At 35.7% G+C, this 72,089-nt stretch overlaps 2 pseudogenes; both read right to left on the bottom strand.

Annotated features, from left to right (window-relative positions):
- Positions 1-20,785: 20,785 nt before the first annotated feature.
- Positions 20,786-57,363, bottom strand: LOC144250566 (uncharacterized; annotated as a pseudogene).
- Positions 57,364-66,195: 8,832 nt separating this feature from the next.
- On the bottom strand, positions 66,196-68,401 carry LOC144250565 (uncharacterized; annotated as a pseudogene).
- Between the last annotated feature and the right edge of the window lie 3,688 nt (positions 68,402-72,089).

The following is a 72,089-nucleotide window of genomic DNA, read 5'->3' as shown; positions in this document are numbered from 1 at the left end:
AAAGTTCATTATTTATATTCATGACACCAGCCTCTAAGGCATTTAGCTTGGCTTCAATCCTTTCATCAACATTTATTTGATTGTGAAGAGCCTTGGAAGTATTCTGAGCCAAATTATTAAGACAATTTGCATGTTGTATATTTGAGATATGGCCACCAAAGCTGTGACCATGGAAGCAATAAAAGAAACCAAGGGAACAACTCCCACTATTATGAGCCCAAGAGCACATTTAGGTCTCGCTAGCTGGGAGTGTATTTGTTGTAAGACTTGAAAACCAGCATCAGCCTACCACAGCTCTGAAATATTTCCTGGTAATAAGACAAAAGAGGGCTGATGGAGCATCATCGTTCCTTTTTGTCTATTATTTCTGGTGTTACAATTAGTTAAATTACATTTACTACATGTTACAAGATATATGTCATCTTCCCTTTTAACTTTTATATTTCCAGTAATTAAAGCATAAGGAGATTGAACACAGGCCCATAAGCCATAGAAAGAACCTTCCTTCTAGTACTTGCTGGTAAAGGTTTCTCATTAAAATGTAAGAATCCTGAGGCAGCAATTAAGCTCTCTCCAAACATCTTTCTGAATGCCACCTTTGCTGAAGGTCAGGATATAAATAAGTATGGAGACTCCTTGCAAAACCAGCATGGAACCACCATTTGACCCAGCTATCCCTTTCCTCGGACTATACCCAGAGGACTAAAAAATAGCATATAACAGGGACACAGCCGCATCAATGTTCATAGCAGCACAATTAACAATAGCTAAACCATAGAACCAACCTAGGTGTCCTTCAACAGATGAATGGATAAATATAATGTGATTGATTATATATGTATATAATATACATACATATGTATATCTATATATGTATATCTATATGCATGTGTGTGTGTGTGTATATATATATATATATATATATATATATATATATCTCCCCTACCAATCAAATATTACTTAGATTTAAAGATAAATGAAACTATGACATTCGGTGGTAATTAATGGAGTTGGAGAATATCATGCTAAGTGAAATAAGCCCCCCCACACACACAAACACAAAGCCCAAATGTTCTCTCTGGTAAGTGGATGCTAGTTCACAATGGGGGGTGGGGACGATAGAGACTTTAATTAGAGAGGAGTGCAGGGAGGGGAGGGGATATGGGGATAGGAAGGATAGTAGAATGAAACAGACATTATATATAATATATATAGATTCTAAACCATTCAACAAGGGAGGGGGGAGAGAATAAAAAATCAGTGGATTAGACAAAGTTGGAACGAAGGGAAGAAAAGGGAAATGGGAATAGAAATGACAGTAGGATGAATCAGACACAACTTTTCTGTGTTCATATATACCTACACCACCAGTGAAGGTCCACACTATGTACACCTCAAGAATGGAATGCTAACTAAAGTGAGTTTTACTCCATGTATAATATGTCAAAATTTGCTCGACTGTCATGTATACCTAAAGAGAGTAAGAATTTTTGAAAATGATAAGGGGAAATTTGTATACAGAGAAGATTTGTGAGTTAAAAACTCTTCAATAAATGGTAATGTCATTAAGGTTAAATAAAATTATAAAAGACTACCTAGAGCCCATACAAAATAATAAACAATGGTATATAGAGTTGCCCAAGTCAGTCTGAGCAACTATCTATTATCACAAAATTTTTGGTTTACAACTCTTTTCTATTTGTTTTACAAAGCAGCACAAGAGAAATACAAGTTGAGCAGAGAGGGAATACTACATAGCAGTGTTATTAATACTATTAATAGTGCTATGTGCTCTCAAATAAAGCATTCTCAATTTCTTCCCTCATGCAATAAAAAATCATGTAGTTGAAAGATACGCTAGTTTCTGATTAGATAACACATGCTTGTGTTTATGACATTAAGTATGTGGGCAGCTGCTCAACTTGGCAGGTCAGATCCAATAGATGAGGAAGACACTCTCTTCACACAAGACAGTGTTTCTTTGAATAATACTATGAAAACAAGAGTAAAAGCAAAACTAACAGACACAGGCAAATGTATTGCCAGACTAGGAAAACCCCAACACTGAACCTATGTACTAGGGAGTCTGAAACAGCTTTTCAGGGTCCTGACTGGGAAGTCCTGGGCAGAGAATCCTTTCCACAGGTGAGAGTCTGAAGTCTTTTTGTAACTTGTATTTAAAGTGTGGCTGAATAAATACAAGTTAAACAAAAAAAGCTTCATTCTAACAGCTTGCATGACCTAGTGACCCCATGAAGAACACTACATCCTCCCCAAAATAAGTCAGATCCCAGAGGAGGGAGGGATAGCCTTGAGATGACTAAATTGAAATTTCAATGAGTGATCCACTGAGCCTAATGCATTGAGAAATCAGCATTCTTTAGCTGTTTCGACAAGGATATACAGACATCATGCAGGCACATGGAAAGGGTAGATCTTTAGTATTTATTTTTTAGATCTCTGGTACTGAATCTTCCCTGTGAACCTTATAAAGAGCTAAAACTCTGATATGTAAAATAAAGCCATTTTGTATGTAAAATAACATGGAGTGGAGATAAGCATGAAGCCTAGAGATTTACCCTTTGGAATAAAAAATAGTGTGAGTATTATTCTCCTAGAATTTATCATTATATTTCACTATTTATTTTCCCAAATAATATTTATAGGTGGTGTTTTCTTGACCCAAAGGGTTCACATATGAAGAGAATATTGTGTTTTTACTATTTGAACAGGACTTGTAGATTAGACACTAGAGGTTGATTTCAATCAAAATTGTTTTTCTCTTTCTGGGGTGTCCTGAGCTCCTGGAGCTGTAAGATCTGAAGAGGGTTAGAGTTAGTTTATAGTATCTTATAACTACTGTATTGCAGAGTGGTCTCAAAGACCATGACACATGCTATCTATCATATAATCCAATAAGTATAACAAACATTATATTGTAAATCATTAAGTAGAACAAAAAAGGTCTATAAAATCAAAATATATAATGAAATAAAAATGTGGGGTCATAAATGCTCCTATAGTATGTCTTTTTCTTTTTACAATCATCATTTTACATATTTATGGTTACACTTTTCTACTGGGTATCCAAGACTAAAGAGATGGTCCTATATTGGGATGTTTTTTTCTACACTTGAGTTCAGTCCAGTCTCTTCAGTGATGAATGTCATGGAATTCATGAGAAACTGCATGGTTTATTCAGTTCAAGTGTCAGGATAGGCCTGTAAACCAAGTGGTTTCCACAGGAAACATTGAAACTATTTCCTCTTCAGCAACCCTCCTTTTTCACCTGAATATGCACAATGGCTAGTCTCTTGGGTCTTTCTCCTCTCCCTGATTGGGAGCTTGTATAACTCTCCGGAGTTGTAGATCCCTTAGGGAGTACTGCAACTCTATATGGTGAAATGTTAAACACATAATTCAAACTAGGGATATCTGGGCATTATTTTAGTATCCCTAGGTACTTCTTATAACTATCTTAACTTATCCATAATTACAAATAAGAGTATAATTTACATAAAAAAATATTCCCCACATAAAATTGATTAAACATATGAAATAATTAATGGAGATGTTATAGCATTATTTACCCAATAGAATGTTTTACTATTGCATCGATCCATTAGCAAAGTGAATAGTGGGAGATGTGTGACCTAATAACATCATTAAATGCATGACAAGGTTAACATTAAGAAACTCACACTTTATTTAAAAACAAATTGCATCTGTAAAGCAAATATAAGTAAAAATGCTCTGTAAAACGTGCATGTTGGTCCATGCCTGTGACCCTAGGGACGTGAGAAGCTTTGCAAATTAAAAGCCAGGCTCCATAACTTAGTGAGGCCCTATGCAACTTAGCAAACGGTATCTCTAAAAAAAAATGGAAAAAAAAATCTAGGGATGTGGTTTACTGATTAAGTGCCCCTAAGATTATGTATAAACATAAAAACTAACAATTTAAAATTTATATAAATCATAAGAGACTTCTGAAATAATCAACTCTGAGAATTGTTATTTCTCCAGTTGTGAAAAATGAGTCTCTTTAGTAATTGTTGATCTATATTAAAATTATATCCTTTTAGGGATGCACTATTCTATATTTGTATTTCCTTATTTCTACAATATCAGTTAAAGACGTTAAGAAAATTTTCAGCAAATGTCAAAAGCAATTACCCATTTTCTACATTTAAATGATTTTTTTTCCACCTAGGTCCCAAATACTTCAAGGGATGGGCTATAGATAAGAAACTTACTACAATCTTCATATTTGTCAAGGTGTTTTTGTAAATATTTTGCTGTTATCTAAGGTACACACTTTGGAAAAATGCTATTCCACACTTGCTACAGATATGAGGTCAGAAATTTTAAAATGTCTGAAATTTGAATACAGTCTTGGACACATTCTTTGTGTTTCTATATGCTATAAATTCTCCAGTGTTTTTAAAATGTTTGATCAATGTCCAAAAACTTTGAAAAAATGTTCCCACATTTCCTCTCACTCATATGAATTCTGAGGTGTTGAGTAGGGTATGAACAATTGTTGGAGACTCTGTCACTTATTTTACACTTGTATAATTTCTGTGCTATCATATCTCTGGTATGAAATGCTGTTGAACTACTGTGAAAAAAGGGTTGATTCATCCTTGTAGAAACTGATGCAATGTTTTCACTTGTAAAACTTCTCTGCAGTAAAAAATCTATAATGTTTAGTAAGATGTGACCTTCAATTTGAAAAGCTTTGCCATTCTTCACATTTATAGAACTTCTCTCTAGTATGGGTTCTCTGGTGTCGAGTAAGTGAGGATTGTTGATTAAAATCTTTGCCACATTCTCTACATTTGTAGGGCTTCTCTCCCGTGTAGATTCTCTGGTGATGAGTAAGTGATGCTTTGTGATGAAAACTCTTGTCACATTCTTTACAGTTGTAGGGCTTCTCTCCATTGTGGATCCTCTGGTGCAGAGCAAGTAATATTTTTTGATTAAATGTTTTGCCACATTCTTTACATTTGTAGGGCTTCTCTGCAGTGTGTATTCGCTGATGCTGAGTAAGTGATGATGATTGACTAAAACTCTTGCCACACACTTTACATTTGTAGGGCTTCTCTCCCATATGAATCCTGTTGTGGCAATCAAGATTTGAGTTTGTATTAAAACTTTTGTCACACACTTTACATTTGTTGGCCTTCTCTCCTGTATGAATCCTGTTGTGGCAATCAAGATTTGAGTTTGTATTAAAACTCTTGCCACACACTTTACATTTGTAGGGCTTCTCCCCTGTATGAATTCTCTGGTGATTTTTAAGGCTTGGTTATTGACTAAAAGCTTCACAAAATTGTTTATATATGTGGGGCATCTCTCCAGGGTGTGTCCACTGGTGACAAATAAGATTGGAGATTTTATTAGAAGTTTTGTCATCTTCTTTGCATTTGCATTGCATATCACCTGCATGAACACTGTGATGTTGAGTAAAGTTCTTGAGTGCATTACATTCTTCACATTGGTAGGTCTTCTCTGCAGAATAAATTATTTTTTTGTTGTTGAGTAAGAGTTGAAAAAATTTTTAAGTCTTTGCCACACTTTTTACATTTAGAGGTCTTTAGTTCAGTATAAATCGTCTGATGCTCAACAAGTTGTAACCTTTCACAAAATTTTTTTTTGCATTCTTTAAATTTATGGGGTTTATCACTGTCATAGTATCTACTGTGTTTAGAAGATGTTGAGCAAGCCAATGCCTTGATATATCCTTTAAACATATATGGCTCTCTTTCTCTATAAATTATCTTGCATTGAGAAAGCTCTGCATTGTGATAAAGAACCCTTTCATATACCTTATACTTGCAAGTTTTTTTCTGGACTGAAGCAAACTTTCCCACATTTTTCATCTTGGTATGTTTCCTTTAGAAAATGCCTAGGGCTTTCTCTATATTCATAATTTTTATCACCAATGTAAATATCCTGGTAATTACTCAGGATAGAGACATGGCTAATGGTGTTACTTATAGCATTATGTATATAGTGCACTTTCCAGAAATCTGTATTAGAATTATCATTGAGCAATAGTGGGGAATTAGAAACCTTTCTATAATTGTTAATATTGTCTATTTGGGCACAAGGAGAAATTACTGTATTGTTGCAGAAAAATGGACATTTTGTAAGGAAATTCTCAAATTTTCACTTTTAAAAATATCTTCTATGTGCAAATGTTTGAATGGAAGTTTAACTCGGTGCTACCTTTATAATTGGCCAAGTTAAAAACTGATGCATGGACCAGATTTCAAATTTTCCACGTTTCTTTCCACTTCAAAAATGGTGTGGATATAGTCTTAGAGACACACAGCTCCTCAGAAGTAAGTGAAATAAATTGAATTTTTTTCAGATATTAATTGTTTCTGGTGTCCTTTGGCCATAAAATTTTTATCATAAATAGGGACTACTAATTGGTTTTGTCCATTATAATATGATTTTTGAACTTTACTCTCACCTATATTTTCCCATTGCTTTCTTAGTTGTAAATGGTTAATGTCATAATTTCCATATCTTCCCTCTCTCTCTTGTATTCACTGCTCTGGTAAAATTTCTTCAGGGTGATGAGAAGTCATGGCTGAAATAAAAATAATAATCATGTTTACTTACTGTACTGGGCTGAGTATATTTTGCAAACATAAGAAATTACAGCAATAAAGGAACATCAGCAGGGTAGTAGGTTATTAAATCTAAGCACATTGTTAATACAGAAACACATAAATCAAATAAAAATGCACACAGAAAATTACTTTGAGAACTTTCCAAATCATCTTAGTGTTCACAGTATAAAAGACAAATATATTAATATGAAGAGTAATATAGTAGAGGAAAATACATTGTGTTACACAAAGTCTTTCCTCCTTCACAATATATTTTAAAAATCTACCAACTTTCTTCTGTTTCATTAAAAAAGAAAAATATGAAACATGCAAATATTTGGGGACTGTTCAAAAAGGGGTTCCTGCTTACCAACAGAAAAAATCATGGCTAAATTTACTGTAAGAAAATAAGTTATGAAGTACCCAAAGGGAATAGTAAATTTTCCTTTAAAAGAAGTTGACTGAATTAAACCAACACACACAAAAATGGAAGTAAATTTAGTCAAGAATTGTTAATAGTAATGAGCAGAAAATGTGTTTTTGAAGTCCTTCTTTAGAAAAAGTCTGAAAGAGTCATGGGGTGGTTGTACATAGCAACATAGGAGCTTGAGCTAGAAGGATCAAAATTTCAAGGCCAACCAAAGTAAAAATTGTAAAGTGGGAGTTCTCTTTCCAGTTCTAATAATTACATCTCAGAAAATAAGAAAAATAAAACATCCAAAGCAGCTCAAAGTTGTAAAGACTCAAAGCAGGTTTTAATCCAAGTTTTAAAACTTACAGAGAATATTCAGAGCATCCAAGAGAAAAAGTTGGGTCACCTAGAAATGTGTAACTACATAATTGTAAAATCCTTAGTCAAAACTTCACAACACAGAATGGAATTCGGGACTATTTTCAAGGGATGGAAGGATAAAATTATCAACCAAAACATTATATTCACAGCTACTATCTATCAAAAGAGAAGGAAAATAAAGACTTTAAAGATATAAATACACACACTATTCATCAACACTAGATCTGTTCTCCAAAAAGTATGAAAGGTAATCCTTCATACTGAAGTGTAAGTGTGCACAGCAACACAATTCATATGAAATTATAAACATTCCTTGGCTCAAACAATTGATTTTATTGAAATAATGGGACACAAAAAATTTTGAAATAGAATTTGAATGACAAAAGCATAAAAGCAAAACTGTTAATAGACATATATACCTGTAACAATAATATACTTTTGAAAAGCCACAAATATATTGAATTTTTTAAAAAGTGAAGTCAAGTTGATCCTCATACAAAGTATGAGTAGGAGATTCTTCATTTTTAGATATTTTTATTGGCAAATTCAAGATTACAAAATTCTGATGAAAACAAACCTTGGCTATCTGAATTACCTCTAAAAATTACAACTCTAGGTAGTCCACAGTATACTCTAAATCTAAGGACACACACATACTGAAAGCAAAGGGATACAAGCATGACACATACAAAAGTGACCAAAAAAAAAATGTGCAGTCTAAATTATAGTACACAAAACATATTTTTAGACAGTATTAAGACATAGAAATCATTTTAAATTTTAAAAAGACTTTGAAAAGAAGCAAAATAAAGAAAAGGAACATTTCCCTAGCTTCTGAATTAAGAGTAAATACATTCGCAACATATATCCTAGTTCCCAAACACACAAAGAATCACTGTCATCCTAGGAGACATCAATCCCCACTTACTGAAAAGGAAAATACAGTGAAGCAAAAATGGTAATTGCAGATTATAAGACTTTGAAAATATTTGAAACTATTGTAGACTTATAGAATCCCTATTCTTAATCACAAGTAGGATATTATGCTGGATAGACCAATTTTATGTATTAAAACAAAGGTTAATAAATATTTAAGTGATAGTTATTTTGTAACCAACATGGAATAAAAATTTGAAGTCAAAAGTGATAGGAATGTTCAAAAATCCCTAAATATGTGTCAGTTGATTGAACACCCTTGGGCATGCTGTTGTTCAAGAATTGAAAGATAAAAATTAAAAGATGTTTATACTACTTAAAATTAACTAGAGACTCCAGGTAATATGCATCAGACTCCCATTGTTAAATATATATATATATATATATATATATATATATATATATATATATATTTTTTTTTTTGCAGAGAAATCTAACCTTTAAATTGTATGAATATCCCTCAAAGTACAAATAAGACTATTTCCCTGTTTCAAAATATAGTAAAATTTACAACATTCAATTGTAAATGCACACATGGAGTTAGATAGACAGACTTCTTAGCAAGTGTGGCAATAACCTTCACATCAATAGCAAATTAATAACATTGCACACCAGCGTTTTGACATTGTTATTCAACAGAGCCATCATGGGGGATGAAAACCAAATATCCCTTGAAAAGAATGATGAGCCATATTGGAATATAGAAACTATAGAACTTTGAAGTCAAAGAATTTATTCTAATTATATATTTTACGAAATGTATATACACTAGGTTAACTGAAATGTCACAGAAAGAATACTGCAGAATTCTACAAGCATGACATCTCTAAACTAAAGTAGCAGCTTTCTGAAGAAAAGAGAATGGTTTTGTGATGAGGAGACAGAAATGAGCCCTTGCTTCCTAGGCATAGTTTTTTTTTTTTTTTTGGGAGATCTAAACTTTTTAGAGATGTATTGCATAACAATTTGAATTAATGTATTAATGTTACTGAACTGTATATTTAAATTCTTGGAGAAAGTAAGTTTTATTTTGTAGTTTTGATCATAATGAAAATTACAAACAATACATAAAAGAGATTTGCAACATTTCTCAAACCTTCATTTAAAATAATGTGGTCTTTATCCTATAAATAAGAACAAACTCATCAATATACAAATGATGGGCATGCTTCTAATCCCACCTACTAGGAAGTCTGAGGCAGGAGAATTGCAAATTCAACACATCCTCCATAACTTAGTGAGAACCTCTCTCAAACTATGAATGAAAAGGAGCTTGGGGTGTAGTTCAGCATTAGAGTATCACTGCCATCAATCCACATTACATTTACATATAGAAAATTTCAATTTCCATGTACATGGGCAGATTAAAAGACAATCAAGATAAAATATAAAAGTCATAGACAAAAAGAGGCCTAATATTTATACAAGCAAAAGCACATATAACATCATTGACAATACAAACAAGAGTCATGCATATCTTAATTTGTGAAGCAATGAACTGATATGGGGAAACCCAGTCTGCAACATGGAATCTACTATACACAATGAAAAAATAAGGAAAAAATTAACCAATCAAATTATAAATATACACAGATGTGTTATTTTACAAATCCTGTTATTCAAATACAACTTAAACCATCTCTCAAAAGAGCAGTCTTTGTCCATCTTGACTTTCATTCCATTGCAGATAATTTCACAAAAACTCCATTACACATATCAGAAAGAACTCTGATAAGGAAATTTTAGTGAAAAAAATGTACAAATAAGTTTAGAGTAACTGACTTGTGATATCAATGTATTACAATGGGTTGACCTAGTGGTCTCCAGAAATGTACAAAAAATTCCTGCAAATAATGGAAGAGGGCCTGGAGTTATCGACTAGTGGTAGAGAGCTTCTTATCATGTATGAGGTCCTGGGATTAATCCTCAGCACCACATATGAATAAATAGGAATTTCATTAACAACTAAAAATATCTTTAAAAATTATGGAAGAGTTGTCAGATAATATCGACACTCACAAGGCAAGGGGAGTGTTTTGTTAATTTGCATGTACGCAGACATTACTGGAGGAAAATCGGGAGACTAGATTATTTGAAAGCACAAAACACAGGACAGATTCTTCTATGATCACAAGAGAAAGAAATTCAAGCTTCTCAAAAATCTTTGCTGGATAACTTCTCAATCAAACTTTTTGAATTTAGGCTTCATTCTCTACCTCAACTATGTCCTCTGCTATATGTGGGACACAGTATTTGACATGACTGCATTTCTCTAAGTCAACCATATGTCAAGTGAAGGATGTACATCATGCCAACAAAGGAAAACATTAAGGATGAAAAGAAACCTAATATTTTCTTGTCAGCATCAAGAACTACCCCATCGTTTTTTTTAAACACAAATCTGAATCATCCAATTTTTATGGTGAAGTTCCCAAAAGATATACTTCAAGGGAAGAAAATTAAATAATAATAATTAGGAATTTTGAAAGAAAGTTATGCTCACCCACAAAGACCAGATTGTTGTAGGTCTCCAACATCACTTCTCTATATAAATTCTGCTGAGTAGGATCCAGGCATTCCCATTCCTCCTCAGAGAAATCAATAGCTACATCCCTGAATGTCAATGGCTCTCAGAATAAAAATTGGTAGATCAATAGCACACGGACAAAACCATTATTCAGTGTTTAGTTTGGATTAAGAGTTAGTAAAACTGACTGTTATGTAGGAGAGTTAATTTAATTATGTAATAAGATATGTATTTTCCTCTGAATTAGATAATGGAAAGTAAGTCCTAAAACAGTATATATATATTTTCCATATAAGAGTGAAGTCAAAGATATATACCACAATCCAAGAACTGAATAAAAGCCGAACTCCTAACTTTTCTGTCACCGGTGAATGAAATTTGGGGAACATTTCAGATGCAAATCAGACTTGTCAAAGATATACTCATAAGGTGATTGTGCCCAAGGGAGACAAAAAGTGGTAAAAAAGCTTTTGAAAACAGTCTGGGAGTTATTCTTTTTGCTTTGTATCCATGAGATAGATTGAGCTCCCCAAAGCAATTTGTTTCAAGTATCATCCATGACACATTCGCAATGTGTAAAATATTCATAAAATATTAACGTTTGGAGACATGTAAAGTGACACTTCCACCTCGTGAAAAGACAAACTTGAAATATTAAGTTCTATAAGCAGTTCAACGAGTAAATAAATTTGGCACAATAGGGGCCCAGACAGCAGCATGTATGTGTTCAAAAACTGAGACAAAGAAATGGATAATAAAAGAAAAAAGACCTTTTAATATAATTGTAATGGAAAAATAATGGTAACAATAAGTTACTTAAAACTCATATAACCAAGGAAAATGATGTCTTTGAGAAATACATAGTAACATTAGGAGTCATAAAATGTCACAGGGCTGTCATCATCTCTGTGTGCAGAAAGAAGATGAGATCAGTAAGACACACCAGAAGTGTCCACACGGGTTTTCCACGTGTGGATGGATCCTAATTACTTAAACACAGCTACCCTATTAGAAGAATTACCTTGACATCAGAGCATAATCACACCATCTACACAAATAATTAATTAAAAATCTTCAACAGCAAAATGTTTAAATACTTGAGCCAATTGGAATTGTATGGTATCAAGATTTCATGAAAGGAACAACAAGAAAAAACAGGTTAGAAGATGATTATAGTCACTGTTCACAAAAAAGCAAAAAATAAAAATCCTGACATTTTAGAATAAATATTATTTCCAAACTGTGGAGAACCCTCTCTGTAACACTGTGGCCTTCAGTGGCTCATTCCTAAGCAGAGAGTCAGGTAATTCTGGGTAGATAAGAAAATAATTCTGTAAAGTCCACACATCTCAGATCCCTTTTGCAAAGAAAGGAAATAGTTAGTCTTCCAGAGTCACAATTCTCACTAGTTAACAGACACATAGTTGGAGTCAGTTTAAAGTCCTCACCTACAATGTTCTTTAAAATTTATTTTTCTAAAAGAAAATGTGTGAATTTGCCGAAAATCAAATGGGGGTTGTGGCTCAGTGGCAGAGCTCTTGCCTAGCCTGTGTGAGGCACCAGATCTAATCCTCAACACCACATATAAATAAAGGATAAAGGTTCATCAACAACTAAAAAATATTTTTTAAAAAGAACATGTTTTTGACACTGGTTGGCACAAGTGTCACTACTTCGGGTCTCAAAATTGCAGTCTTCTGATGTCACTTATAAGTCCCAGAATGTCATCTACACTGCTGATCTACTTCCTGTAAATTGGGCGACCCTACAACTACCAAACATACAAAGAAGCATTCCATATTAAGATATCAGCTATATACAACTCTAGTAAATGAATTAAACACAACCATGATAAAATCGTAACAACCTATTGCACAAATATAAAAAAAATGGCTTCTAAAGGCTATATGGAGAATGCAGGCATATAGAATGGTCAACAATTCTGTAGAATAAGTTTATGGGACTGAAATATCTGACACTGAGATTTACTATGAACTTACAGTACCCCAAAAGGTGAGATATGTGGCAAAGAGTATACAAACAGATTAGTGGAATAGAACTGAAAACCTAGAAATAAACTCAAAAAACACATAAGAGATGGCAGGATTTCCCTGGAGATGATATAATCTTTTTAATGAATTATGAACACACTGGCATCTGTATGCAAAGAAAAGAATTAGACACAGAACTTACAACTTTTGAAAAATTAAATCATTCATCTGAATGAAAGTGTTAAATTTGTAGCTTGTGTCAGACAACATAGCAGAAATTCTATATGGCTTTTTCCTTGACATGAACAAAGCCAGAAGCAAGATCTATAAATGAGAAAGTTAATAAACTTTTACTCTGTTGAAAACCATTCTGTATTTTGAAGTATGCTATTAAGTGAATGAGAAGAAGCTGGATGAAATATTTGCCAAAAATATATATATATATATATATATATGATGAAGGTCTGGAATAAAAAGAAAATGCATTGAGCTCTTAAAACTCGGCAAAAGAGTTGGAGTTTTGGCTCAGTGTTAGAGCAATTTTCTATGTCGTATGAGGCACTGGGTTTGATCTTCAGCACCCCATATAAATTAATAACAAATAAAGGTCCATTGATAACTAAATATATTTTTAAAATACTGAGCGAGATAACAAGCAATTTAAAAATGGGCACTATCACATATAATGGTATTAGAAACTTATAAGAAGCAATAATAAGAATGATATAATCTGAAACCATAATAAACATATACAGATCCATGGAGATAAGATTTGTGTATGTACATCTCTTTTTCTATAGATGTCTGTACATAGATTTATAATTCTAAGATATATAAAATACTGCAGTTACATAGTTTAAGCATATATCTTTAAAATCATTTATTATACTGAGTCATATTAATGAATAATTATGTGACATTATGAATTATATTTCATTAATTGGATGTAATTTATGCATAAATACAAAATAACCTGTAAGGTTTTCACCTACAGAGACATTTACATAATAATATTTTATGGAGCTATGGTTGTAGTTAAGTGGTACAGAAATTGTTCAGCATGTGTAAGACCTTGGGTTTTATTACCAGCAGCACAAAAACAAATGCAATAGTTTCCACTAAGGCCTTGATAACATAGTGAGATTTGACAGATATTTCATAAATCTACTCTGTCATTTTATTGGAAAACCACAGAATTCAGCGGGTTTCTGTGTCTCCTATCTGTAGTAGAAACTTCAATGTCTGAATAGTTCTATTTGAAATATTTTTTTTTTACCAATCCCCATTAATTTCTAATGTCATTAAGTTAAAACAATCAATCATGAACCTAGTGTAACTTAAGAATAATATTTGTTTAAACTTTTATTTTTACTTTTCTTATGTGTCTTCTTAGTTCCCAGCCTTATTTACTTTGCAGTTCATAAAGTCCCCAAATTATTCCTCCAGTTCAATCACCATGGTTCCAAGAACTGTAGCTGAAATGTACAAACTGCCCCCTTAGGGAATCTACACTGACAGCCCTGCCCTGGATGAGCCCATGTATCAGTCTGCTCTTAAAAGTCAAAGTCATAAGGAACAAATTGTTATGCCTTTTATCTTTCTAAAATATGTTGTCTAGTGAACAAAACAGTATTAAAATTTACACAAAATCTAAAAAGTAGAACAGAATAGTATTAAAATTTACACAAAATCTAAAAATGAGAAAATATTAAAAATGACAAGGGATGCAAAAATTAATTCTTTGGGAGAATGTAAATGGGTGTTAGAAAGAACTGATTTTTATGTATAAAAATATCAGAAATTAAACACTGGTGATCATTTTACAACATTATGAGTACTGTATAAGCTATGGGATTATAAACTTTAAAATGGTAAATTAGATTTTACTTATATTTTCTCAGAAAAAAAGTATTTGTAACAGGCACAATAAAAAAGTCAAAACCACAGCAAAAATAATAATAAGTATATTTTAAAAGATTTGAAAAAGCAAACAAAAATGCAAGTGATATTTTCCAAATAAGTAACACTACTTCCATATTGAGAAACATTTATTTGAATATGCTACAGCCTATATATAATGATCAACAGTAGATTGTTTTCTTATGCCTGACTTATATTTGTATCAGAAAAGCATGTTCGAGTAGCCATGAATATTGGCTATCTGTAATTGTAATTAATTTTATATTTTGATAGAGCCACATTTTTGTTCCTATCATCCCAATTCACCATAGCCAAATTATGAAAGCAGTTCCCATGCCGGTTAATAGATGAATTGATTAATAAAATGTGATACACACAATATGTATTTAGTCAGTGATAAAGAAGATTTAAATTGTGATATTTGTCAGTAACTGAACAGATTAACAACATCATGCTAAGCGAAATTAATCAGACTGATCAAGGGTCAAATGTTTTCTTTCACATGCGACAGCTACAGCAAAACAAAAAGGGAAAGGAGAATTGGATATCATAAAGATATAGAGAAGATTAGTGGAGTATAAGGAGATTGAGTGGGAGTGACAGGAAAGGAGAATATCAAATGAACTAAAAAAAACCATGGGTATATAAAAATATACCACTGTGAAATCCACCTTCCTGTATATGTAGAAAGCATCAAATATATATGAATAAAAAGATTTATAAAATAGATGAACGTGAATAATGGGGGAAAATAATGAAGGGAAAAATAAGGTAATGAGAATTGAAAGTGATTAAATTAATTTAAAAAAGAGGTAAAAGCCTTGTACAATGAAAACTACAACATGCTAAATAAAAAGAATTAAAGAAGTCCTAGAAGATGGAAAGTTCTACTTTCTTCTTGAATAGGTAGAATTAATATTGTCAAAATGACCATGCTACCAAAAGCACTATACAGATTTCATGCAACTCCAATCAATATCCCAATGGCATTCCTCATGGAAATAGAAAAAGAAATAAAAATTAATCCTGGAAAAACGAAGAGACCCAGAAGAGGCAAAGCAATTCTTAAAAGAGGAAGGCAGGTGTCATCACTATACCAGACCTTAAACTATTCTTCAGAGGAATAGTAACAAAAACAGCGTGGTACTGGCACCAAAATAGACAAGTAGAACAACTGTGTAGAAAAAAGAACACAGAAAATGACACACATAAATACAGTTATCTCATACTAGACAAAGGTATCAAAACATATTGGAGGAAAAATAGCCTTTTCAACACATGATACTAGCGAAAGTGCAAATCCATAAGCAGCAAAATGAATTTAAGACTCTCTCTTTTATCATTACCTATATTCATGACAGAAGCCTCTAAGGCATTTAGCTTGGTCTCAATCCTATCATCAACATTTATTTGATTGTGAAGAGACTTGGAAGTATTCTGAGCCAAATTATTAAGAAAATTTGCATGTTGAATATTTGAGATATAGAAACCGAAGCTGTGACCATGGGAGCAATAAAATAAACCAAGGGAAGAACTCCCACTATTATGAGCCCAAGAGCACACTTAGATCTCACTAGCTGGGCGTGTATTTGTTGTAAGACTTGAAAACCAGCATCAGCTTACGATGGTTCTGAAATATTTCCTGGTAATAAGACAAAAGAGGGCTGATCAAGTATCATAGTTCCTTTTTCTCTATAATTTCTGGTGATACAATTAGTTAAATTATATTTACTACATGTTACAAGATATCTATCATCTTCCATTATTAACTTTTAGATTTCCAGTAATTGACGCGTAAGGAGATTGAATACAGGCCTATGAGACATAGCAAGAATCTTCCTTCTAATACTTGCTTACAAAGTCTGGTAAAGGTTTGTCAGTAAAATGTAAGAATTCCGAGGCAGCAATTAAGCACCAAGCATCTTTCTGAATGCCACATTTGCTGAAGGTCATTATGTCAATAAGTATGGAGACTCCTTGCATAACCAGCATGGAACCATCATTTGACCAAGTGATCCCTCTCCTGGTACTATACCCAAAAGACTTAAGAACAGCATACTACAGGGACACAGCGATATTAAGATTTATAGCAGCACAATTTACAATAGCTAAACCATAGAACCAACCTAGATGTCCTTCACAGATGAATAGATAAATAAAATGTGATATATATATATATATATATATATATATATATATATATATTACCCCCACCAATAGAATATTACTTAGATTTAAAGATAAATGAAACTATGGCATTCGGTGGTAAATGGATGGAGTGGAAAAATATCAGGTTAAATGAAATAAGACCCCCCCAAACACATACACATACACATACACACACACACACACACACACACACACACAAACACAAAGGCCAAATGTTCTCTCTGATTAGTGTATGCTAATTCACAATGAGGGATGGGGAAGAATAGTTACTTTAGATTAAGTAGAGAGAAGTGCAGGTAGGGGACGGGACATGGGGATAGGAAGGATAGTAGAAAGAAACAGACATTATGTATAACACATAATATATGTGGGTGCTAAACCACTCAACAAGGGAGGGGGAGAGAATACAAATTCAGTGGATTAAACAAAGTTGGAATGAAGGGAAGAAAAGGGAAATAGGAATACAAATGACAGTAGGATGATTCAGACACAACTATTCTGTGTTTATATATAAATACACCACCAGGGAAGGTCCACACCATGTACACCTGAAGAATGGAATGCTAAATAAAATGAGTTTTACTCCATGTATAATATGTCAAAATTTGCTCCACTGTCATGTAAGAAATTTTAAAAATGATAAGGGAAAAATTGTATACAGAGAAGGTTTGTGAGTGAAAATCTCTTCAAAAGATGCTAATGTCATTAAGGTTAAATAAAATTATAAAAGACTACCTTGAGCCCATAAAAATAATAAACAATGGTAAATAGAGTTGCCTAAGTCAGTCTGTAACTATGTATTATCACAAATTTTTTGTTTACAACTCTTTTCTATTTGACTTAAAAAGCAGCACAAGAGAAAAACTTACAAATTGAGATGAGAGGAAATATTACATAGAAGTGTTATGAATACTGTGAATGGTGCTGTGTGCCCTCAAGGAAAGCATTCTTAGTTTCCTTCCCCATGCAATATAAAAACATGCAGTTGAAAGATACACTAGTTACTGATTAGATAACACACATATGTGTTTGTGACATTAAGCATGCGGGCAGCTGCTCAACATGGCAGGTCAGATCCAACAGATAAGGAAGACACTCTCTTCACACAAGACAGTGTTTCTTTGAGTAATACTATGAAAGCAAGAGAAAGCAAAAGTAACAGACACAGGCTACTGTATTGCCAGACTAGGAAAACCCCAACACTGAACCTATGTACTAGGGAGTCCCAAACAGCTTTTCAGGGTCCTGACTGGGAAGCCCTGGGCAGAGCATCCTCTCCACAGGTGAGAGTCTGAAGTCTTGTTCTATCTTGTATTGAAAGTGAAACCGAATAAATACAAGTTAGAACGAATAAAACTTCATTCAAACATCTTGGATGACCTACTGATCCCATGAAGAACACTACATGCTCCCAAGAACAGGTCAGGCCCTAGAGAAGGGAGTGATAGCCTTTACATGACTCAATAAGTTGGGGTTCCAATGAGTAGTGACCGAGCCAGACACATTGAGGAATTGGCATTCTTTAGCTGTTTCATCAAGGATATGCAGACATCATGCAGTCACATGAAAAGGGAAGATCTTTAGTATTTTCCTTAGACCTCTAGTACTGATTCTTTCCTCTGGGCCTTATAAATAGTTAAAACTCTCATATGTAAAATGAAGCCAGTTTACTGCATAAAATAATGTGGACATAAACATGAAACCTAGAGATTTACACTTAGGAATAAAAAATGCTGTGAATATTATTGTCCTAGAACTTATCATTATATTTCAATATTTACTTTCCCAAATAAAGTTAAATGAAATGTTGGTGGGTGGTGTTTTCTGACCCCAAAAGCTCACATATAAAGAGAATATTGTGTTTTTACTTTTTGAACAAGACTTGTAGATGAGAGTCTAGAGGTTTATTTCAATCAAATTTGTGTTTCTCTCTCTGTGATGTCATGGGCTCTTAGAGCATTAAGATCTGAAGAGGGACAGGGTTAGTTTATAGTATCTTATAATTCCTGTGTTACGCAGGGGTCTGGGAAACCATAACACATGCTATCTATCATATAATCCAATAAGTATAACAAACATTATATTGTAAGTTATTAAGTAGAACACAAAGGTCCACAAAATCAAAATATATAATGAAATAAAAAATGTGGGGGCATAAATGCTCCTATAGTATGTCTTTTTCTTTATACAGTCATCATTTTACAGGTTTCTGGTTACACTTTTCTACTGGGTATCCAAAACTAAAGAGGTGGTCCCATATTGTGATGTTTTTCCTACACTAGAGGTGAGTATAGTCACCTCAGTGATGAATGTCATAGAATTCATGAGGAACTGCATGGTTTCTTCAGTCTAAGAGTCAGGATGGGCCTGTGGACCATGTGGATTGCCTAGGAAACATTAAGACTATTTCCCCCTTCAGCAACCCTCCTTTTTTTGCCTGAATATGCACGTTGGCTCCTAGTCTCTAGGGTCTTTCTCCTGTCCCTGATTGGGAGCTTGTATAATTCTCCAGACTTGTAGATCCCTTAGGTTGTACTGCTACTCTATAAGGTGAAATGTTAAACTCATAATTCAAACTAGGGATATCTGGGCATTATTTTAGTATCCCTAGGTGCTTCCTATAACTCTCTTAATTTCCCAAAATTAAAAACAAGAGAGTATATAATTTACATAAATAATATTCACCAAATAATACTTGATTAAACATATGAAATAATTAATGAAGACGTTATAGCATTATTTACCCAATAGAATGTTTTACTATTGCATCGATCCATTGGCAAAGTGAATAGGGGGAGATGTGTGACCTAATAACATCATTAAATGCATGACAAGGTTTACATTAAGAAATTCACACTTTATTGAGTAACAAATTACATCTGTAATGAAATATAAGTAAAAATGCTCTGTAAAGCGGGCATGGTGGACCATGCCGTGACCCTAGGGACATGAGATGCTTTGCAAGTTCAAAGTCAGGCTCCATAACGTAGTGAGGCACTATACAACTTAGCAAAACCGACCTCTAAATAAAAAAGAAAAAAAAATCTGAGGATGTGGTTTACTGATTAAGTACCCCTAAGTTTAAGAGGCTTTAAAAATTTGAATTTTAAATTTCATATAAATCTTAATGAATTAATCAACTCTGAAATAATCAACTCTGAGAATTATGTTTTCTCCAATTGTGAAAAATGAGACTCTTCAGTAATTATTGATTTATACTGAAATTTTATCCTTTTAGGGATGCACAATTCTATACTTATATTTCCTTATTTCTACAATATCAGCTAAAGATGTTAAGAAAATTTTCAGCAAATGTCAAAAGCAATTACCATTTTCTACATTTAAATGATTTTCTTTCCCTCCTAGGTCCCAAATACAACAAGGGATGGGCTTTAGATAAGAAACTTACTACAATATTTATTATTGTCAAGGTGTTTTTGTAAATATTTTGTTGTTATCTAAGGTACACTCTTTGGACAAATGCTACTCCACATTTGCTAGAGATATGAGGTCAGAAATTAAATAATGTTTGAAATTTGAATACAGTCTTAGACACTTCTTTGGGTTTCTATATGATATAAATCCTGCAGTGTTTTAAAAATGTTTGATAAATGGTCAAAAGCTTTGCAACAGTTTTTTCCGCATGTCCTCTCACTCGTATGGATTCTGAGGTGCTGAGGAGGGTGTGAACAACTATTGGGGACTCTGTCACCTATTTTACATTTATATCATTTCTGTGCTATTATATCTCTGGTGTGAAATAGTGTTGAACTACTGTGAAATAGGGTTGATTCATCCTTAAAGACACTGATGCAATGTTTTCATTTTAAAAATTCTCTCCAGTATAAAATCTATCATGTTTAGTAATGTGATCTTTAATATTAAAAGCTTTGCCATTCTTCACATTTATAGGACTTCTCTCTAGTATGGGTTCTCTGGTGTCGAGTAAGTGAGGATTGTTGATTAAAAGCTTTGCCACATTCTCTACATTTGTAGGGCTTCTCTCCAGTGTGAATTTGCTGGTGCTGAGTAAGTGATGATATGTGATGAAAACTCTTGCCACACACTGTACTTTTGTAGGGCTTCTCTCCAGTGTGGATTCTCAGGTGCTGAGTAAGTATTATTTTTTGATTAAAACTTTTGCCACATTCTTTGCATTTGTAGGGCTTCTCTCCAGTGTGGATTCGCTGGTGCTGAGTAAGTGATGATTTTTGAATGAAACTTGCAACACATTGTACATTTGTAGGGCTTCTCTCCAGTAAGAATCCTGTTGTGGTAATAGAGATGTGAATTTGTATTAAAACTTTTGCCACATTCTTTACATTTGTAGGGCTTCTCTCCAGTGTGTATTCACTGGTGCTGAGTAAGTGATGATTTTTCACTAAAACTCTTTCCACACACATTACATTTGTAGGGCTTCTCTCCAGTATGAATCCTGTTGTGGCAATCAAGATTTGAATTTCTATTAAAATTCTTGCCACACACTTTACATTTGTAGAGCTTCTCTCCAGTATGAATCCTGTTGTGGCGATCAAGATTTGAGTTTCTATTAAATCTCATGCCACACAATTTACATTTGTAGGGCTTCTCTCCAGTATGAATACTCTGGTAATTTTTAAGGCTTGGTTTTTGACTGAAAATTTTGCAAAGTTTTTTGCATATGTAGGGCATCACTCCAGGGTGTGTCCACTGGTGACAAATAAGATTTGAGCTTTTATTAGAAGTTTTGTCACATTCTTTGCATTTGCATGGCATATCTCCTGTATAAACACTGTGATGTTGAGTAAAGTTCTTGAGTGCATTGCATTCTTCACATTTGTAGGTCTTCTCTGCAGAATAAATTTTTTGGTGTTGAGTAAGGGTTGAAAAACTTTTTAAGGCTTTCCCACACTTTTTACATTTACAGGTCTCTCTTTCAGTCTAAATTCTCTGATACTTAACAAGTTGTAACTTTTCACTAAAAGTTTTTTCACATTCTTTAAATTTGTAGAATTTATCACTGTCATACTATCTGCTGTGTTTAAAAAATATATCAAAGCATTTGCTTGCTCAATATCTTCTATACTTATAGGGCTCTCTTTCTCTATAAATTCTGTTGTATTAAGCAAGCTCTGCACTGTGGTTAAGAGCCTTTCACATATCTTACACTTGTAGGTTTTGTCTTGGCTATGAATATTTTAATGAATACTAGTTTTTGATAACTAAAGCAAGACTTTCCTACATTTTTCAACTTGGTAAATTTCCTTTAGAAAAGGACTAGGATTTCTCTATATTCATAATTTTTATCACCAATGTAAATATACTGGTCATTACTCAGGGTAGAGACATGGCTTATTGTGTTACTTCTAGCATTATCTATATAGTGGCCTTTCCAGAAATCTGTAACATAATTGTTATTGAGCAATAGTGGGGAAGTAGAACCTTTCCTACAATTCTTAATATTGTCCATTTCGACACAAGGAGAAATTAATCTTTTGTTTCAGAAAATGGACATTTTATAAAGAAACTCCCAAAAGGATCACTTTTAGAAATATCATTTCTGTGCAAATATTTGACTGGAATTTTAACTCAGTGCTACTTTTATAATCTGCCAAGTTAAAAACTGATGCATGGACTAGATTTCAAATTTTCCACAATGCCTTTCAGTTCAAAAATGGCTGTGGATTTATTCTTAACGACACATAAAACTCCTCAAAATAATTGGAATACATTGAATTTTTGTTTCAGATATTAGATGTCTCTGGTGTCTTTTGACCATAAAATTTTTATCATAAATAGGGACCACTGATTGATTTTGTCTATTATAATACAATTTTTGAACTTTGCTCTCACCTATATTTTCCCATTGTTTTCTTGGTTGTAAATAGTCAAAGTCACACTTTCCATATCTTCCTTCTCTCTCTTTTATTCCCTGCTCTGGTAAAATTTGTCGAGGATGATGAGAAGTCATGGCTGTAATAAATAAAAATTACAAACATGTTTATTTACTGTACTGGGCTGAGTATATTTTGCAAACCTAAGAAATTACAGCAAAAAATAACATCAGCAGGGGAGTGGATTATTAAATCCAAGTCCATCATTACTTTAGAAATATATAAATCAAATAAAAATACACACAGAAAATTACTTTGAAGATTTTCCTAATCATCTTTGTGTTCACAGTATCCAAGTGAGTACATTACTATGGAGAGTAATATATTAGAGAAAAATACATTGTGTTACACAAAGATTTTCCTCCTTCAGAGTATATTTTAAAAATCTACCCACTTACTCCTGTTTCTTTAAAGATAAAAATATGAGACATGTGAATATTTGGGGACTGTTCAAAAAGGGATTCCTGCTTACCAACAGGAAAAAAAAAAACATGGCTAAATCAACTGAGCAAAGTTATGAATTACTCAAAGGGAATAGTCAATTATCATGTAAAAGACGTTTTCTGAACTAAACCAACACACAAAAAAACACAATAAAAATTAGTCAAGAATTGTTAATAGTAATAAGCAGAAAATATATGTTTAAAGACTTTCTTTAGAAAACGTCTAAAAGAGTCAGGGGTGGTTGTACATAGCACATAGGAGGTTCATCAAGAGCATCAAAATTTGAAGGCCAAAGTAAAAAATGCAAAGTGCTAAATCGCCCTTTAGTTCTCTTTCCAGTACGAATAAACACATCTCGGAAAATTGAAAAAATGAAACATCCAAGCAGCTCAGTTTTGTCCAAGTTGTAAAGACTCAAAGTAGATTTTAATCCAAGTTTAAAAACTCAGGATACTGAGAGCATCCAAGAGAAAAAGATGGGTCACCTAGAAATGTGTAAGTATATAATTGTGAAATCCTTAGTCGAATCTTCACAACACAGGAAGGAATTGGAGTCTGTCTATATTCAAGGGATGAAAGAATAAAATTATCAACCAAGACATTATATTCACAGCTACTACCTTTCAAAAGAGAAGGAAAATGAAGACTTTAAACATATAAAAATACACACACTATTCATCAACACTGGATCTGTTCTCCAAATGTACTAAAGGTAATCCTTCATAATAAAATGTAAGTGCACAGAATTGTAAGTCATATAAAATTTTAAATATTTCTTGGCAAAAACAATTCTATTATATTGTAATGATGGGTCATAAAACATGTAATTTGCAATAGAATTTGAAAGAAAAAAGCATAACAACAATACTGTTAATAGGCATATATACCTGTAACAATAATATAATTTTAAAAGGACACGTAAAAATATTCAGTTTTTTAATAAAGTGAAGTCAAGTTGATACTCATACAAAGTACGAGTAGTAGATTCTTCATTTTTAGAGTTTTTTGTTGGCAAATGCAAGATTACAATATTCTGATGAAAACAAAACTTGGATATCTGAATTAACTCTAAATATTGCAACTGCAGGTAGTCTACAGGATACTCTAAATCTAAGAACACACACATACTAATAGCAAAAGGATATAATAATGACACATACAAAAGTTATCAAAGAAAACCTGGGCTGTCTAAATTATAGTACACAAAACATAGTTTAAGACAGTCATAGGACATAGAAGACGTTTTAACTTAAAAAAAAAAGAAAAAAAAACTTTGAAAAGAGGCAAAAGAGAGAAAAGGATCCTTTCCCTAGGTTCTGAATTAAGAGTAAATACATTTGCTATGTACTTCATACTTCCCAAACACACAAAGAAAACACTGAGAGGGTTGAATGAAAACAAAGAATCACTGTCATACTAAGAGACATAAATCCCCACTTATTGAAAAGGAAAATACAGTGAAGCAAAATGGTAATTGCAAATCATAAGACTTTGAAAATATTTTGCAACTACTATAGACTTATAGAATCCCTGTTCTTAATCACAAGTGGGATATTATGCTGGTTAGATCAATTTTATATATTAAAACAAAGGTTAATAAATATTTATGTGATAGTTATTTTGTAACCAACATGGAATAAATATTTGAAATCAAAGTGGTAGGGATTTTCAAAAATCCCTAAATATGTGTCAGTTGATTGAACACTCTTTAGCATGCTGTTGTTCAAAATTGAAAGATTAAATTTAAAGATGTTTATACTACTTAAAGTTAACTAGAGGCTCCATGTAGTTTTCATCAACCTCCCATTGTTAAAAAAATTTTTTTGCAGAGAAATTGATCCTTTAAATTGTATGAATATCCCCCCAAATACAAATAATACTATTTCCCTGCTAAAAAATATACTAAAAGATAGAGCATTCAATTATAAATGCAAACATGGAGTCAAGTAGACAGACTTCTTTGTGAGTGTGCAATAAGCCCTCATATCAATAGCAAATTAAAAACATTGCACACCAGTGTTGTTACATTGCTTTCAACAGGGCCATCATGGGGGACGCAAACCAAATATCCTTTGAAAAGAACGATGAGCCATATTGGAATATAGAATCTATAGAACTTTGAAGTCAAATAATTTATTCTAATTTTATATTTTACAAAATGTATGTACACTAGGTTAATTGAAATGTCACAGAAAGAATACTGCAGAATTCTACAAACATAACATCTCTAACTAAAAAAGAAGCTTTCTGAACAAAAGAGAATAGTTTTGTGATGAGGAGACAGAAATGAGCCCTTGCTTCCTAGGCATTTTTTTTTTGAGATGTAAACTTTGTAGAGATATATTGCATAACAATTTGAATTACTGTTACTGAACTGTATATTTAAAATTTTGGAGAGAGTAAGTTTTATTTTGTGGTTTTGATTACAATGAAAATTAAAAGAAAGAGAACTGCAACATTTCTCAAAGCTACATTTAAAATAATGTGGTCTTTATCCTATAAATAAGAACAAGCTCATCAATATACAAATGATGAGCATGCATGTAATCTCAGCTAGTAGGAAGTCTGAGGCAATTGAATTGCAAATTCAAGACATCCTCAATAACTTAGTGAGATCCTCTCTCCAAATATGAATGAAAAGGAGCTCGGAGTGTAGTTCAGCATGAGAGTATCACTTATATCAATCCCATTTACACTTATACATAGAAAACTTCCATTTCTACGTACATAGGCAGAATGAAAAGCCAATCAAGATAAAATACAAAAGTCATGGACAAAAGAGCCTTAATATTTATACAAGCAAAAGCACATATAATATTATTGGCAATACAAACAAGAATCATACATATCTTAGTTTGTGAAGCAATTAACTGATATGAGGAAACACAGTACTTAACAGGGAACCTACTGTATACAATTAAAAAGAGAAAAAAAACAAGCTAATTGTAAATATCTCCCAATGTATTATTTTACAAATCCTCTAACTCAAATAAAACTTACACCCTCTCTCGAAACAGCAGTCTTTGTTCAACTTGACATTCATTCCATGGCAGATAATTTCAAGGAAAATGCATTACACATATCAGAAAGAACACTGATAAGGAAATTTTAGTGAAAAACATGTACAAATAAGATTAGAGAAACTGACTTATGATAGTAATGTATTAGAATGGGTGGACCTAGAGGTATCCAGAAGTGTGAAAACTTTCCTGCAAATAATGGAAGTAGGGCTGGAGTTGTAGAGTAGTGTTAGAGAGCTTGTCTAGCATGTGTGAGGCCCTGGGTTCAATTCTCTGCACCATATATGGATAAATAGGAAATTCATTAAAAACGAGAAATATTTTTTAAATTATGGAAGAGCTGTCAGATAATATTGACATTCACAAGTCAAGGGGACTGTTTTGTTGTTAATTTGAATGTATGGAGACATTACTGGAGGAAAATCAGGATACTACATAATTTTAAAGCACAAAACACAGGACAGGTTTTTCTAATAACAAGAGAAAGAATTCAAAGCTTCTCAAAAATATGTTCTGCTGGATAATGTCTCAATGAACCTTTTTAAATATAGGCTTCCTCCCCTACCTCAACTATGTCCTCTGCTACATGCGGGCCACAGGATCTGACATCAGTGCATTCCTCTAAGTCAACCATATGTCAAGTGAAAGATATATATAATGCCACCAAAGGAAAACATTAAGGATGAAAATGAACATCATTAACATTTTCTTATCAGCACCAAGAACTACCCCATCTTGTTTATTGAAAGCATAATTCTGCAACACATTCCTGTGGAGAAGTTCCCAAAAGATATACTTCAATAGAAGAAAACTAAATAACGATAATTAGGCATTTTGAAGGAAAGTTATGCTCACCCACAAAGACTAGGTTGGTGTAGTTCTCCAACATCACTTCTCTATATAAATTCTGCTGAGCAGGATCCAGGCATTCCCATTCCTCCTCAGAGAAATCAATAGCGACATCCCCAAATGTCAATGGCTCCTGAAATAAAAATTGTTAAATCAATAGCACATGGACCAAACCATTCTTCAGTTTTTAATTTGAATTAAGAGTTTGTAGAACGGACTATCATGTAGGAGAGTGACTTTAATTATGTAATAAGATACTTTCCATTATCTAATTCAGAGGAAAATACATGAGTCCCAAAACAGTATATATATTCCATATCAGAGTGATGTGAAGAATATATACCATAACCAAAGCAGTGAATAAAAGCCCAACTCCTAACTTTTCTGTCATCAGTGAATGTAAAATTTGGTGAACATACCAGATGCAAATCAGACTTGTCAAAAATATTCTCATAAGGTCATTGTGCACAAGGGAGACAAAAATACTGGTAAAAAAGCTTTTGAAAACAGTCTGGTTCCTATTCTCTGTGCTTTCTATCCATGAGATAGATTGAGATTCACAATACAATTAGTTTCAAGTATCATCCATGAAACATTCCAAATGTGTAAAATATTCATAAAATATTAATGTTTGGAGACATGTAAAGTGACACTTCCACTTCGTGAAAAGACAAACTTGAAATATTTCAAGTTCTATAAGCATTTCAACGAGTGAATCAATTTGGTACAATAGAATAAAAAATGGGTTACAGAAGACTTCAAAGAGGAGATTAAAAAATTCTTAGAGGTAAACAAGAACATAGACACAACATATGAGAATCTTTTGGACACTATGAAAGCAGTACTAGGAGGGAACTTCATTGCATGGCGTTCATTTTTTAAAAGAAGAAAAAGTCAATAATTGATCTCATAGTACATCTGAGAGCCCTAGAAGAACAAATTAACTGCAAAAGCAATAGAAGGCAAGAAATAATTAAAATTAGAACTGAAATTGAATTAAAAGAAACAATTAAACCTTGACAAAAAGTTGGTTCTCTGACAGATCCCTAGCTATGCTAATGAAGAGAAGGAGTGAGAAAATTCAAATTACCAGCATACATGATGAAAAAGGCAGTATCCCAACAGACACCTCAGAAATCAAGAGGATATATAGAAATTATCTTGAAAATGTATACCCCAATAAAATAGAAGACATTGAAGGCATCAACAAATTTCTTAAGTCAGATAATATGTCTAGATTGAATCAGGAAGACATACACAATTTAAACAGACCAATATTAAATGATGAAATACAAGATGCCATCAGAAGCTTATCAACCAAGAAAATCCCAGGCCTAGATGGATACACTGCCGAGTTAAACAAGACCTTTAAAGAAAAAAATTCAAAATACCAATATTCTTCACTTTATTTCAGACAATACAGAAAGAAGCAGCACTTCCAAACTCATTCAATGAGGCCATTATCACCCTGATCCCCAAACCAGGCAGAAACAAATGAAAGAAAGAAAACTTCAGGCCAATATCTTGAATGAACATAGATGCAAAAATCCTGAATAAAATTCTGCCAAATTAAATACAAAAACTTATTAAAAAGGTCGTGCACCAAGATCAAGTGGGGTTTGTCCAGGAATACAGGGTTCGTTCTACATATAGCAACTAATAAAGGTAATTCATCACATCAATAGACTTAAAAATAAGAATCATATGATCATCTCAAGAGACACAGAAAAACCATTTGACAAAATACAGCACCCTTTCATGTTCAAAAAATTAGAAAACTTGAGATAACAGGAACATACCTCAACATCATACTGGCTCTCTACATTAAGCCTAAGGCCAACATCATTCTAAAGGGAGAAAAACTAAAGGCATTCCCTCTAAAAACTGGAACAAGACAGGGGTGCTCTCTATCACCATTTCTATTCAACATATTTCTTGAAACACTGGCCAGAACAAAAAGGCAGATAAAAAAATTAAAGGAATAACTACAGGAAAAGAACTTAAATTAGCACTATTTGCTGAAAATATGATTCTGTACATAGAAGACTCCAAAAGCACCACCAGAACTAAAAATGAATTCAGCAAAGCAGCAGGATATAAAATTAACACCTATTTAAAAAAGGCATTTCTGTATATCAGTGACAAAGCCTCAAGAAGGAAATAAGAAAACTTATCCCATTTACAGTAACTTCAAAAAAAGAACACATAAGATACTTGGGAATCAACGAAAGAGGTGAAAGTTATATACAAGGAAACCTACAGAACCCTAAAGAAAGAAATCAAAGAAGACCTTAGAAGATGGAAAGATCTACCTTACTCTTGCATAGGCAGAATAAATATTATCAAAACGACCATACTACCAAAAGCACTGTACAGATTTAATGCAATTCTGATCAAAATCCCAATGACATTTCTTATAGAAATAGAAAAAGCAATCATGAAATTCATCTGGAAAAATAAGAAGCCCAGAATAGCTAAAGCAATTATAAGCAGGAAGAGCAAAGCAGGTGGTATCACTATACCAGACCTTAAACTATACAACAGAGCAATAGTAACAAAACAGCATGGTATTGGCACTAAAACAGGCCAGTAGACCAATGGTACAGATTAGAGGACACATAGACTAACTCACAAAATTACAATTATCTTAAATTGGACATAGGTGCCAAGAACATGCATTGGAGAAAAGATTGCCTCTTCAACAAAGGGTGCTGGGAAAACTGGAAATCCATTTTCAAAAAAATGAAATTAAAATCCTATCTCTCACCTTGCACAAAAATCAACTCAAAGTGGATCAAGGACCTAGAATTTAAACCAGAGACTCTGCATCTAATAGATGAAAAAGTAGGCCATAATCTTCATCACATGGGGCTAGGCTGCCGCAACTTCCTTAATAAGATACCTAAAGCACAAGAAATAAAACCAAGAATAAACAAATGGGATGGATTCAAATTAAAAAGTTTCTTCTCAGATAAAAAATCTGAGGTGAACAGAGAGCCTACATCCTGGGAGTATATTTTTACCCTTCACACATCAGATAGAGAACTAATATCTAGTATATAAAGAACTCAAAATGCTAAGCACCAAAAAACCCAATAATCCGACCAACAAATTGGCCAAAGACCTGAACAGACACTTCTCAGAAAAGGATGTAGAATCAATCAACAAATATTTAAAAAAAATGTTCATCATCTCTTGCAATTAGAGAAATGCAAATCAAAACCACTCTAAGATATCATCTCACTCCAGTCAGAATGGCAGCTATCATAAAGACAAACAACAAGTGTTGGCAAGGATGTGGGGGAAAAGGCACACTCATACCCTGCATGTGGGACTGCAAATTGTTGCAAACAACATGGAAAACTCTATAGAGATTCCGTGGAAATCTGGGAATGAAAACACCATTTGACCCAGCTATTCCTCTTCTCGGACTATTCTCAAAGGACGTGAAAACAGTATACTATAGGGTCATAGCCATGTCAATGTTTATAGCAGCACAATGCAGAATAGAAAACTGTGGAGCCAACCCAGATGCCCTTCAGTGGATGAATGGATAAAAATATGGGGCATATATAAACAATGAAATTTTACTCAGCAATAATAAAATCATGGCAATTGCAAGTAAATGGAATGTATTGGAGAAGTGAAGTTAGGCAAACCCCAAAAATAAATGTTGAATTGTTTCTCTGATATAAGGAGGCAGACTATAGTGGGGTAGGGAGGGGGAGCATGGGAGGAATAGATGAATTCTACATAGGGCAGAGGGGTTGGAGGGGAGGGGAAGAGGCAGGGGATTAGCAGTGATTGTGGAACGTGATGACACCATTATCGAAAGTACATTTATGAAGACCCAAATTGTGCCAACATACCTTATATACAACCAGAGATATGAAAAATTGTGATATATATGGGTATTAAGAGTTGTATTGCAGAAAGAAATGAGTACATATATAATGGCATAAATTAGCATGAATATACTTTCTGTACAGAGATAGGAAAAATTGAGCTCTATGTGTGTAATAAGAATTGTAATGCATTCCATTGTTTTCATGTATTAAAAAAATAAATTGTTAAAAAAGAAAAGTATTAAATCCCATTGGGAAAACTATAAGCCTACATGGCTATATATCTTGAAAACACAGGGCTGGAAGGGAAGATGCATGAACAACATGAGAAAGCAATAAAGAATGTGCCCCAAACAAATATGCTATATTTTTAGAATCCATGGTCAGAATAGCAGGATAAATGGGAGAAGGTACATAATTTTTGTGAATTAAAGGATGATATGAGAGCAAATACAGGCAGCAAAGGATCATTTTGATAAAGAGCTACATAAGCAAATACAGAAAGCAAAAGATTCCTTCAATAAGGAGATAGAGATTTTGAAAAAAAAAAAACACAAAACAGAGAACCTTGAAATGAAGGAAACAGTAAACCAAATTAAGAACTCAATAGGAAACAACTCCAACAGAATAGATCACTTGGAAGACAGAACCTCTGACATTGAAGGCAAAATATATAATCTTGAAAAAATAAAGTTGACCCCAGTGAAGATGGTAAGAAACCATGAGCAGAAGATTCAAGAATTGTGAGATAATATGAAAAGACCAAATTTAACAAATATTGGGATAGATTAAGGCATAGAGGTCTAAAATACAGAAATGGACAATCTATTCAATGAAATAATACCAGGAAAATTTCCAAGCATGTAGAGTTAATTGGGAAAACAAATACAAGGATCATATAGGACACCAAATGAACAAGATCACTACAGGTCTACACCAACGCAAATCATAATGAAAACACCTAGCATACAGGAGAAGCAGAGCATTTCAAGATCCACAAGAGAAAGGAATAAAATTACATATGTGGAAAACCAATCACGATCTCTGATTTCTGAACTGAGACCCTGAAATCTACAAGATCCTGCAACAATATAAACCAAGCTCTGAAAGAAATGGATGCCAACCAAGAATCATACCCAGCAAAATTAAATTTTGATTAACAATTAGATTTCGATTCAGATGTTATTTTATGACAAAATAAAACCTTCCATCATACACAAAATTAAAAGAATTTACAACCAGAAACCTGCACTACAGATCACCCTTGGCAAAATATTCCATGAGGAGGAAATGAACAACAATAAAAAATCAGAAAAGGGAAGTATCACTCTAAAGGAAAAATCTATCAAAGAGAAACTGACTTAGTTAAATACCAAAAATAAACAAAAAGAACTGGGAATACAAATGGTGTCTCAATAATAACCCTGAAAGTTTAGTTCCAACTCAGCAATCAAAAGACAGGCAGACTGGATTAAAAAGACCAACAATATGCTGCCTCCAAGAGACTCATATCATAGAAAAAGACAGCCACACACTGAAGGTGACAGGTTGGAAAAAAATATATCACTCAGGCTGGGGCTAGGGGTCAGTGGTAGAGCACTGGCCTAGCACATGTGAGACCCTGTATTGGATCCTCAGCACCACATAAAACTAAATAATAAAGGTATTGTGTCCATATACAAAAAATAAATATTAAAATACATACTTCCACTCACATGGAATGTGGAGGCAAGCAGGGGTTTCCATTCTTATATCAAATTATATGGACTTCAAGTGAAAGTTAATCAAAAGGGATAAAGAAGGACACTACATACTGCTTAAAGGAACAATACACCAACAAGACAGAACAATTATACATATACAAACCCCCAAAACAATGGAGCATCTATGTTCAAACAGACTCTTCTCAAGTTTAAGGGCCAAGTAGAGTGCAAGACAATAATTATGGGTGACTTTAACACACCTCTTTTACCACTGGATACATATTCCAAACAATATCCAGACAGAAACTATAGAACTCATAATACAATCAATAACTTAGATTTAACTGACATACATAGACTATTTCATCCTTCATCAGGCAAAGACACTTTCTTCTCAGCAGTAAATGGATCCTTCTCTAAAATAGACCATATGTCATGCCAAAAAGAAACTCTAAGCAATACAGAAAAGTAAGGATACTACCCTGCATTCTACCAGATCCTAATGGAATGAAATTAGAAATCAATGATAAAAATAGAAGCTACTACTATACCTGGAGACTAAATAATATTCTAGTGAATGAACAATGGGTTGCAGAAAACATCAAAGAGGAGATTTAAAAATTTTTAGAGGTGAATGAGGACTCAGATACAACATATCAAAATCTCTGGGACACTATGAAGGCATTATCAAGAGGAAAGTTCATTGCATGGAGTTCATTCCTTAAAAAAAGAAAAAGTCAAATAAATGACCTAAAATTACAGCTCAAAGCCCTAGAAAAAACAATTAATCAACACCAAAAGCAGTAAAGGACAGAACATAATTAAAATCAGAGCTGAGATCAATGAAATTGGAACAAAAGAAGTAAATAAAAATTGACAAAGTGACTGGGAATGGAACCACCATTTGACCCAGGTATCCCACTCCCTGGTGAATACCTAAAGGACTTAAAAACAGCATACTACAGAGACACAGTCACAATGTTTTTAGCAGCACAATTCACAATAGTTAAACTGTGGAGCCAACATAGATGCCCTTTAGTGGATGAATGGATAAAGAAAACGTGGCATTTGTACACAATGGGATATTACTCAGCAATAAAAGAAAATAAAATCATGGCATTTGCAGGTAAATAGATGGCATTGGAGAATGCTAAGTGAAGTTAGCCAAACCTAAAATAACAAATGCTGAATGTTTTCTCTGGTATAAGGAGTCTGATTCACAGTGGGGTAGGGAGGGGGAGCATGGAGGAATAGATGAATTCTATTTAGGCCAGTGTGGTGGTAGGAATAGGGAGGGGAAAGGGATTAGCAAGGATGGTGGAATACAATATACATCATTATCCAAAGTACATGTATGAACACACGAATTGATGTCAACCTACTTTATATACAGAGATACGAAAAATTGTGCTGTATGTGTAATAAGAATTGTAATATATTCCGCTGCCATATATTTTTTATATTTTTAAAAATTTTCAAAATGAAATGTTGGCTCTTTGAAAAACAAATACATTTGATAAAACCTTATCCATGCTACTGTAGAGAAGGTTCAGAAGTACTCCAATTACTAAAATCCATGATGAAAAAGGAAATATCACCATGAACACTAGAGAAATACAGAAGATAATTAGAAATTATTTTGATAATTTGTACTGCAATAAAACAGAAAATATTGAAGTCATCAACAAATGTCTAGAATCATGTGACTTACACAAACTGAGTAAGTTAAACAGATCATTTTCAAGCAATGAAATAGAAGACACCATTAAAGCCTACCAATGAAAAATAAATAAATAAATAAATCCCAGTACTCAATGGATACAAGACCTTCAAATTAGAACTAACGCCAATATTCCTCAAATTATTCCATGAAATATAAAAAGAGGGAGCACTTTCAAACTCACTCTATAAGGCCAATATCTCCTTGATTCTAAAATCAGACAAACATAGAAAAGAAAGTGTACTTCAGACCAATACCTCTAAAAAGAAGAAGCAAAAATTCTGAGTAAAATTTTGGCAAATCAAATACAAAAACATATCAAAAAGATGGTTCATCATGATGAAGTGGGATTCATCCCAGGGATGCAAGGTTGGTTCAACATACAGATATTAATAAATGTAATTCATTGCATCAGTAGGTTTAAAGATAAGAACCTTTTGATCATCTCAACAAATGCAGAAAAAGCATTTGACAAAATAGAGCACCCCTTCATGTTCAAAACACTAGAAAAACTAGGGATAACAGGAAGTTCCCTCAACATTTTAAAGCTCTCTATGCCAAGTCTCAGGCCAACATCATTCTAAATGGAGAAAAACTGAAGACATTCCCTCTATAATTGGAAACAAGACAGGGATGCCCTCTCTCACACTTCTATTCAATATAGTTCTTGAAACACTGGCCAGAGCAATTAGACAGATGAAAGAAATTAAACGAATAAGTATAGGAAAAGAAGAACTTAAACTAGCACTACGTGCTGATGATATGATTCTGTACCTAGAAGACTCAAAAAGCTCCACTAGAAAACTTCTAGAACTAGAATTCATCAACGTAGCAGGATATAAAATCAACACCCATAAATCAAAGGCATTTCTGTATATCAGTGACAAATCCTCTGAGAGAGAAATGAGGAAAACTACCCCATTCACAATATCCTCAATAAAAAAGATACTTGGGAATCAACAAGAGGTGAAGGATCTATACAATGAAAACTATGAAACACTAGAGAAATCAAAGACCTTAGAAGATGGAAAGATTTAACTTGATCTTGAATAGGCAGAATTAATATTATCAAAATGACCATACTACCAAAAGCACTCTACAGATTTAATGCAATTCTGATCAAAATCCCAATGGCATTCCTCATAGAAATAGAAAAAGCAATCATGAAATTTATCTGGAAAAATAAGAGACCCAGAATAGATAAAGCAATTCTTAGCTGGAAAAGGGAGACTGGTGGTATTGCTATACCAGACCTTAAACTATACTTCAGAGACATAGTAACAAAAACAGCATGGTACTGGCATCAAAACAGGCTGGTAGACCAATAGCCCAAAATAGAGGACACAGAGACCAACCCACAAAAACTACAATTATCTTATATTAGACAAAGGTGATAAAAATATGCAGTGTAAACAAGACAGCATCTTCAACAAATGGTGATGGGAAAACTGGAAATCAATAGGCAGCAAAACAAAATTGAATCCCTCTCTCTCACCATGCATAAAAGTTAACTCAAAATGGATCAAGGGTCTAGGAATTAAACCAGAGACTCTCCAAATAGAAGAAAAAGTAGGCCCTAATCTCCATCATATGGGATTAGGCCACAACTTCCTTAATAACACTCCTATAGCACAGGAATTAAAACCAAGAATCAACACATGGGATCAATTTAAACTAAAGATTTTTATTAAAAAAAACCAATAGAATATAGAGCCTACTTTCTGGGAGCAAATCATTACCCCCTCACACATCAGTTAGAGCACTAATCTCTAGGGTATATAAAGAACTCAAAATCTTAACACCAAAAAAAAAAAAACCACAAACAAAACAAAACAAACAAACAAATAATCCAATCAATAAACCCGAAAAGACACTTCTCAGAAGAGGATACACAATCAATCAACAATATATGAAAAAATGCTCATCATCTCTAGCAGTCAGAGAAATGCAAATTAAAACCACTCTAAGATTCCATCTCACTCCAGTCATTAGGGTAGCTATTATGAAGACAAACAACAATAAGTGTTGCAGAGGATGTGGGGAAAAGGTACACTCATACACTGCTGGTTGGACTGCAAATTGGTGCAGCCAGTATGGAGATTCCTTGGATATCTGGGAATGGAAGCACCATTTGACCCAACTATTTCTCTTCTCGGACTATACCAAAAACAGCACACTACAGGGACACAGCCAGGTCAATGCTTATAGCAGCACAATACACAATAGATACACTGTGGAGTCAATCTAGATGCCCTTCAGTGGATGACTGGATAAAATAAAATGTGGCTTATATACACAATGGAATATTACTCATCATGAAAAAGAACAAAATCATGGCACTTGCATGTAAATGTATGGAGTTGCAGAAGATAAATCTAGGTGAAGTCAGCCAATCCCCCCCCCCCAAAAAAAAAAGCCGAATGTTTGCTCTGATATAAGGAGGCTGACTCATAGTGGGTTAGAAAGGGGGAGCATGGGAGTAATAGATGAATTCTAAATAGGGCAGAGGGGAAAGGATGGGCACAGGTAATTAGCAAGGATGATGGAATGTGATGGACATCTTTATACAAAGTTCAGGTATGAAGACATGAATTGGGTGTCAACATACCTTATATACAAAGAGAGATGAAAAATTGTGATATATATATGTGTATTTAGAGTTGTAATGCAAAAAAGTACACGTATAATGGCATAAATTGATGTGAACTTACATTATATACAGAGAAATATGAAAAATTGTGCTCTATGTGAAATAAGGATTATAATGCATTCCACTGTTGTGGTGTATTTAAAAAATAATAAACAACATAAAAAATCATGATCTAAAAATCATCTAGAAAAAAAGAAACAAACAAACAAACTAACTAACTAACTGAGATAGAATGCATTGGGTGCTACATACCTGATATATCCAGTGGTCTGGAGGCTGAGGCAGGGGAATCACATTGTGAAGCTTACCCTAGCAACTGAGTGAAACCCTGCCTAAATTTAAAAATAATTAGGCAGTAGTAATTTTTAAAAATTAAGAAAAAAATAAAATTTTTAAATAAAAATTTTAAAAGGACTGAGGATAGTGTTCAGTAATAGGGCACCCTGGTTCCAATACCCTGTTTCACAAAAGCAAAAAAAGAATGAAAAAAAAATCCTTTTCAAAGTTACACAAAAAATATTTTTAAATTCATACATTGTATATATGAAAACAAAAATTCTATTCCTCAAATGACTCCATTAAAGAGAACAAGGAGAAGTGACAGATGAAAGAAACCAATTGCCTCACCTTTAACCAAACTCTTCTAAGAAAGGAGAACAGAGACTACAAGAGAAACGCAGGCAAGAGCCGTGAACAGCCCCTTCAAATAGCAGGTGTCTAAATGTCCCTTCATCACAAAGCAATCAACGTCTTAAGAAAGGAGGGACTATACCATAAAGTCACAATGAACACAAATTGAGACAGTGTTGAAGAACATGTGGAGTTATCATGAAGGTCCACAGAAACAGATGTGGACCCTAGAGCACCTGTTCATATGGGGACACAGCACGCTCCTCCAGAGTGGAGACCCAGGGCCTGGTGACAGAGGATGTCCATTTGGTAATAGATAAATAATAAACTATGGAAAATAACCATTTCTGGCAATCAGCCACATTTTGTTTGCCATATTGCATACAGTTTGACAAATACTATGAAACACCGTGTCAGTTTTATATAGCTGTCACATAAATGTCACATTTCACATATAAGCATACTTAAATAGTACATTTGCAGAATTAAAAAAAATTCAGATAAGCACATAAAAGAATGAATTACACACCCTGGGTATAGATGATAGGGCTCCTCATTATAAAGAGGACAGCTTCCCTCAGGTTCATCTATGATAACAGCCCATCAAAATTACACCATGGTTTTCTTTTCATTGAAGAAGGGACCAAAGCAAACAGTTTGAAAATTCTCCTGGAAGTTTGAATTGATATGAAATTAGCCAAGAATTCTGAACTCTAAGAGCAAAAGCAGGAGCTATGATTATCAGGCACTAATGCATGTTTTAAAATTATCATATTTCAGTAATTTGAGGACCAAAAAAAATCACAATTCAGAAATTTTATAGATGACTCCATATGTATGTAAAAGTCAATTTTATTATGAAGTGCAATGAAAAGGCCTAGCTAAATGCAACCATCTCCAGCAGAGGATTTGATGTGAATGAATAAGGCAACCCAACATGAAGGGCGGTGTGGGAACTGGAGGCCCAAAGCACTAGTAGGGCTTGGGTGGAGGACGTGCATGGTACTGGATTATATTCCAGCATCCCAAAGAAGCACATATTGAGTAGGATTATGTTTCAAAATTATACCAGAATAGGAGGCTCCTGGATTCCCTTAACACATGGATACATCAAATAAACACCTACTTCTGTTTTGAGTCACTTTTAAATAAAGTTATAATGGACTGAGAGACCTATGCATTGGACCACTCAGAAAATATCTACCATCCAAAGGGCAGGCAAAGTTGGGGGACACGTGGGCATTAGTCCTGCCTTGAGCAATGTGCCACATAATTGGGACAGAATACCAAAATCCAGTGTCACCCAGAGTAGAGGAAAACTGATTGGTGTCACAAATGGAGCACATTAGACACGAAATGACTTGTAGCTGGAAACACAATTTGTCTGGTGCTCATAGAAGAAAGAGCTGGATATATACAAGTATCAGAATGAGAGAAAGGGGGTGATTTTCAATGGCTGTAGAGGGTCATGAGCTTTATCCATGGGACAATGGCAGAAGGGGAGTGAGATCAATGGTCCCTGTTTATCCCTAGAAGGGATTTGCAACATGATCTGCAAACTGTGGTTGCTAACAATTGAGCTCCTCCCTAGCCAGTCCCTAAGGGTAGACAGGACAAATGCAGTCCACCCAGAAGCCCTGCCTGAGCCCTCTCCCCCCTACCTCAGTAATAACTCCAGTTCTAGCCAGTTCTTTCTGGAAGAAGGATCTCCAGGCACTCAGGGTCCCAATATTTTTCCCATTCCATGGACTCCATCCTAACCCACCAAGCTTTGGGAGCAGTGGCAACTGTGCATGTGCATATCTCAGAAAGGAGGGGCTTCACATTAGTGTGCAAGCACTTCCCTAGACTATGATACCCCCCTCCCAGGAGTGAAGCAAAAGTTGTCAAAAGCACAGCTCCCTGTTTCTTTCTAGAATAGGCTCACACCATCTTCTTGCAGTGAGCACAGGCAGCCTGGGTTCTAACCAATTGCATCAGGAATTCAGCCCCCAGCCAAGTAGGAGTGCTACAGCAGCCTGAGCCCAGCTGTGGGAAAGGCTCCTATCAAACAGTCAAAGGAACCAGTCCTCCAATGATATGGATATGGAGAAAGAGACCTGCTCACCTGGGGCTAGAATATAAGCTCAGTGCAGCCATTTTTGAAAACAGCATGGAGTTCTTTTAAAGCTAACAGAACAACAACAACTCTGGATGCATTCCCAGAGGAACTTGAACCAGTGTGTTCATAAATGGCTGCATGCCCATCACTGTTCCAGGATCCACAGGAGCCAGGACGAGGGATCTTCTGAAGTGGCTCTGGCTAAGGAGACTCCTCCCAGAGTCAGAGCAGTCACCTGCTCCCCTGAGAAACTACTTTCCCTAAATGCACCTGCTCATAGGTCAACAGGTGGCTGATATGCACCAGATGCTCAGGATACCTCAGATGTTCCAGGTGTGGGAACCTCATGTCAGGCAGAGCGAAACCAGGACCAGGAAAATATCACAGAGGGCATGAGACCCCTGGGACATGCAGTCCACAGGGGGGGCACTCAGCCCAAAGACATTCTGACAAGGTGTCTGGCCTGGGAGAGGAGGGAAGAATACACATGCACACACACATGCACACACACACACACACACACACACACACTTTTTCAAATGTTAAGTGGTTTTTGGTGTACTTTTCTCTCATGTGAAATGCTCATAAACAAAAAAAAAAAAACCTTTGCTTCTTATTTGATTACAGTGGGGAGGAAAAAATGTCACTGGAAATGGGAACAGGGGACTGGAATTTGAGGAATTCATTGATACATGTGTACAGGTTTCATCTGGGAGACGGGGTTGTGGATCTGACACTTTGCTTCCCTTACATTTGGAACATTCAGGTGGACCCAGGCAGGAGGCCCACATCTGTAATCCCAGCCACTCCAGAGGCCCAAGTTCAAGGCCAAACTCAGCCTCTGTCTCAAGATAAATGATAAAAAGTACGTGGGATGTAGTTCTGTGGGAAAGGACCTCTGTGTTCAATCCACTATGCTCCACATGCCACCCCCCAAAAAAAGAAAACCTCAGGAGGGAGAAAACCCTGAGACCCCTGCAGATCCCAGCCCCCTTGGGTAGGAAAAGGGCCCACAGAGTGGTGATTCTCATGGTCCCAACACTCTGAAATCCAGCACATAAGAAATTCAGGGAGGAGACTTGAGCTGCCAATTTGTACAGGAGATACCCATGTGTTCAATAATGAGAATAAAAGAATCCAACATCTATAGAAACCCGAGAAATGTAAACTAAAATCCTATCAGAGAGAAAATGAAATAGTATCAATGAAGATAGGAAACCATAGAATTCTAATAAACTTAAGTAGTTTAAGTGCTTCTTAAATATTTGTGGAAACTGTTTTGACATTAAAGACACTTGATAATCCCCAACCAGAGTGCACTTACTCAAATCAGTTCAAAGGATAATACATTAATAAAAATGGGATATTCAGATTAAAAAATGGTATAAAATACCATGGGTAAGTTTTACACGGTGCCATATGCATGTGGTATTATGTATAACTCTAATGCACTAATAAACATTCCAGCATGCTTTACTCTTAATGGAAGCATTCAGTCCTAAAATTTATCTACAAAGTTAATTATATGTAAACTTAGCTAAGAAACTTTTGAATTATAAGAACAAAAAATTATAAGAGCAAAAAAAAAGTTATTACCCAACATGTGCATTGGGAAGCTGTACTGATAAAATTGTCATCGAGAAATCACGACGTCAACAGTGTCCACCCACGAACCCATGTGGAAGTGAAAATCATACACTTAATTGCAATGGAAAAGTCATTATCAATTAAACCATGCCAAGGCCAATCTCAGCAACTTAGCTAGACCAGCGGGCAGAATAAAAACTAAAAACTACCAGGGACATGGCTAAGTGGTAAAGCACCCTTCTGTTAACTACAAAGCAAACAAACAAACTAAAACAAAAAAAAACAAACTCCACAAAACTAGCTCAGGAATAAGCGAGGTCCCTGTACACCGGAGCTCCTCTCCTACAGGAAAATGGTGTTTGGGGATTTGATTTTTTATTATTATTTTTTTATTTTTGGGTACCAGGCATTGAACTCATTGGCCCTCGACCACTGAACTCCATACCAAGCCCTATTTTGCATTTTATTTAGAGGCAGAGTCACAATGAGTCTCTAAGTGCCTGGCCAACTTGAAGAGGTTGGCCTTGACCTCCCAATCCTCCAGTGTAACCCGCCCTCCCCCAGCCTCTGGGATGACAGTTATGCGCCATCGGGCGGCTTGGAAATTGGATTCTCCCAGTGGTACCACCTGTCAATCACCACAGCCCAGGAAGACGCCAGGCAGCAGCGCTCACCTGCCACATAGGACCTGACCAGGGGCTGAGGTTGCCCCCAAGGGATGGGGAGGCCGAGAGGGGTCTCCGCCACTGTCACGCTCCCCACCCGGCTGGCCAGGGGGACTGAGGGGGGCTGTCCCCAATGGGCTCAGGCCTGTGTACGCAGAGAGTGCCCTGAGTCAGGGTCAGCCAGCTCAGGTTCCCACCACAGCCTGTCCTGCCAGAGAGCCTCCTTGCCCCTCCTCCCTCCTGAGCCTTCCTATCCAGGCTCCAGGTGCCACTGCACACTCACCATCTCCTGGCGCCCAGCAGCCAAGCCTGCCCTGGAGAGCTTCAGCCTCTGCATGGCAGGGCCACCTGGGATCCCGGGCACGAAGCAATGCCTGGAGTCCAACTGCAGGAGTCCTGGAACCGCAGACTGCACAGAAATAAATCCCAAACCCCTCGCAGAGGCCCGCCCCCTGCTTGCTGGTTGCGCTCAGGACTGGACAGCGCTCAGCACCGGGGCTTCAGATTGGACAGGGAATCAGTCAGTCTCCGCTCTTCCCCCGCCCCCTCCAGCCCAGAGAGCCTTCTTCTTGAGTGACAGCGGACTGATATCTGCTCCAGGCAAGGAGGAGGCCAGAATGGCACGGTTTGGGTGCAGCTTTTTTTCTTTTTTTCTTTTCCTTTTGAGGTCTGGGCATTGGGTTAGGGTCAGGGAAGTTCTGTTGGGTTTTGGTGTTAGGAAGTTGAAGTCATTTCTTGAAAGTTTCATCACCTGGACCTCCTCCTATAATAAGACCACCCAAAGCATCTTCGGGAGGCTGACTTGTCCTCTGTTTATATGTGCAAAATTCTCCAAGTAGAACTGGCCTTTCACCCAGTAGGAACTGCCCAGTGTGTCATGGCCAGAGCAGGTGGAGGCTCACTGTGGGCCTGGCAGGTGCCCTGGAGGAGTTTACCACCCAATTGGCAGCTTGAGAGCTCATGTTCCTCCAGCTGAGTTGAATCTTCTGGAGCCCATTTTGAGGTTGGAGAATGAGTAAGGCGATCAGCACAGAAGAGACCCCCAGAGAGCAGACCTGGGTAAACCCCAGCTGCACCCAGGCTCCTGCACTCTCTGGCGAACTGGGGGTTGAATTCAGAGGCCTCGACCTCTGAGCCTCTTCCCCAGCCCTAGCTTGAAGTTTATTTAGAGACAGGGTCTCACTGAGTTGCTTAGCACCTTGCTTTGGCTGAGGCTGGCTTTGAATTTGCCATCCCTCTGCCTCAGCCTCCCTAGCCGCTGGAATGACAGGCATGTGCCACTTTTTTTTTTTTTTTTTTTTTTTTTTTTTTTTTTTTTTTTTTTTTTTACCTGCGGTGGCCACAGGGTAACAGCCATACACAGATCAAGGCCACTCAGATTCCTGACAATCCCCTGGATCCCAGGCAATGGGATCCAGCCTCCTCCTAAAACTAGAGACACCCTGCCCAGGTGCACATCTTTAGTATCAGCTGAATACTCTGCACTTAACAAGAAAAAAGAAACAACAAAAAAGACAGACCCTACCTGCTTGTCTTGATGCAAACAAAGTCAGTGTGTTTCCAAAGTCAGCTCTGGTCTTGTCCCCCCAATTCAGTGGTGCAAAAGGTCACATAATACAGAGAAGACTTCTCCTTAAGAGGGGCTCAAGGGTCTCTCTCTTTAAGAAAAAACAATTTTCGTTTGATTGGGAGTCCAGGAAAGACAACTCCAGGTTTTCCTAATTTGGTAAATAACTCCATAGACTCCAATGCACCTGCTCCTCTCTGCCTTTGTTAACCATAGAAGCCTCGAGATTACCTGCCCCCTGGGACCCCTGCACCTGCAAAAGAATGGGGCGGTCCTATCTTCTCCATGCAGCGCCCTGAACCTCCACCTTCTCACAGACTCCAACACCTTTGGCAGCATCCAATAGGGGAGTGGTTTTGTAAATTCTGGAATGTACCTAAAGACATTTCCTTATCTGGCTAAGATGCTATCAAGTTGGATCCATGATACTTTTAAGTACTTCTTTTATATTTTTCTATTTTATTCATCCTTTTTAGTTATATATGACCATAGAGTCAATTTGATAAAATTATCCAATCATAAAATATACCTATATACCTTATTCTCCTTAGTACCCCATTCGTGTGGGAGTGCATGATGGACTGATTCACTTAGGTATTTTCATATATTTAAATAGGAACATTATGGTTGATTCATGCTACTGTCTTTCCTGTTATTATCTCCCCTCCCTTTCTGTTGTTCCCATTTGTCTAATCTACTGAACTTCTCTTTGTGCCCCACCTTCCTTGTGATGTAGATATCACATATCAGGGAAAACATGTGACTTTTGGTTTGGGGGGATTGCCTTATTTTACTTTAGAATGATAATCCCCACATCCATTCATTTACTGATCAATGTTATGAGGTCATCCTTTTTTAAAGCTGAATAATATTCCACCATGTATATATACCACAATTATTTTATCTACTCATTTGTTGATGGACATTTATTCTGGCTCCATAGCATAGCTATTGTGAGATGTGCTATCATAAACAGTAATGTGGCTGTGTCCCTGTAGTATGCTGATTTTATCCTCTTTATGCTGAGGAGTGGGCTGACTGAGTCAGACGGTGGTTCCAGTCTGAATTTCTAAAGGAATTTCCAACCTGCTTTCCAGAGGGGTTGCACCAACTTGTAGTTTCTGTAACAAGGTGTGAGCATTCCCTGTCCCCCACATCCTCACCAATTTATTGTTACCGTATTCTTGATAATTGCCATTCTGACTGGAGTGAAAGAGAAGCTCAGTGCAGTTTTAATTTGCATTTCCCTAATTGCTAGATACATTGCCTTCTCAGTATTTATTTTTTAAAATATTTTTTTCTAGTTGGAGTCGAATCCAATAACTTTATTCTATCCATTTATTTTTCTGTGGTGTTGAAGATGAAACCCAGGGCCTCACACGTGCTAGGCAAGCGCTCTATGGCTGAGCTTCAGCCCCAGTCCCCATCTTCAGTATTTTTACTTTTGCTTCACAGTAACAGCAGCCCAGGTATTTGGGGGACCAGTTTTGCTGCATGTGTGAAATGGGAACATTTCCAAGGCACATGCCCAGGATTCCAGGGATTAGCAGTACCCGGTTGTCTGGCCCATGATGAGAGGATTATGTGGGTGAGAAGAAGGAAAGAGTCGGGGACACCTTGGGACCAGAACCCCTCCTTCCCCCATGAGGGATATTATACTTTCTGTTAGTTTTCTTAAACAAAATTAAAAATTTTCCTAAGCTACCAGTGCCACTAGATATAGGTCCCTGGATGGAGCTCAGATTTGTCTTGAGAGGCAAGGAAAAATGAATAACCAACCCAGTGGTTCCAATAACCAACAAGCTAAAACTTGGGCTCCTTAGGGGCAAAACACTGGGTTTTACCCAATAATTAACAATCCAACAGCACCTGACACCCAATTAATGGGGGATGGAGAATTGGATCAGTGGGTGTGGGGGTCTGTGGGTGTCCAGCTGCAGGAGCTTGCCTCTCGGGTGCATTCCTTGCATCTGGGAGGTTTTTCAACATCAATGAGATAAACAAAGTGGCAAGAAAACTGGGGAAACCCTCTGCAATATGCTAGCCAGGAAAATTCATGAGCACGTTAAAAGCATCTTAATGTTTACCCTCGATGGAATGTGCCTCAATCAGAATTCAACCATTTGAAAAGAGCTGTCAACATGAAAAGTTTCTGAAATCTGCTGGTTTGTGGATCACTGCAAATCCATATGAGTCCATGGCTAAATACATAAGTAAAAATAGAAATCTAATAATGAGCATTTTCTTAAGACATCTGTCCTGAAAACACTGCCCTATGTGCTTTGATAACTAAATGATCATTTAATCATTCCTCTAGCAACACTTGAGGTCCATAAAGAACTGTGGAACACGTCTGGTTGGGACAGCAAAGCTGGGATACCAAGAACAAAGTTACTCTGAACCTCAAAGAAAAAGATTCATATATCACCAAAACGCAGGAATGCCCACAAACTATTTGAAATTAAACACAAGGGACTGGGGTTTGGGATCAGTGACAGAGCACCTGCCTAGCACCTGTGAGGCACTGGGTTCAATCCTCAGCACCACATTAAATAGAAATATATAAAATAAAGATATACTGTCCAACTAAGAACTATTTTTAAAAATAAAGATCAGATATATGTTAAAAAAAGCAACTCCCTGCAATGCAGCATTTCTCCTAGACAAGATTCCTGTACCCCCAAATACGAGCATGATGTGAGCAAGGTTAGAAAAATGGGTGAGAAATTACAGAAGCCTGCTCTGGCCCCATCTCTAGTCTAGCCCCACTTAAATGTCCCTAACAAAGAGCAACACGTCAGACCACGTATTTGCTGTCTCTCTCTTTAGAGCTTTCTCACATTTTTTTTTCCTTTCTTTCTTCTTGTGGTGCTGGGGATTGAACCTGGGAACTTGTGCATGCAAGGCAAGCATGCTACCGACTTCACTGAATTCCCGGTTCCTCACGTTCTTTCCTGAATGTGTATCTGCTTTTCTAAATAGGTGTATCCATGCGCCTGACAAATGAAGTTGTTTTCTGCCATGAAAACCTAGGAACCTACTTTTTCTGAGCTGATGTCTCTCTCTCTCCCTGGAGTCCCTTCCCATTACACAACCTCACACAGCAAAATCAGACTTGAGCTTTGGAATTGTGTGGGTTTTTTTAATGTTTGGGGTGTGATATCACATATATCACTGGAGGATGATAACCAGCAGCTATGCACTTATTTAATTAGCAAAGGACAAGGTTTGGTAGCACATGTCTGTAAGGCCAGGCATTTGGGAGGCTGCTTCAGAGGGATCTCAAGTATGAGGCCACAGTTGGCCTCTTAGCAAGACCCTGCCTCAAAATAAAATATTCAAAGTTCTGATATTGGGTGAGTCTTCATGAACAATGAAGGGTCAGAATTCCTGTTTCAACAGTCTCCCTTTAGGATGCTGTGTGTAGGTGTGTGACTGTTACCTTCCAACAGGACCTAGAGCGGTTGCTGGTGTCTACCTGTATTAATAAATAGATCAAATGAAGTGAGTAAATAAGTAAAGCAATCAAAGATCTGACACTATAGCTGGTTGTGATCCCAGGGATATGGAGGTTATGTTGTGTTTCTTGGTTCTTGTGTTCTTGCAAGAGAGGATTTTAGATAATACATAAAATGTAATTAAAGTAGAGCACAGCTTATTGGCCCAGAAATCACTATCAAGAAATGGGGAGAAAAACAGTGAGGCTTCTCTGACATGTCAAGGCCTCACAACCCTTTGATTCTGAAGTTTATGGGAGATGCTGTGGGTGATTCCAGAATTCTGCCCATGGACCAATTCCTACTCTTAACTGGCAGTAGGATGACATTGTGTTTGTAGGTTCCTACTCCACATGGTCTTGTCCAGAGACACCAAAGCAAAACCCGAGTGTGTGTGTGTGTGTGTGTGTGTGTGTGTGTGTTTGTGAATTTTACTATAGTAAAAATTTTATTATGGCAGCTATTATGAAAACAAACAACAACAAGTTTTGGCGAGGATGTGAGGAAGAAGCACACTCATACACTGCTGGTGGGACTGCGAATTGCTGCAGCCAAAATGGAAAGCAGTATGAAGATACCTTGGAAATCTGAGAATGGAACCACCATTTTACACAGCTATCCTGTGGAGCCAACCTAGATGCCCTTCAGTGGATGAATGGATAAAAAAAAATTGCATTATATATACACAATGGAATTTTTCAGCAATAAAAGAATAAAATCATGTGTGTGGGGGAGATTATTGTCTTGTTCTCTTGTTTTCTGACTTTTAGGGAATAGAGTTTTTCTGAGATTCTCACCAGTATCTTTGCCTTTGTCAAAGGGTTATTGCAACTTACTTCTGTTTCTTGCTGTCTAACTTTTGTGGTTTTCCAATATGAGGTATGAGGTTGAAGTGGATTTTAAGTAGATATTTTAATGTAGGAGTTCACTAATTAGTATTAGCAGCAACAGATGAGCTCAGAACAGTAATAAAATTTAATATCATCAGTTATTTATGTGCATAAGAAAGTAAGTAGCAAACATAAAATTAACGACAGTTCTAATGACCATAATATCAAAAGCAAAATACTTGGGAATTTTTCAAGAAATGGGAACACTTGAACATTTAACATGGCTTGTTTTTAGGAAATATAAAATTATCCCTAAGCCACCTTCTTTTTTGTTGTGACGTTAAATCATAGAAAAAAGATAGGAATTAAAAACTTTCCCCTGTGATCCTGAGGACAGGACTTAGATATGGTCTACCAGTGAGCTCTATCATCATCCCATTCTTATTTTTCCTTGAGATATGGTCTTGCCAAGTTAGTGAGGCTGGACTCAAAGTTGTGACCCTCAAGGCTCGACTTCCAGGGCAGCTGGGGTTACATGCATGTGCCATCACAACCCTGGTAGGGATTAGCCTTTTTTGTTTTTTTTAGTTGTAGTGGACAGAGTAACATATTTTATATATTTAATTTTATGTGGTGCTGAGGATTGAACCTAGTGCCTCACATGTGCTAGGCAGATGCTATAACCTTGACCCCAGACCAAGGGATTGAATCCTTGACTTTAATGTTATAGGTTGGCTCAGGATAATATCTAGGTTTGCAAACGTGTATAATGTCCCCATTTTGTGAGTGAAAGGTAGAGGCCACAATGAGAGAAAATGTCTATCCTTATCCTTGGAAGAGGAACATCAATTGTGGATTCACCTGCAACTTAGTATTTGAGGATTGCCCAGATCTTAAAAATATAAGCAAAACAGACATGAGGTCAAGGGTCTGAGGAAGGGGGACTAGGTATTTCAAATTGTGAGGCATCAAACTGAGAAAAACAATGCTAAGGTAGCTGGGTATGGAGAATAGGGTCCCTCACATTTAACTGTAGGATCAGGATCCCAGAAGATATATAAGAAAACAAACCATTTACTGGGTACATTTTAAAAAGATGATCATGGGTAGGACTTGGACAGTAGTCATCATTATCACACCCCACCCTCATGCCCACACACATTACTTCCCTTTTACCTCTTCCCCACTTTAGCAGTCAAGTCAACATCCACTTCTCAAGGTGCATCCTTGCACGAAGAGAAAGGACTGAGCCACAGTACCTTGGGGATCACAATGGGCATATCTTTGCCTAGCTTATGGCAGAAACTAGCAAAGGAATGGCAGAGTTCAGGAACATCTCTATCTCCTTTCTCTCACAAACAAATAACTAGAGATTTTCATTATAAATTGATGGATGAAGCAAACTTGGGAGTATTGGGACAAATATTTGCAACACTGAAAATATAAATGTTCAGCAGCCTTAATGTCTTATTTCTTTTTTATCTTTGTTTTTGTTTTTAATGCTGTGGATTGAGCCCAGGGGAACTCAACCTCTCAGCAACATTCCTGATCTTTGTTGTAATTTAGTTAGAGACAGGGTTTCACTGACTTGCTTAGTCCCTCCCTAAGTTGTTGAGGCTGGTTTTGTATCAGGCTCCAGAGACACTGGAATTACAGTCATGCACCACCACACCTGGCTGAGGTTTTATTTCATTATTTGCACAAGTGCAGTTTTTCATGTAATATAACCTACTGAATGCTCTCAAAATATTGCATTTTGTGAAAGACTCAAAGAGATAGCTTATTAACTTTATATTAACAAACTTAAAGAATATGATTTTTCTTATGCCTTGGCTTCTTTTCATGTGATAAAATCAGATTAGTACATAGTTTTTTTTGTTTCTTTATTCACTATTTTTTGGGGGGTGGTATACTAGGGATAGGTCCCAGTATCACTCAATCACAAAGCTACTTCCCCAGTCATGTTTAACATTTTTTTTTTAGAAACAGGGTCTCACTGAGCTGTATAGGTCCCTATTAATTTGCTGAGTATGTCTTTGAACTCGTGGATTTCCTGCCTCAGCCTCCCAAGCCATTGGGATTGCAGGTATGTGCCCCCCACTCCCAGTTTCTTCATTCTTCTGTAGTTGTTGCTTTCATTGTTACATAAATTCAAGTTGAATAACAGTATGTTTAACAATACAGATATAGAGAAAAGCCAGTGATGTAGGTAAGCAATTGAACATATCCACCAGAAAGTATATTATATATTCACCATGGTGTATTACTCAGCCATCAATACAAACTCCTCTAATGGTCTGCAAAATAGATGAAATTGGATGATGTCATGCTAAGTGAAGACATGCACAATAGTGTCACATCTCATATGTTAACTAATATAATATCATGTGCAAGTACAATAGTGATGAGTATGGCTGAGGAGTGTGTGGGGGCATCAAGGGTAGAAGAGGGTGTTTGGATATTATGAATACATGTATTTGGGTATATATAAACAACACACTGAATCCCATAAGTATGTGCAATTGCTATGTGATGATAAAACCCATCATCTCGCATAATTATCCAATTCTACACTAAAAACACAATCCTGCTGTCTTTTGGAATTCCAGTATATGATGTGATATTAATGATGATCCTCCCTGATAACAAACAGGCTCTCCCTACACATCCATTTTATTTTCTTCCCGGCTCTGAACATAGAGTATACAATGTATTTCTGCAACTGGAATCATCTCACTTATCCTAAAGTCCTCCAGTTTATCTGTGTTGTTGGAGAATATTCTTTTGTTTCTGGTGTATCGACCCAGGGTTGCCTTACCAGTGACAGAGATCCACCATCATTTTCTTTTTCAGTTTTAAGACAGAATGTGGAAGATCTCTGCAGGTGTCTGTGAGTGTGCTTCCAGAAGGCTGAGTCAGAAAGCCTGGGGAATACTTGTAATGAACATATATATTGGTGCTCAATAGGTTTGATTTGGAAAAAAGCAAGAGAAGCAGTCACCTGCTTATGCTCCAAGCTTCTTGAAGTCCCCTTTGTGGACTTGCACCATTGGCTCTACCGTAGTCTTTTTAAAAAATTTTATTTGTTTTAATTAGTTATCCATGACAGTATAATGCATTTATATACTTTGATATATCATACATAGATGGGATATAATTTCTCATTTTTCTGAGTATACATATTGTAGAATCACATGAGTCATACAGTCACATACATAAATAAAGTACTAATGTCTGTTTCATTCTCTTTCTTATTCCCACATCCCCTGCCTTCCCCTTTTTTCACTTTCCTCTACCTAATGTAAGTTAATGCGATTCTTTTTTTCTTTTGCATTACAATTCTTAATACACTTATAAATCACAATTTTGTATCTTTTTTATGTAATGTATGTTGACACCCAATTCAAGTCTTTATACATGTACTTTGCATGATGTTGTCCATTACATTCTACCATCCTTGCAAATCCCCGTCCCCCTCCCTTTTCCTCCCACCCCTCTTCCCTATCTAGAATTCATCTATTCCTCCTATGCTCCCCCTGCATACTCCACTATGTGTCAGCCCCCTTATGTCAGGGAAATATTCAGCATTTGTTTTTAGAGGCGGGGGCATTGGTAACTTCACTAATCATTACCTTCTCCAACTCCATCCATTTACATGCAAATGCCACGATTTTATTTTTATTGCTGAGTAAAATTCCATTGTGTATATATGCCACATTTTTATCTATTCATCCACTGAAGGGATCCTGTGTTGGCTCCATAGTTAAGCTATTGTGAGTTGTGGTGCCATAAACATTGATCTGGCTGTGTCCCTGTAGTATGTTGTTTTTAAACCTTTGTGCTTAGACTGAGGAGAGGGATAGGTGGGTCAAATTGAGGTTCCATTCCGATATTTCCAAGGAATCTCCATACTACTTTCCAAATTGGCTGCACCAATTTGCAGTCCCACCAGCAATGTATGAGTGTACCTTTTCCCCACATCCTCACCAACACTTATTGTTGTTTTTCATAATTGCTGCCATTCTGATGGAGTTAGATGAAATCTTAGAGTAGTTTTGATTTGCATTTCTCTGATTCCTAGAGATGATGAGCATTTTTTATATATTTATTGATTGTAAATCCTCTCCTGAGAGGTATCTGTTCAGGTCCTTAGCCCACTTGTTGACCAGGTTATTCGTTTTTTCATCTACCAGGATCATTTAAGTCCTCTATCCTCGACCACAGCTGCTTCATTTGCTTCCTCATATTGTGAAGCTTCCAATTACTTGGACTGAGCTGTTACCAGTTTCCCAGTGTTGCCATCCTGTAGGCAAACATTTGGTGACTATTCCTCTCATGATTATGTGAGTAAACATAATAAGCTCCCTTCTGTATACACATGTACATTTTCTGTGTATTCTATTTTTGTGAAGAATCCTAAATATACAGGCATATTCTCAAGGTCTATGTCATATTGCATCTCTAGTTATAATTTTTTGAAAAAACCCTTAATTTTTTTAATGTCTATTCAAATTTATATTCCTGGCAAGGATGTCCAAATATTTCCTCTTCTGCACATCCACTGCAGTATGTGTTACCTACCAACATTTTGAGGATTGAGTCCACAAGTGTGTGGTTATATCTCATTGTGATATAACCTGAAAGCATAAAAATTCCAGAAGAAAATGAGAATTATTTTTGCCATTTGTGTTGGCAATGGTTTTAGATAGAATATGCAGAGACTGGGCAAGGAAAAACAGCTGAGACTATATAAAGCTAAAAATGTTTCTATACAGGAAAGGAATCAATCAATGAAATGTAAAAGTAGACTGGGTTAAAGAAAACCATTTCTAGCCCCATGTCTGAAAAAGCTCAACATCCAAAATATAAGAAACTTACACAACTCACCAAAATTTAATATAAACCACTCATAACCTAATTTAAATATGGTAAAATACTTAGATTCGGCCCTAAAAATTAAACAAGTGTGTAAAGACATATGAAAGTTACTCAAGATCACATATTAGGCTACATAAAATGATAATTTAGCTTTTCTGCTTTATTTGTCTCACAGGATTATGGGTGCACACTCTCCATTCTTCACGGGGCATCTTGAGATCAATTAGCAAAATGCCAGGTTCTCATTTTCCCACATTATGCTTCTTCATTATTCCATCTTAATTGCCAAGAAAATCTCGAGTCTGGAAAACAACAAAATATAGATAAATTGCTAGATAATCATCAACTTTGAAAATTACTTCAGAAATCAATAAATACATTAGTAGACCCAGATGTGAAGAAATATAAAATAGAGCTACAAATCCACATTTAACTTTACAGTAGCTCATAATAATACTTGCAGTTATGCTGATATGGGAGCATATGCCACTAGTCTTCACTACCTCGAGGCCACAGCAGGAGGAGGATTTATGCTAAAAAATTTGAGGCCAACCTGGCAAAAACCCAGTGCTAAAAATTGACCCACCAAAAAACCAAACAGTAATCACATTTTTAAAAAGGAGGCTTCACGGATGATTTCTATGAAACATATAAGGATCAGAAAGAATAATTCATTATCACGTCTAAATGTAGAAGAAGAAAATTGACTAATTCTTTCTGTAAGGCCAGAAATACCAGCTAACACAGCATAAGAATGGAAATTGCAGACCATCTTTTTGTAGATGTTGACCCAGATATTCAAAACCCATAGCAAACTGAGAACAACAACAAAAAGAATGATTGGACTTCATGACCAAGAGGGACATTGTCATATGGGAAGTTTCCAAAAATCATTTTGATAGAGCAAAGCTTTTTGCAAATCACTTACCAAATTACTGTAAAACTTATGGCCAATTATGACCAGAGGAAAATTCTTTTTCAATCCACTTAAAGGCAGCTATGAACTGTTTTCATACTTAATGGTGTGAATTGAAGTGTTTATCAATTTATTTTTAGGAAAAGAAAAAAAAAGTATGCTTCTCTAACTTCTAAATATTATTTGAGAATATTAAATGGGATTTTATACATCAAAAATCAAATAGCATATGCAGATGATACTATTCTTTCTGTAATGTTTCTAAACAATATCCATGAACTAATGAAACATAGGAATTAGTTCAATAATGTCATGAGTTAAATGGTCAACATTAAATCATTTAAATTATATACAGTAGCAATGAGCAGTGTTAAAATCGAGGCACAATCCATTCACAAATACAGGGAAAATAATCTAAATGAAAGTATTACCAAAGAATTGTTCACTGCAAAGTCAAAAATTAAGGTGAAAGTAAAATGCAAAAAAAGATCATGGAAACAAAATGGGAAAACTGTTAATATTCAATGATTAAAAGTTTGATTTGGGGTTTTAAGGGTTGATAGGCTACCTCCAGATTAGCGCGTGGGGTGGGGCCAGGTTTCCTCATCTGGTCTGGCCTGGTGTGGTGCTGGACTTCCTCCTCTTATCTGATATGTATTCTATATATGTGAGTTAAGTTATTAATTGTGTTATTGAGCTCTATAGTTTCCTTATTCAACTTTTGTTTGGAAGATCTATCCAGTGGTGAGAGAGGTGTGTTAAAGTCACCCCAGATCACGTTGTGGTCAATTTCACTCTTGAACTTGAGAAGAGTTTGTTTGAACATAGGTGCCCCATTTTTGGAGGCATATATATTGATGATTGTTACATCTTGTTGGCGTATGGTTCCCTTGAGCAGTATGAGATGTTCTTCTTTATCTATTTTGATTAACTTTGGTTTGAAGTCTACTTTATTTAATATAAGTATGGAGACCCCTGCTTGCTTTCAAGGTTCATGTGAGTGGTATGCTTTTTCCCAATCTTTCACCTTCAGTCTGTCTTTTCCTGAGTCTCCTGGGTGCAGAATATGGTTGGATTTTTTTTTTAATCCAGACTACTAGCCTATGTTTTTTGATTGGTGTGTTTAGGCCACTAACATTTAAGGTTACTATTGAGACATGGCTTTTATTTCCAGCCATCCTTGTTTATTTTTGCTACTTGCCTTGAAGTGTTAATTATTCTTTAATTTTTAATTGGTATCTACATATAGGATCCAACATTTTAATTGAATATGTGTAGTATTCAAATCAGTGCAATTTCTACCTTCTAAAATATCATTTTGATGTTTGAAACCTGTGAAGTCTTCTTAGAATGTCCAGAGTCTAATAATTACTTATACAATTCAAACTATGGACTATAAAACCTAAGAGTTACTTTTCCCTCTTAACTGCTTTTTGACACTCCTTGCCAACTGTCTCTTAAAACAGATATAAAAAGCTTTTCTCCTTTGTGGTTCTTTGTGATCAACATTTTCAGCTTCAACATATGAGTGCAAACATCCAGGATTTGTGAAATATGAAAAATCACTAGAAAAAGACAGTCTCCCATGGTAAATCCAGAAAAAAAAGAATATAAATTTAAAAATTGTAAACTAGAATCCCAGTGCCTTGGGAGGCTAAGACAAGAGGATGGTGAGTTGAAATCCAACAACAGCAAGGCCATGAGCAACTTGGTGAGATGCTGTCTTTAAATAAAATACAAAATAGGAGGGGGGATGTGGCTCAATGGTTTAGTGCCCCTGAGTTTAATCCCAGGTACTCCCCAAATATATTAGGGTTCACATTTAATCACTAGGCCTTAGTTATTTTGGGTGAGATCTATATATATATGCCATATGCCAATTCTTATGAATTTATTTTATGTAAGTCAAATATTATATAAATATTTTTATACTATAAGCTTAAATTGATCTATATTAGCATATAAAAATAACTTAAAAAAGCTTTTAGGTGAGGCTGAATGCCTGCAATCCCATCCGCTCAGCAGTCAGAGGATTACAAGGCCAAAGCTCAGTAACTTAACAAGATTTTCTCCCAATATAAAAGAATGGCTGGTGAGATAATTTAATGACTAAGTGCCCTGGGTTCAATCTGGGGTACAAAGGAAAGGAGGAAGTTTTTAAAATTGGCTTGTCTCAACAACAAAAACAAATGTGAAATTTAAAACCAAAAACTGCATTCTATCACTTTCCTGTGACACACAGAATCTGCTTTAATTCATTTTAAACATTTGAATCTTACACAATGCAAGTTTTCTAACACTCAATAAATAACGTGTTTAATCACAAAGGTCTCCAGGCCATTGGATGAATTTAAGGTCAGTGTAGCTGAGGAATCTGCAGTTATACAAATTGGAGTGTGCAGGTACCATGAATTTGCAGTAATAGTCTAGAACTCATGGATGCATTGTTCATTGCCTTAAAACTCATGGAAAATTGTTTTCTAATGGTAAATTTATATATCAGTATTGGGAAAAACTTAGACCCTTTCCTGATAGTATGCTTCAAACAAAGGAACACAATTTCATGCAATAATGAGGAGAACTAATCTTCATACAGGTAGTGTCCAGGAGAAAGCACAGTCTGGTCATTCTGCTAGCTCCAGATGAACCACAATCATCTGTAAATGATGTGCATCAAGTATATATGGTTAAAATTGTGTAAATGTACCATGGTAGTGTTGTGAAGTATAGTAATGTCCATGCTAAGGTACCATTGTTGTTAGGAAGCATCCTGGGGATGGGAATGATTCATAGATGACTGAAATCCTGAGCTATGTATGTTCCCAGCTGTGCACATTATGCCTGGCACAACATAGTCCAGGAGATCATGAGACATAACACAAACTCTCTGACATGAAGGAGGTAATCTGAGAAACACCCCTCAAACAAGGGTCTACAGAGTGATACTTCCAGCTTGTTCCACAGGTGCCCTATTGTACTGGGCACTCATGTCCTTTATGCACTGGAGAAATCAAGCTGCCCCGTAGAGTGGGCATTCTGTGTGGAAGTATATGTAAATCACAGGGAATCTGACACAGATTTCTGAAATAGGTTACATTTGGAGAATTCACATATGGTAAGAAGAAGGAAAGGCCAAGTGAGGAGATGAGAAAAAACAGATCACACATGAAAAAGAAATTTTCAAAAAAAATCACATTTTGTTTGTTAGAGCTGATAGTAAAGACTCCCTTTAGTATCTGGATCCAGGAAGGAGTCATGTTAGATATGGTGCTGTCACTAAAGTCAGGGATGGCTGTAAGATACATGCACCATCATCTGTGTTGCAACCATCTAGTGAGGACTGCTCAGGCAGTGCACAGGAGCTGGTGATCAGGACAGAAGTAGAGAGAATTACAGGAGGATACCCCACTGCAAGTCAGGGTTATTTGGACCCTCTGGGTGGGCACATTCCAGGGTGAAAGTGAGAGGAAGAAACATCTCTTCTCCCATATGCAATCTGAGCACCATCCTGTTCATAACGGGAGAGGAAATAGGATCTGTCACCCCCTAACAACACATGTGCAGACTTACAGCTTGGGGTTGTTCTCATCACAGAGCTCAGCTTTACCACTACTGCCAACCCTCTCCATGTCCTCTTGGTATTCAGACAAACGGGAGATGGAGAATTGAGACTGGTCTTGCTTCAAGCAAGTGGGCTTGGGACTGATGACAGCTTCGGCAGAAACCTCTTACTTGTGGCTCTTTGTGTGCTGGGAATTTATAAATAGCACTAGGGAGAAATGACTGACATCTCAGAGAGGGTGACACCATCACCCAGACCCTCTGCTGCAAAGCATACCCTCCAGTAACACGATGAGCAAACCCTTTGCAATACTTGACTGAATGAATGGCAGCTCTTTGTGAGAAGTAGATATGAGAACCCTGGGTTGCTTTTGCAAATTGTCAGCGTTTGAAAATGCAACTCAGGGTTAACACTTACAGCTATGATATTTATATTACTATTATTTTAAGTTTCTCCTGAGAAAAGCCACTAGAAGAGAAATTGTTCTTTAAAGTCAAGAAAGAAGAAGCCCCAGAAATGCTTCTCAGTGGGGACAAGTGCATGGAGTACTGCATACAGGGCATAGGTTAAGGGTGTCTGTATGGCAGGACACTCCCCATGCTAGGCATGTGAGTGGCAAACTGCTTACCCCATCGGCACAGCTCTGGGCACGAGGCCATGTGTTGAGTCCAACTTGTTGATTGTTCACTGCAAGGACAGTTAGCAGACATTGCATTGGTGGCTGCTATATTTTGTTTAGGCACTGCCTGAGTACATATACATGGTAACTGCACAATAAAATCAAGCCTGTTTCCTGATTGGTCTCTGGAGGTCTTGTTTAGAGACTCCACAGCCACACTCTCCTCTACTGTGTTCTGTGGACCTCCTCAGGGATAAGAAAGCCCATGCACTTCTCTGCAGACCCCAAGCTCTCATTACTGAAAAATCCACACAATCCTGCAGGAGGGTCCATTTTCCTTGACTGATATTGTGATAGAAGAGTCAAGATCTGCTTTCAGTTTTCCTTCTTTATCTTATTCTGTGTGTCTTAGGGTCACATTTATCTGGGCATGCTAATGACATGAAAAATTGAATTTTGGAAAAAAATCTGAAAGTGACCAGGGCAGGATGGATTTCAAGTGTCCTGAATATTCCTCTAAGCAAAATTGAATTTACACATTTCCATTATTAGATATTACAAAAGGTTTTTAGTGATTAAAACAGAATGGACTAATACATAAAAACATTCTTCAAAATTCTTGTGAATTATATTTACAAGCCTATAATTTGGCACCATGAATTGGAACTTACCAGCACATTTATTTGATTTTCTAAAATATTTAATGTACTCCCTTCTGATCATGGTCCCTTGTTTGACATTTACCAACTGAAAGTTATTAACCACGTGAGATTCCCTTCTATAAAATGAGGTATTGAACGTAGAACCTCATTTCCCTCTAAAGATTTCAAAATGTACAATTACTCAAACAATAATTGTTCTATGAGTTATGAAGATGACCAAAGCAAGATTATCAATCAAAATATTAAAACTTATTAATTCCCTGGTAATAACTATACAAATTAGTAGTGTTTAAAATCTCTACATGACATACCATATGTAAGTTATGTCCAATGAAGTTATTAAATTGAAAAATGAAGAAGTAAAACTGACATTCCCTATAAGAAAAATTGACTCATTTTAGCAGAATCTCAAAGAAGCAAACAACTTTAGAAGACAATATCCTCATTACACCATACAGAATATGGTCCTCTGGGCACCAACAGTCCTAATGAGCTCAGAGTACAATGTTGCATATGGTGCAATGAGGATATTGTCTTCTAAAGATGTTTGGTTCTTTGAGAAGCAAAGAAGCTACTGGGGAAGCTCACTAGTAGACTCAATTTCCTCCTCCAATGCCCTTTTTAGAATCCACACTAACTCTGCATCTGAAGACACAGAGGTACTTTGTCACCTGAATAAGCTGAGCAGAGCACAAACATTTGTAAGATTTATGGAAAGGATGTGTTTAAGTTCTGTCTCTGCAGATTTGTAATTTTAATGTCTGTAGAAAGGCCCAAAGTTTCCAATGGAGAACACAGAACTGTGGCTGCCCCAGTGGGACATGTCATCTCTCTTAATTTTATTGTCTTCTCTGATGGATAACAGCAATCCAAGAGATCTGGGCTTCAAACTCTTAATGTTTCCTGGACACACCTGCAAAAGGATCTTGATTGAGATCATTTTCTCATGTTGATAAGGAAACTTAAATTACTCTACTTCTGGTCCTAAAATCAAATTAGTCCAAACCCGTCCCACAACTTAAAATGCCTCTACTTTGATGTGCGGGACTCTTGGCAACACCATAATTTCCCTGAAGCCCTTAAGTGTGTAAGGGGCCCTTCTTTCCTAGTTTGCACATGGAGCACACATTTTTTGTGGGTAGTGATTGCTTGGTATGTCATCCTTTCCAAAGTGACAGTCCTGTGGCTCAAGCTCTAAGTGAAATATTAAAATTAAGAAAAGTAGAGGAAGAGCTATAGGTCACATGTTGTAGAAATCACAGCCAGATTGAAGCTAGGCAGAGCCGAGGCAGAGTCTGAGCTGGAGTCCACTCTAAGAAACCTACATAATCAACTCCACCTTCTCAGAGAGAAAACCATGTAAAAAGCAGGCTCAGTCTCCTGGGTACTGAATATAAATATACATAAAAGCATTAAAGTGCTATATTATTTAGAGTCAAAAGAAAGGACAGTCATTTCAAGCAGACCCACTTATGTTCCAGTTGTAGAAATCAGAAGATAGTTCTTGAACACTGCCATTATCAACATGTGAAGGGTAAGTACAAGCATGATAATGAATTAAACATTGTTTTTTCTAGTGGTAATGGAAATTTGGACTAAATGGAAATATATGAAATGAAAACTAATATCCACAGACACAAATTCCACATGGATGGGATGAGGGAGGTTGGAAAACTGAAAAAGAAAGTCACAATAATTGCCAAAGCATGAGACCTCCAAAGCCACATGAGAGGGAAACATAAAACAGGAAAAGAGTGCAAGTCATTGAACAAGTATTTCAGCATATGAACAGTTAGGAAAGACACATTGAGGGTGGAGGAAAAGTATCCCCTCATGCAGCCCCCATCCTGAACCAGCCACATGAAAGTTTTGTGCCTTTAGTGAATTGGGCTCCGCCTTAGTCCCTGGCATAGCCCATTAATCACCAACGTGCCACCAGGAATTCTGTCCCTCATAAACACTCACTTCCTTGGAGGCTTCTGAATGAGCCATGGCAGAAGGTTGGCCAGTACTCTCAACTTTGTGGAGCCAAGAAGAGCTCTTTGGAGAGGTGGAGAATTACAGACCACACCTTTGTTGTAATGTGGACTTGCTGTGTAATTAGGTGTTGTTGAGTCCAATCTTTGTACCCCTGATTTTTCATAGAGAGGAAAATAATTTCATCTCTAATTGTGAGGTATAGGACAAAACATACTGAACAATTGGGTTCCAACCAGTTCAAGAAGGCTCCCTGGGGACCTGGGCATGGTGGTATTTGCCTGTAATCTCAGCAGGTTGGAAGGCTGAGGAAGGAGGGTCATGAGTTCAGAGCCAGCCTCAGTGAAAAAAATTTACTAAGCAGATCAGTGAGATCCTGTCTCTACATAAAATAAGGATTGGGATGTGGCTCAGGGGTTGAGTGCCCCCCAGTTCAATCTTCATCATCGTACCCCCCAAAAAAAGAAGAATTTCTGAGGAGTGAGTCTCAGGTTTTGGATTTATAACAGCTTTCATGGAGGTTCTAAAGTGTAGAACTAGTATACAATAAGTGTTATGGGCCAAGGTCTGGGGTGGATGTGCATGCATTTGAATCCAGGCATTTATATATATTCATATATATTATAGTTTTGATGTTGATCTACTGATAGAATGAATATTTTCTACCCAAGGCATGTATGTGCTTTATTTAAAGTCTGAAATAGATTTATATTTTAAATAATCTGCAGCTACATATTGAAAAATAACAGTCATCAGAAAATCATGTATGTGAAGCTAGATCATTTCATGACTCTTTAGAATATGCAGATCTATAAGGAAAGAAAGTAAGAGAAACAATAAAACAGAAAACATTCATGAACTTGGGATGCCATTTAAAAATCTGAGGTGAATGTTGGTCCACAATCTGACTTCCATAACAAGACCCCTACAGCACAAAAATTAAAAATCAAGAATAAATAAGGGGGATATATTCAAACTAAAAAGCTGCTTCTCAGCAAAAGAAACAATAATGTGAAGAAAGAACCTACAGATTTTATACAAATCTTTACCACACGTAATTCAGAAAAAGCACTAATGTCTAGGGTATATAAAGTACTCAAAATTAACAAAAACAACAACAAAAACCAATTAACAAATGGACTCAGTAACTGAACAGACAACTTCACAGAAGAAATATAAACCATTAACAAATATATGAAAAAACATTCCACCCATCTAGCAATTAGTAAAATGTAAATCAAAATTAGTTTAAGATTTTATCTCACTTCAGACAGAATGGAAATCATTAATAATACAGGCAAAATAAATGTTGGTGAGGATGTGGGGGAAAAGGAACCCTCACATATTGCTCATGAGATTGACTCCAAATTGGTGCAACCACCATGGAAAGCAGTATGGAGATGCCTTGAAAAACCAGAATGGAAACATCATTTGACTGAGCTATCCCTCTCTTTGGACTATACCCAAAGTACTTAAAAAAGGAAACTACAGGAAGACAGCTGCACCAATGCTTATAGCAGCACAATTCACAATAGATAAACCATAAAACAGACCTATGTTTTCTTCAACAGATGAATGGATAAATAAAATGTGATATATATATATATATATATATATATATATATATATATATATATATATACATACATACACATATATATAAAATTATATATATATATAAAATTATATATATATATAAATTATATATATATATATACATATAAAATTTTATATATATATAAAATTTCCCCCACAAATGGAATATTACTTAGCTTTAAAGATGAATGAAACTATGCCATCTGGTGGTAAAAGGATAGAGCTTAAGAATAGCATGCTAAGTTAAATAAGCCCTCCTCTCTCTCTCTCTCTCTCTCTCTCTCTCTCTCTCTCTCTCTCTCTCTCTCACACACACACACACACACACACACACACAAGCACACACACAAACACAAAGGCCAAATGTTCTCTCTGAAAAGTGTATGCTAATTCACAATGGGGGGTGGGGAAGAATAGTTATTTAGATTAAGTAGAGAGGAGTGCAGGGAGGGGAGGGGATATGGGGATAGGAAGGATAATAGAATGAAACAGACATTACATATAATACATAATATAGAGAGATGCTAAAGCACTCAACAAGGGATGGGAAGAGAATAAAAATTCAGTGAATTAGACAAAGTTGGATTGAAGGGAAGAAAAGGGAAATAGGAATACAAATGACAGTAGAATGAATCAGACACAACTTTCAATGTTTATATATAAATAAACCACCAGGGAAGGTCCACACCATGTACACCTCAAAAATGGAATGCTAACTAAAATGAGTTTTACTCCATATATAATATGTCAAAATTTCCTCTACTATCATGTATAACTAAAAAGAGTAAGAAATTTTTTAAATGACAGGGGAAAAATTGTATACCGAGTATGTTTGTGAGTTAAAAACTGTTCAATGAATGGTAATGTCATTAAGGTTAAATAAAAGTATAAAAGAGTACCTTGAGCCCATACAAAACAACAATGGTAAATAGAGTTGCCCAAGGCAGTCTGCGCAACTAGGTATAATCACATAATTTTTGGTTTACAACTCTTTTCTATTTATTTTCCAAAGCAACACAAGAACAATACTTACAATTTGAGCAGAGAGGAAACATTACATAGTAGTGTTATGAATACTATGAAGAGTGCTGTGGGCACTCAAAGAAAGCATTCTCAACTTCCTCCCCCGTGCAATAAAAAATCATGCAGTTGAAAGATATGCTAGTTACTGATTAGATAACACATACATGTGTTTGTGACATTCAGTTTGTGGGCAGCTGCTCAACTTTGCAGGTCAGATCCAATAGATAAGGAAGACACTCTCTTCACACAAGACAGTGTTTCCTTGAGTAATACTATGAAAACAAGGGAGAAAGCAAAAGTGAAAGACACAGGCAACTGTATTGCCAGACTAGGAAAACCCCAACACTGAACCTATGTACTGGGGAGTCCCAAAGAGCTTCTCAGGGTCCTGACTGGGAATTGCTGGGCAGAGCATCCTCTCCACAGGTGAGAGTCTGAAGTCCTCTTCTAACTTGTATTGAAAGTGAGGCTGAATAAATACAAGTTAGAACAAAGAAAATTCATTCTAACATCTTGCATGACCTGGTGATCCCCTGAAGAACACGAAGTCCTCCCAAGAACAGGTCAGATCCTAGAGGAGGGACTGATAGCCTTGAGATGACTAAATAAATTGGGATTCTAATGAGTGAGCCACCCAGCCAGTTGCATTGAGAAATCAGCATTCTTTATCTGTTTCATCAAAGACTTCAGACATTATTCAATCAAGAAAAGGGAAGATCTTTAGTATTTTCCTTAGACCTCTAGGACTGAATCTTCCGTCCTGGACTTATAAATAGTTTAAACTCTCATATGTAAAATGAAGCCAGTTTTCTGCATAAAATAATGTGGAGATAAGCATGAAACCTAGATATTTACCCTTTGGAATAAAGAATGTTCTGAATATTATTCTCCTAGAACTTATCATTATATTTCAATATATATTTTCCCAAATAAAGTTAAATGAAATGTTGGTGGGTGGTGTTTTTAGACCCAAAAGGTTCACATATGAAGAGAATATTGTGTTTTTACTTTTTGAACAGGACTTGTAGATGAGAGTCTAGAGGTTTATTTCAATCAAAATTGTGTTTCTCTCTCTGTGGTGTTATGGGCTCTTGGAGCTATAAGATCTGAGTAGGGACATGGTTAGTTAATAGTACCTTATAATTACTGGGTTGCAGAGGGTTCTGCTAGACCATGACACATGCTATGTATCATATAATCCAATAAGTATAACAAACATTATATTCTAAATTATTAAATAGAACCAATGGGTCTACAAAATCAAAATATATAATGAAATAAAAAATGTGGGGGCATAAATGCTCCTATAGTATGTCTTTTTCTTTATACAGTCATTATTTTACATGTTTCTAGTTACATTTTCTACTGGGTATCCAAAACTAAAGAGGTGGTCCCAAATTGTGATGTTTTTCCTACACTAGAGGTGAGTATAGTCACCTCAGTGATGAATGTCATAAAATTCATGAGGAACTGCATGGTTTCTTCAGTCCAAGAGTCAGGATGGGCCTATGGACCATGTGGATTCCCCAGGAAACATTAAGACTATTTCCCCCTTCAGCAATCCTCCTTTATTGCCTGAATACACACTATGCACATTGGCTCCTAGTCTCTTGGGTCTTTCTCCTCTCCCTGATTGGGAGCTTGTATAACTCTCTGGAGTTATAGATCCCTTAGGGAGTGCTGGTACTCTCTAAGGGTGAAATGTTAAACTCATAATTCAAACTAGGCATATCTGGGCATTATTTTAGTATCCCTAGGTCCTTCCTATAACTCTCTTAATTTTCCCATAATTACAAACAAGAGAGTATATAATTTACATAAATAATATTCTCCAAATAATACTTGATTGAACATATGAAATAATTAATGGAGAAATTATAGCATTATTCACCCAATAGAAGGTTTTACTATTGCATCGATCCATTAGCAAAGTGTATAGTGGGAGATGTGTGACCTAATAACATCATTAAATGCATGACAAGGTTAACATTAAGAAATTCACACTTTATTTAGCAACAAATTGCATCTGTAATGAAATATAAGTAAAAACGCTCTGTAAAACTTGCATGGTGGACCATGCTTTGAGCCTAGGGATGTGAGAAGCTTTGCAAGTTCAAAGTCAGGCTTCATAACTTAGTGAGGACATATGCAACTCAGCAAACCCTATCTCTAAATAAAAAAGAAAAAAATCTGAGGATGTGGTTTACTGATTAAGTGTCCCTAAGTTCAAGGGACTCTGAAAATTTTAAATTTTAAATTTCATATAAATCTTAAGAGACTTCTGAAATAATCAACTCTGAGTATTATTATTTCTCCAGTTGTGAAAAATGATACTCTTTAGTAATTGTTGATTTATACTAAAATTATATCCTTTTAGGGATGCACAATTCTATACTTCTATTTCCTTTTTTCTATAATATCAGCTAAAAATGTCAAGAAAAATTTCAGCAAATGTCCAAAGCAATTACCCATTTTCTACATTTAAATGATTTTTTTCCCTCCTAGATCCCAAATACTTCGAGGGATGGGCTATAGATAGGAAACTTACTACCATCTTTATATATGTCAAGGTGTTTTTGTAAATATTTTGCTGTTATCCAAGGTACACACTTTGAACAGATGCTACTCCACATTTTCTACAGATATGAGGTCAGTAATTAAAAAATGTCGGAAATTTGAATACAATCTTGGACACATTCTTTGGGTATCTATATGCCATAAATCCTCCAGTGTTTTAAAAATGATGCATCAATGGCCAAAAGCTTTGCAAAAATTTTTCTGTACATCCTCTCACTCGTATGAATTCTGAGGTGCTGAGTAGAATGTGAACAACTATTGGAGACTCTGACACCTATTTTACATTTATATGATTTCTGTGCTATCATATCTCTGGTGTGAAATAGTGTTGAACTACTGTGAAATAGGGTTGATTCACCCTTAAAGACACTGATGCAATGTTTTCATTGTAAAACTTCTCTCCAGTATAAAATCTATAATGTTTAGTAAGAGGTGATCTTCAATATTAAAAGCTTTGCCATTCTTCACATTTATAGGACTTCTCTCTAATATGGGTTCTCTGGTGTCGAATAAGTGGTGATTGTTGATTAAAATCTTTGCCAGGCTGGGGATGTGGCTTAAGCGGTAGCGCGCTCGCCTGGCATGCATGCGGCCCAGGTTCGATCCTCAGCACCACATACCAACAAAGATGTTGTGTCCGCCGAGAACTAAAAAATAAATATTAAAAATTCTCTCTCTCTCACTCTCTCTCTCCTCCCTCCCCCCCCCCTCTCTCTCTCTCTCTCTCTCTCTCTCTCTAAAAAAAAAAATCTTTGTCACATTCTCTACATTTGTAGGGCTTCTCTCCAGTGTGGATTCTCAAGTGCCGAGTAAGTACTATTTTTTGATTAAAACTATTGCCACATTCTTTACATTTGTAGGGCTTCTCTCCAGTGTGGATTTGCTGGTGCTGAGTAAGTGATGCTTTTGATTGAAACTCTTGCCACACAATTTACATTTGTAGGGCTTCTCTCCAGTATGAATCCTGTTGTGACAATTAAGGTGTGAGATGGTATTAAAAGCTTTGCCACATTCTTTACAGTTGTAGGGTTTCTCTCCAGTGTGGATTCGCTGGTGCTGAGTAAGTGATGATATTTGATTAAAACACTTGCCACACTCTTTACACTTGTAGGGCTTCTCTCTAGTGTGGATTCGCAGGTGATGAGTAAGTGATGATTTGTGACGGAATCTTTTGCCACACACTGTACACATGTAGGGCTTCTCTCCAGTGTGCATTCTCATGTGCCGAATAAGATCTATTTTTTGATTAAAACTTTTGCCACATTCTTTACACTTGTAGGGCTTCTCTCCAGTGTGGATTCACTGGTGCTGAGTAAGTGATGATTTTTGACTGAAACTCTTGCCACACACTGTACATTTGTAGGGCTTCTCTCCAGTATGAATACGGATGTGGTAATAGAGATGTGAGTTTGTATAAAAACTTTTGCCACACACTTTACATTTGTAGGGCTTCTCTCCAGTATGAATCATTTTGTGACAATTACTCTGTGAGATGCTATTAAAAGCTTTGCCACACTCTTTACATTTGTAGGGCTTCTCTCCAGTGTGGATTCGCTGGTGCTGAGTAAGTGATGATTTTTCACTAAAACTCTTGCCACACACATTACATTTGTTGGGTTTCTCTCCAGTATGAATCCTTTTGTGGCAATCAAGATTTGAGTTTGTTTTAAAATTCTTGCCACACACTTTACATTTGTAGGACTTCTCTCCAGTATGAATCCTGTTGTTGCGATCAAGATTTGAGTTTCTATTAAAACTCATGCCACACACTTTACATTTGTAGGGCTTCTCTCCTATATGAATTCTCTGGTGATTTTAAAGGCTTGGTTTTTGACTGAAACCTTTACAAAATTTTTTTACATATGTGGGGTATCATTCCAGGGTTTGTCCACTGGTGACAAATAAGATTTGAGCTTTTATTAGAATTTTCATCACATTCTTTGCATTTGCATGGCATATCTTCTGTATGAACACTGTGATGTTGAGTAAAGTTCTGGAGTGCATTCCATTCGTCACATGGGTAGGTTTTCTCTGCAGAATAAATTTTTGGTGTTGAGTAAGGGTTGAAAAACTTTTTAAGGCTTTCCCACACTTTTTACATTTACAGGTCTCTCCTTCAGTATAAATCTTTTGATACTTAACAAGTTGTAACTTTTCACTAAAAGTTTTTTCACATTCTTTAAATTTGTAGAATTTATCACTGTCATATTATCTGCAGTGTTCAAAAAATATATCAAAGCATTTGCTTGCTCAATATCTTCTATACTTATAGGGCTCTCTTTCTCTATAAATTTTCTTGTATGAAGCAAGCTCTGCACTGTGGTTAAGAGCCCTTTCACATATCTTACACTTGCAGGTTTTGTCTTGGCTATGAATATTTTAATGAATACCAGTTTTTGATCACTAAAGCAAGACTTTCCTACATTTTTCATCTTGGTGAATTTCCTTTAGACAAGGACTAGGATTTCTCTATATTCATAATTTTTATCACCAATGTAAATATACTGGTCATTACTCAGGGTAGAGACATGGCTTATTGTATTACTTACAGCATTATCTATATAGTGCACTTTCCAGATATCTGTATCAGAATTGTCATTGAGCAATAGTGAGGAAGTGGAAACTTTTCGACAATTCTTAATATTATCCATTTGGGCAAAAGGAGAAATTCAACTTTTGTTTCAGAAAAATGTACATTTTATCAAGAAACTCCCAAAAGGATCACTTTTAGAAAACTTTTCTGTGGAAATGTTTGACTGGAATTTTAAATCAGTGCTACTTTTATAATTGGCCAGGTTAAAAACTGATGCATGGACTAGATTTCAAATTTTCCACTTTGCCTTTCAGTTAAAAAATGGCTATGGATTTATTCTTAAAGACATATAAAACTCCTCAAAATAATTGGAATACATTGAATTTTTGTTTTAGATATTAATTTTCTCTGGTGTCTTTTGACCATATAATTTTTATCATAAATAGGGACTACTGATTGATTTTGTCTATTATAATACAATTTTTGAACTTTACTCTCACCTATATTTTCCCATTGTTTTCTTGGTTGTAAAAGTCAAAGCCACACTTTCCATATCTTCCCTCTCTCTCATTTATTCTCTGCTCTGGTAAAGTTTGTCGAGGATGATGAGAAGTCATGGCTGTAATAAATACAAATAACAAACATGTTTACTTACTGTACTGGGCTGAATATATTTTGCAGACCTAAGAAATTACAGCAAAAAATAACATCAGCAGGGGAGTGGATTATTAAATCCAAGTCCATCATTACTGTAGAAATATATAAATCAAATAAAAATACACACAGAAAATTACTTTGAAAATTTTCCTAATCATCTTTGTGTTCACAGTATCCAAGATGAGTACATTACTATGGAGAGTAATATAGTAGAGAAAAATACATTGTGTTACACAAAGAGTTTCCTCCTTAAGAATATATTTTCAAAATCTACCAACTTTCTTCTGTTTCATTAAAATATAAAAATATGAAAGGTGAATATTTGGGGACTGTTCAAAAAGGGGTTTCTGCTTACCAACAGAAAAAAACATGGCAACTTCAACTGTAAGCAAAGATATGAATCACTCAAAAGGAATAGTCAATTATCATTTAAAAGAAGTTTACTGAACTAAACCAACACACAAAAAACAGAATAAAAATTACTCAAGAATTGTTAATAGTAATAAGCAGAAAACATGTTTAAAGACTTTTTTAGAAAATGTCTGAAAGAGTCAGGGGTGTTTGTACATAGCAACATAGGAGGTTGAGCTAGAGCATCAAAATTTGAAGGCCAGACAAAGTGAAAAATGCAAAGTGCTAAATCGCCCTTAAGTTCTCTTTTCAGTACTAATAAACACATCTCAGAAAATAGGAAAAATGAAACATCCAAGCAGTTCAGTTTTCTCCAAGTTGTAAAGACTCAAAGTGAGTTTTAATCCAAGTTTTAAAACTCAGAATACTGAGAGCATCCAAGAGAAAAAATGGGTCACCTAGGAATGTGTAACTATATAATTGTGAAATCCTTAGTCGAATCCTCACAACACAGGAAGGAATTCGAGTCTATCTATATTCAAGGGATGAAAGAATAAAATTATCAACCAAGAAATTATATTCACAGCTACTACCTTTCAAAGCAGAATGAAAATGAAGACTTTAAACATATAAAAATACACATACTATTCATCATCACTGGATCTGTTCTCCAAAATATACTAAAGGTAATCCTTCATAATAAAATGTAAGTGCACAGCATCATAAGTCATATGAAATTTTAAACATTTCTTGGCAAAAACAATTCTATTTTAATGTAATGATGGGTCTCGAAACATGTAATTTTGCAATAGAATTTGAAAGAAAAAAGCATAACAACAATACTGTTACTAGGCATATATACCTGTAACAAACATATAATTTTGAAAGGACACATAAATATATTCAGTTTTTTAATAAAGTGAAGTTGATACTCATACAAAGTATGAGTAGAAGATTCTTCATTTTTTGTTAAGGTCTGTAAATAACTCAAAAATAACACCTGGTATTTTGCCAGAAAAATGTTAGAGTTCGGAAACAAGTCTGGATGGTGCCTGGCAAAATGTCAGAGGGAGTGGTTTGAGAAGTAACAAAAGCGAGCCATTAAGTGTGGAGATTCCTTATTGGTTGACTGATGTATCTAGTTTATGCTAATTAAGATAAGCTGTGCAAAATGTATAAATAGCTCTGTTGCCCTACAATAAACGGCTCTTATTCCTGATGTATCAACATACACAAGTTATTTGTCACCCCCCGGCTATATTGCTGCAGCCGGACTGCGGCAATTTTTAGAGTTTTTTGTTGGCAACTGCAAGATTACAAAATTCTGATCAAAACAAAACTTGGATATCTGAATTAACTCTAAATATTGCAACTGTAGGTAGTCTACAGGATACTCGAAATCTAAGAACACATACATACTGAAAGAAAAAGGATACAATAATGACACATACAAAAGTGATGAAACAAAACCTGGGCTGTCTAAATTATAGTACACAAGACATAGTTGAAGATAGTTATAGGACATAGACAGCATTTTAAATTAAAAAAAAAACTTGAAAAAGAGGCAAAAGAGAGAAAAGTACCCTTTCCCTTAGGTTCTGAGTGAAGAGTAAATACATTCGCTACATACTTCATACTTCCCAAACACACACAAAAAGCACTGAAAGGGTTGAATGAAAACAAAGAATCACTGTCATAATAAGAGACATCGATCCCACTTACTGAAAGGGGAAATACAGTGAAGCAAAATGGTAATTGCAAAGCATAAGACTTTGAAAATATTTTGAAACTACTATAGACTTATAGAATCTCTGTTCTTAATCACAAGTGGATTATTATGCTGGTTAGATCAATTTTATATATTAAAACAAAGGTTAATAAATATTTAAGTGAGAGTTATTTTGTAAGCAACATGGAATAAATATTTGAAGTCAAAAGTGGTAGGGATTTTCAAAAATCCCTAAATATGTGTCAGTTGATCGAACACTCTTTAGCATGCTGTTGTTCAAAATTGAAAGATTAAATTTAAAGATGTTTATACTACTTAAAGTTAACTAGAGGCTCCATGTAGTATTCATCAACCTCCCATTGTTAAAGAAATATTTTGCAGAGAAATCTATCCTTTAAATTGTATGAATATCCCCCATAATACAAATAAGAATATTTACCTTCTAAAAAATATACTAAAAGTTACAGCATTCAATTGTAAATGCAAACATGGAGTCAGGTAGACGGAGTTATTAGTGAGTGTGGCAATAAGCCCTCAAATCAAAAGCAAATTAGAAACATTGCACACCAGTGTTGTTACATTGTTATTCAACAGAGCCATCAAAGGGGACGAAAACCAAATATCCCTTGAAAAGAACGATAAGCCTTGTTGGAATATAGAAACTATAGAACTCTGAAGTCAAAGAATTTATTCTAATTAAATATTTTACAAAATGTATGTACAGTAGGTTAACTGAAATGTCACAGAAAGCATACTGCAGAATTCTACGAACATCACATCTCTAAATTTAAAAAGAAGCTTTCTGAACAAAAGAGAATAGTTTTGTGATGAGAAGACAGAAATGAGCCCTTGCGTCCTGGGCTTTTTTTTTTTTTTTTTTTGAGATGTAAACTTTGTAGAGATATATTGCATAATAATTTGAATTACTGTTACTGAACTGTATATTTAAAATTTTTGGAGACAGTAAGTTTTATTTTGTGGTTTTGATTACAATGAAAATTAAAAGAAAGAGAATTGCAACATTTCTCAAAGCTACATTTAAAATAATGTGGTCTTTATCCTATAAATA

This window comes from Urocitellus parryii, chromosome 16 (genome assembly GCF_045843805.1).
Source record: "Urocitellus parryii isolate mUroPar1 chromosome 16, mUroPar1.hap1, whole genome shotgun sequence".
Taxonomy (NCBI): Eukaryota; Metazoa; Chordata; class Mammalia; order Rodentia; family Sciuridae; genus Urocitellus; species Urocitellus parryii.
The sequence above is the reverse complement of the archived record's forward strand: the minus strand, read 5'-3'. Positions and strand labels throughout refer to the sequence as shown.